The sequence below is a fragment of the Elephas maximus genome, chromosome 4, assembly GCF_024166365.1.
Source record: "Elephas maximus indicus isolate mEleMax1 chromosome 4, mEleMax1 primary haplotype, whole genome shotgun sequence".
Taxonomy (NCBI): domain Eukaryota; kingdom Metazoa; phylum Chordata; class Mammalia; order Proboscidea; family Elephantidae; genus Elephas; species Elephas maximus.
Genome location: NC_064822.1, coordinates 113701450 through 113773538, shown reverse-complemented (window position 1 = coordinate 113773538; position 72089 = coordinate 113701450). Strand labels below are relative to the sequence as shown.

At 39.1% G+C, this 72089-nt stretch overlaps 2 pseudogenes; both read right to left on the bottom strand.

Annotated features, from left to right (window-relative positions):
* Window positions 1-33182: 33182 nt before the first annotated feature.
* Window positions 33183-34136, bottom strand: LOC126076404 (olfactory receptor 6C4-like; annotated as a pseudogene).
* Window positions 34137-41102: 6966 nt separating this feature from the next.
* LOC126075622 (olfactory receptor 2AP1-like) lies at window positions 41103-42034 on the bottom strand (annotated as a pseudogene).
* Between the last annotated feature and the right edge of the window lie 30055 nt (window positions 42035-72089).

Sequence of the window (72089 nt, the reverse complement as noted above, 5' to 3'; positions counted from 1 at the left end):
TCCCTTTTATCACTATGTAGTGTCCTTCTTTATCCTTTGTGGTGGATTTAAGTCTAAAGTTTATTTTGTCAGAAATTAATATTGCTACTCCTCTTCTTTTTTGCTTGTTGTTTGCTTGATATATTTTTTCCATCCTTTGAGTTTTAGTTTGTTTGTGTCTCTAAGTCTAAGGTGTGTCTCTTGTAGGCAGCATATAGACGGATTGTGTTTCTTTATCCAGGCTGTGACTCTCTGTCTCTTTATTGGTGCATTTAGTCCATTTACATTCAGCGTAATTATAGATAAATAAGTGTTTAGTGTTGTCATTTTGATGCCTTTTTATGTGTGTTGTTGACAATTTCATTTTTCCACTTACTTTTTTGTGCTGAGACGTTTTTCTGAGTAAATTGTGAGATCCTCATTTTCATAGTGTTTGCCTTTATGTTTGTTGAGTCGTTACATTTTTCTTGGCTTTTATCTTGAGTTATGGAGTTGTTATACCTCTTTGTGGTTACCTTAATATTTACCCCTATTTTTCTAAGTAAAAACCTAACTTGTAATGTTCTATATTGCCTTGTATCACTCTCCATATGGCAGCTCTATGCCACCTGTATTTAGTCCCTCTTTTTGATTATTGTGATCTTTTACATTTTGACTTCAATGATTCCCTATTATGAGCATTTTTTTTAAATTAATCTTAATTTGTTTTGGTGATTTCCCTATTTGAGTTGATATCAGGATGTTGTGTTCTGTGACCTTGTGTTGTGCTGGTATCTGATATTATTGGTTTTCTGACCAAACAATATCCTTTAGTATTTCTTGTAGCTTTGGTTTGGTTTTTGCAAATTCTCTAAACTTGTGTTTGCCTGTAAATATCTTAATTTCGCCTTCATATTTCAGAGAGAGTTTTGCTGGATATATGATCCTTGGCTGGCAGTTTTTCTCCTTCAGTGCTCTGTATATGTCCTCCCATTCCCTTCTTGCCTGCATGGTTTCTGCTGAGTAGTCTGAACTTATTCTTATTGATTCTCCCTTGAAGGTGACCTTTCTTTTCTCCCTGGCTGCTTTTAAAATTTTCTCTTTATCTTTGGTTTTGGCGAGTTTGATGATAATATGTCTTGGTGTTTTTCTTTTTGGATTAATCTTAAATGGGGTTCAATGAGCATCTTGGATAGACATCCTTTCGTCTTTCATGATGTCAGGGAAGTTTTCTGTCAAGAGATCTTCAACTATTTTCTCTGTGTTTTCTGTCCTCCCTCCCTGTTCTGGGACTCCAATCACACGCAAGTTATCCTTCTTGATAGAGTCCCACATGATTCTTAGGGTTTCTTCATTGTTTTAAATTCTTTTATCGGTTTTTTTTTTTTTTTTTTCAGCTATGTTGGTGTTAATTCCCTGGTCCTCCAGATTTCCCAGTCTGCATTCTAATTACTCGAGTCTGCTCCTCTGACTTCCTATTGTTTTGTCTAATTCTCTAATTTTATTGTTAATCTTTTGGATTTCTACAGGCTGTCTCTCTATGGATTCTTGCAACTTATTAATTTTTCCACTATGTTCTTGAATAATCTTTTTGAGTTCTTCAACAGTTTTATCAGTGTGTTCCTTGGCTTTTTCTGCAGTTTGCCTTATTTCGTTTCTGATGTCTTGAAGCATTCTGTAAATTAGTTTTTTTTTATATTCTGTATCTGATAATTCCAGGATTGTATCTTCATTTGGGAAAGATTTTGATTCTTTTGTTTGGGGGCTTGTAGAAGCTGTCATGGACTGCTTCTTTATGTGGTTTGATATCGACTGCTGTCTCCGAGCCATCACTGGGAAACTTGTTTTTCCAGAAATTCCTCTAAAAAAAAATGCAGTTAGATCCCTATCAGAACTGCCTTTGTATTATAACTGCCACCTTGTTCCCTGTAAGGATGAAAGTCCGAGATTTGGGTCATATATGCTTGGCTGTAGCTGGTTCTGTGTTTTTAGTGCAGTTAGGGATGGATTTTTGGTCCCTGGGTTTTTTGTGGTTCCTTCTCTCAGGCCAGAAGAGTGGGTTAGGAAAAGGCCAAAAGAAAAAAAAGAGAAAAAGGGGGAAAAGCAAAGCCGCCGCGGAGCCTGAGCTGTTCTCCCTCTGGCTCAGGAAATTCCAATGTTAATGAAGCCGACTGGGGAGGGTGGGGGAGGGATCAGAGAGATAGGAGAGTAGCATCTCGGAATATAGCCAGAGTTGCTTGTCTTGCTTGGAATGACTATTCTATCTGAGATTCCCTAGGGGCGTGTCACCTATGTGTGTTGGCTGTGTGGAGATTGCCCCTGGGGGTCTGGCCATAAGAGGCAAGGAATATTGTTATATTATCATGTTGTGCAAAGCCAGGTAGTATTTATTGTGAGGGCAAAATTTATAAACTTAAGTTAAAGATGAAGACACCCTAATTTTCATAAAAATCTATGTTCCTATCCTTTTGAAAAGGTAAGACACTTATAAAAGGTTAAGCTAGATAACTGGAATCTTCTAAAAATTAAACACTTATGCTCATCAAAAGACTTCACCAAAAGAGCAAAAAGAGAAACTACAGACAGGGGAAAGGTTTTTGGCTATTACAAATCAGACAAAGGTATAATCTCTGAAGTCTACAAGAAAATCCATCACCTCTGCAACAAAAAGACAATCCAATGAAAAAAATGGGAGAAGGAAATGAACAGACATTTCACCAAAGAATACATTCAACAGCCAACAGACACATGAGGAAATGCTTGAGATCACTAGCCATTAGAGAAATGCAAATCAAAACCACAATGAGATACCATCTCATTCCGGCATTACTGGCACGAGTCAAAAACCAGGAAGTAACAAATGTTGAAAAGGCTTCCAGGAGATCAGAACTCTTATGCACTGCTGGTGGGAATGCGAAATGATGCAAACATTTTGGAAAATCATATGGTGCTTTCTTAGAAAGCTAGAAATAGAAATACCATATGATAAAGCAATCCCACTCCTAGGAATATATCCTGGAGAAATAAGAGTCATCACACGAATAGACATATGCACACCTATGTTCATTGAAGCATTGTTCACAGTAGCAAAAAGATGGAAACAACCTAGATGCCTATCAACAGAAGAATGGATAAAAAAACTGTGGTACATACACACAATGGAGTATTATGCAAGAAAAAAGAACAGTGATGAATCTGTGAAGCATCTCATAACATGGATGAATCTGGAGGGCATTATGCTAAGTTACATAAATCAATCACAAAAGAACAAATATTGTATGAGACCACTACTGTAAAAACTCATGAAAAAGCTTATACACAAAAAGAAATAATCTTTGGTGGTTACAAGGGAGGGGAGGTGTGGGGCAGAAAAACACTAAATAAACAATAGATAAGTGGTAACTTTGGTGAAGGGTAAGACAGTACACAATGTTGAAGAAACCAGCACAACTTGTACAAGACAAGGCCATGGAAGCTCCATAGACATATCCAGACTCCCTGAGGGACCAAATTGCTGGGCTGAGGGCTGTGGGGTCCATGGTCTTGGGGCATATCTAGCTCAAGTGGCCTAACATAGTTTATAAAGAAAATGTTTTGCACTCTACTTTGGTGAGGAGCATCTGGGATCTTAAAAGCCTGTGAGCAGCCATCTAGGATACTCCACTGGTCTCACCCCTTTAGGAGCAAGGGAGAATAAAAAAACTAAAGATACAAGGGAAAGATTAGTCCAAAGGACTAGTGGACCACACCTACCATGGTCTCCTCCAGACTGAGCCCAGTGCAACTAAATGATGCCTGGCTTCCACCACTCTGACATGGATCACAATAGAGGGTGCCATACAAAGCCAGAGAAAAATGTAGAATAAAATTCTAACTCAAAAAGAAAAACCAAACTTGCTGGCCTGACAGAGTCTGGAGAAACCCTGAGAGTATGGCCCCTAGACACCCTTTCAGCTGAGTAAAGAAGTCATTCCTGACGTTCGCCCTTTAGTCAAAGAGTGGACAGTTCCATAAAACAAAATGAGACTAAAGGGGTGCACCAGTCCTGGGGCAAGGACTAGAAGGCAGGAGGGGACAGGAAAGCTGGTAATAGGGAACCCAAGATTGAGAAGGGAGAGTGTTGCCATGTACTGGGGTTGTTAACCAATGTCATAAAACAGTATGCGTACTTACTCTTTAATGAGAAACTAGTTTGTTCTGTAAACCTTCATCTGTAGTACAATAAAAAGAGAAAAAAACATATGGCAAAAGAACACCCAGCTACAAAAAGAAAAATGGGAAGAATATAATTTTTAAAGAAAATTGATAGATTTCCTCTTCTGAGTAATTATTCTGAGAACAGCTAGAAATACAACAGAAAAACCATTGGGTTAAAGGCATCAGATTGCTGCTGAAATAATGAGGACCAGACAGACCAACATCCTGGGAAGGGTAGAACTGTAAAAGTGTGAGCTGATTATATATAGTTACATTTGTCCTTGGAAGCATCAGATTCTTGCCTGTGGTAGATTAAAGATAGTTGCAAATTCTTTGTCACTTTCCCCATCAAGAGATGAAGTTTATTTCTTCTCCCTTTTCACTGGGTTGGCCCTATGACTTGCTTTTCACCATGATAATGTGATAGAACTAAAGTTGCGTGATTTAAGAAATTAGGTCATGTCTTCTTTATCTAGTGCTGCTATAACAGAAATACCACAAGTGAAAGGTTTTAACAAAAAGAAATTTATTTTCTCACAGTTTAGGATGCCAGAAGTCTGAATTCAGGGCACCGGCTCCAGGGGAAGGCTTTCTCTCTGTTGGGTCTGGGGGAAGGTCCTTGCCTTCAATCTACCCCTGGGTCTAGGAGTTTCACATTGCAAGGAAGCCAGGTCACTCACTGTCTGTTCTTCTTTCATGGTGGAAGGAGGTCCCTCTTCTCTCTGCTTGCTTCTCTTTTTTATATCTCTAAAGAGATTGACTCAAGATACAACCTAATCCTGTAGATTGTGTCCTGTCTCATTAACATAACTGCCTCTAATCCTACCTTGTTAACATCATAGAGGTTAGCATTTATAACACATACGATAATCATATTAGATCACAAAATGGTAGACAGCCACACAATACTGGGAATCATGATTAGCTAAGGTGACACACATTTTGGGGGACACAATTCAATTCATAACAGGCCATAAGAGATCTTGCAGCTTCCACCTTCTCTTTTGGAACATATGTCCTGGGGAACCCAGCTGCCGTGTGAAAAGTTTGAATACCCTGAGACTGTTATAAATAAGGAAGTCCGAGCTCACCTCATGGAGAGGCTGTGTGGAGAGATAGTTGCCTGGTCAGTTCTCAGGTCATGTAGCCATCTCAGGTGTGGCGCCAGACATGTGACTGAAGAAGTCATATTGACAAACAACACGGTCCAATCTTCAGATGATTCCAACCCGTCACTATCTGATTCCAACTATATGAGACACCCAAGTGAGAATTGGAAAGAAAATTTTATACTAATTGTGTCAGGTTAATTCTTAGTTACTTTCTGCTTGTTGTGGTGGCTCCAGCCAACATGTTGGGGACATGCCAATACTGACAGCTAGAAGCTGAGCAGAATGCACAGAAATAGGATGATCCAAGGTGATATAGGCATAGTACCAACAATGTCTACACCTGTTATCCTAGAAATTATATAATGTGACCTTGACTTATAAAATATAACATCATTTAATACTTTTAAATCCTCCTGGATAATGCAAGAAACTTAGAACATTTTACTATCATAGCTCAGAATCATAAGGCATTGTTGTCATGTTTTTAATTTCCTTATATGCTATACAACCTACTTCTGCTTCTGTATATATGTTTTATATCCATATATATTTAAAACCTGCATTTATTTTTCTTCATGATTTAATCCTAGTATGATTGTTTTATAAGGTCAATATTCATTTGTATATATTTACCCTCTACTTTCTCTAATTCTTTCTGAATTCCAAGCTTTAAATCAGCATCATTTTCTTTCCCCTAAAACCTATCCCTCAGTATTTCCATTAGTGTAGGTTGATAGTAAGAAATCGTTTGTTGATTTTATTTTTCTGGAAATGTTTTCATCTAATATTCATAATTGAAGGTTATTTTTGTTGGCTATGGAGTTATTTTGTTGGCTATAGGTTGGCAGTTATATTAGTTCAGCACTTCAAAGATAACATTCCATTATACCTCAGCTTCCATTGTCTCTGTTGAACAAATTCAGATACTCTCTGAAGGGCACTTCCTTCATCTTAGTCATCAAAGAATTCCTCAACACTCATTTTTCAGGGTCAATGAAAAGTCTTGTGTCAAAGTAATCAAATATATAAGGAAGAATGCCCTGTGAATAAAACCCAACAGAATCAACAGAGAACAAATATATACCAGCCAAACATATTATTTGGGAATTACCATACTCAGTTTATAAAATAAATCTTAATATGCTTGGGGAAATAAAAGAAAATGTGGAGTTGTTTGGGTGGAACAGAAAACTCTATTAAATAAACTACACGAGTATTTGAAAAATATCCAATAGAAATTCTAGAAATTAAACCACAATAAACAAAACTAAAATCTTGATAGGTGAGTTTAATGGCTGAAAATGCTATGTATTGGCAGGCAGATAAAAGGGAAAATAAGTTAAAAATATGAGAGAGCTAGACATATGAAATAAAGAATGAGAAAGTAACACATGGAATTCTAAGAACAGAAAAAAAAATAAGCAAAAGTAATATTTATGATGATAGAGGCTGAGAACTCTCAGAATAAAGGTACCTAACTACACATTGTAAAAAGAAAGTTATATGCTATATTTAAACTATAGTTCAAAATTTTGTTTTTATAAGTATGGAAAATATTAAGAAGACAAACTCCAAAATATTAATAATGTCTGTTTCTGGATGGTCAAATTTTTATGAAAATTTTAAAGTTTTTTAATCTACTTTTGAATTTTCCAATATTTAATATGCATCGTGTGGGTACTTTTAGATACTGAGTATCATCATGAGCATTGCACTGTATAAACCATGTATCTACCAGTGGTCTGTCAGTTTGTTCTGCTGTGGTAGTTTGCGTGTTGCTGTGATGTGGAAGCTATGCCACTGCTATTTCAAATACCAGCAGAGTCACCCATGGTGGACAGGTTTCAGTGGAGGTTCCAGAGTTAGACTAGGAAGAAGGACCTGGTGATGTACTTCGGAAAGAATTGGTCAGTGAAATCTTTATGGACAGCAGTGGAACATTGACTGATATAGTGCCAGAAGACGAGCTTTTCTGATTGGAAGGCACTCAAAATGTGACTGGGGAAGAGCTGCCCCCTCAAAGCAGAGTCGACCTTAAAGACATGAATGGGGTAAAGCTTTTGGGACCTTTGTTTGCTGAAGTGGCATGACTCAAAATGAAAGAAACAGCTGCAAACACCCATTAGTAATCAAAATGTGGAATGTTCAGAGTTGAAATCTACGAAAATTGGAGTTGTCAGAAATGAAATGGAGGAGGTGGAGCCAAGGTGGTGGAATAGACAGACGTTTCCGTCGAGCCCTCTTTACAACAAAGACCCGAAAAAACAAGTGAAACAAGTATATTTGTGACAAGCTGGGAGCCCTGAGCATCAAAGGTAAGCTTAGACAAAGAACTGAGGGCAGGGGGAGGAAGAGGCCATTCAGAAGTGGAGAGGAGTTACCGGACCTGAATCGTGGGGAGCCCTCAGGCACCATTCCTGGAGTGGTGGTGGTGGCAGGCTGGTACTAGCGTTCGGCTGCAGTTTCCTCAGGGAGAAGCAGCCAGCCACACAGCCAACTCACACCTCTGGAACCTGAGGAGAACGGTGAACTCTCGGCAAATCTAAGTACTTGTGTATATTTTACCCCGACCCCCCTCCCCCGGCCCTCAAGCCGGCTTTAGCAGCTGAATCCCTGGGCCTGAGATAGACCCTGGTGAGCACCTAGAGCCATCTTCCTGGCCTTGGGGAAGGAAAAAAATTGCAAATGAGAGAAAAATATAATTTGCTAGCTCCATCAACCAGGGGAGCTCAGGACAGAAGTGGCTCCTGTCCAGGCATAAACTGTCCGTGGACCTTGAGTACCTTTCCCTTCTGCATGGACCTGTGTAGGCCTATTTCAGGAGAATAGGCCCTTATTGGCAAACTCCAACCATTTCAGCTGTGCGGTGGAGATGTGGGTGTTTGACATTTGACATTGCTTTACCTATTAAACAAGGTCCTCACCTACCCACATCAGGGACCTAAGGACTGGTAGCTCCCTCAGGTCACCCAGCCACCCACGACAGGGGTCCAAGGATAACTGGTACCTCCCAGTCCTTACAACCAAAAACTATGGGTGCCCCTGGTCCCTCTGTAGAACCCACCCAGCAGCATGCTCTAGGGAACAGAGATGCATTTTCCTCAGAGACATGTGGGGGTTGGTTCTCAGCCCCCTGTGTTGTTCAGACCTTGACCCCCTGCTACAATCAGATACTGTAGGACAGAGCCCGTACCATGCACTTGATATCAGCTACCTGGAAACCTGAGCTGAATTCATACAAGAAAACTGAATGGACTCCTAGGCTGATATATCTGATAACAGCTCTAGCCAGCTGGGGACAGGACCTCAGAGCTCCAAAGGCAAAAATAATCAAGCTAGCTCACTCAAGCAACCCATAGGGGTATGCCAAAACAAAACGAAGCAAGGAACTACGACATAGTAAGCAAGCACAAACTAATACAATAACTTATAGATGGCTCGGAGACAACAGTCAATATCAAGTCACATAAAGAAACAGACCGTGATCCACCTCAACGGGCTCTCAAAACAAAGAATCCTGGGATCTTCTAGATGGAAACGCATTCCTGGAATTACCAAATGCAGAATACAAAAGATTAATATACAGAACTCTTCAAGACATCAGGAAGGAAATGAGGCAATATACAGAACAAGCCAAGGAACACACAGAAAAAGCAACTGAAGAAATCAGAAAGATTATTCAGGAACATAATGAAAGTTTAATAAGCTGGAAAAATCCCTAGACAGAAAACAATCAGAAGTTAAGAAAATTAACAATAAAATTACAGAATTAGATAACTCAGTAGAAACTTAGAGGAGCAGAATTGAGCAAGTAGAAGCTAGAATTTCTGAACTTGAAGATAAATCACTTGGCACTAATATATTTGAAGAAAAATCAGATAAAAGAATTAAAAAAAATGAAGAAATCTTAAGAATCATGTGGGACTCTATCAAGAGAAATAACCTATGAGTGATTGGAGTACCAAAACAGGGAGAGATAACAGAAAATACAGAGAAAATTGTTGAAGATTTGTTGGCAGAAAACTTCCCTGATATTGTGAAAGATGAGAAGATATCTATCCAAGATGCACATTGAACTCCACATAAGGTAGATCTTAAAAGAAAGTCACCAAGACATATTATAATCAAACTTGCCAAAATCAAAGATAAAGAGACAATTATATGAGCAGCAAGGGATAAAAGAAAAGTCACCTACAAAGGAGAGCCAATAAGAATAAGCTCGGACTACTCAGCAGAAACCATGCAGGCAAGAAGGCAATGGGATGACATATTTAAAAAATTGGAAGCATAAAAATTGGCTGCCAAGAATCATATATCCATTAAAACTGTCTCGTAAATATGAAGGTGAAATTAAGACATTTCCAGATAAACACAAGTTGAGGGAATTCATAAAAACAAAACCAAAACTACAAGAAATACTAAAGGGAGTTCTTTGGTTAGAAAATCAATAATATCAGGTATCAACCCAAAACCAGAACACTGGGCAGAGCAACCAGAAGTCAAGCCAGACAGGGAAATCCAAAAAAACAAAGCAAGATTAAAAAAAAAAAAAGCCCAACACAGGGTAACAGCAATGTTATTATATAAAAGAAGACAACATTAAAATAATAAAGAGGGACTGAGAAATGTAATCATACACCTTCTATATGGAGAGGAAGATATGGTGATACAATGAAATAAAAGTCTTAAATTTAGAAAAATAGGGGTAAATAATAAGGTAACCACAAAGGAGACAAACTATCCTACTCATCAAAATAAAATACAAGGGCAAGATACAGACTTAGCAGAAACAAAATCAACAACAACAAATATGAAGAAAGGACAATATATAAAGAAAATCTACTCAGCACATAAAATTAAGTGGGAAAAAGAAACTATCAAGACACAAAAAAAGACATCAAAATGATAGCACTAAATTCATACTTATCCATAATTACCCTGAATGTAAATGGACTAAATGCACCAATAAAGAGACAGAGAGTGGCAGAATGGATTAAAAAACAAGATCCGTCTATGTGCTGCCTATAAGAGACACACCTTAGACTTAGAGACACAAACAAACTAAAACTCAAAGGATGGAAAAAAAGCTATCAAGCAAACAAGAATTGAAAAAGAGCAGGAGTGGTAATATTAATTTCTTACAAAATAGACTTTAAAGTTAAATCCATCAGAAAGGATAAAGAAGGACACTATATAATGATTAAAGGGACAATACACCAAGAAGATATAACCATATTAAATATTTTTGCACCCAATGACAAGGCTGCAAGATACATAAAACAAACTCTATCAGCATTGAAAAGTGAGATAGACAGCTCCACAATAATAGTAGGAGACTTCAACACACCACTTTCGGTGAAGGACAGGACATCCAGAAAGAAGCTCAATAAAGACATGGAAGATCTAAATGCCACAATCAACGATCTTGACCTCACAGACATATACAGAATACTCCACCCAACAGCAACCAAGTGCACTTTCTTTTCTAGTGCACATGAAACATTCTCTAGAATAGACCACATATTAGGTCATAAAGCAAGCCTTAGCAGAATCCAAAACATTGAAATATTTACAAAGCATCTTCTCTGACCATAAGGACATAAAAGTGGAGGTCAATAACAGGAAAGGCGGAGAAAAGAAATCAAACACTTGGAAACTGAACAATACCCTGCTCAAAAAAGACTGGATTATAGAAGACATTAAGAATGGAATAAAGAAATTCAGAGAATCCAATGAGAATGAAAACACTTCCTATCAGAAGCTTTGGAACACAGCAAAAGCGGTGCTCAGAGGCATATTTATATCAATAAATGCACACATCCAAAAAGAAGAAAGGGCCAAAATCAAAGAATTATCCCTACAACTTGAACAAATAGAAAGAGAGCAACAAAAGAAACCCACAGGTACCAGAAGAAAACAAATAATAAAAATTAGAGCTGAATTAAATAAAACAGAAAAACAATTGAAAGAATTAACAAGACCAAAAGCCGTTTTTTTGAAAAACTCAACAAAATCGATAAACCACTGGCCAAACTGACAAAAGAAAACCAGGAGAGGAAGCAAATAACCTGAATAAGAAATGAGATGGGCGATATTACAACAGACCCAACTGAAATTAAAAGAATCATATCAGATTACCATGAAAGACTATACTCAAACAAATTTGAAAACCTAGAGGAAATGGATGAATTCCTAGAAACACACTACCTACCTAAACTAACACAAACAGAGGTAGAACAACTAAATAGACACATAACAAAAGAAAAGATAGAAAAGGCAATCAAAAAACTCCCAACAAAAAATAGCCCTGGTCCGGACGGCTTCACTGCAGAGTTCTACCAAATTTTCAAAGAGTTGACACCACTACTACTAAAGGTATTTCAGAGCATAGAAAAGGACGGGATACTACCAAACCTATTCTATGAAGCCACCATATCCCTGATACCAAAATCAGGTAAAGACACCACAAGAAAAGAAAATTACAGACCTATATCCCTCATGAATGTAGATGCAAAAATCCTCAACGAAATTCTAGCCAATAGAATTCAACAACATATCAAAAAAATAATTGACTATGACCAAGTGGGATTCATACTAGGTATGCAGGGATGGTTCAACATTGGAAAAACAATTAATGTAATCTACCACATAAATAAAACAAAAGACAAGAATCACATGATTTTATCAATTGATGCAGAAAAGGCATTTGACAAAGTTCAACACTCGTTCATGATAAAAACTCTCAGGAAAATAGGAATAGAAGGAAAATTTTTCAGCATGATACAGGGCATTTATACAAAGCCAATAGCCAACATCACTCTAAATGGAGAGAGCCTGAAAACATTCTCACTGAGATCGGGAACCAGACAAGGATGCCCTTTATCACCACTCTTATTCAGCATCGTGCTGGAAGTCCTTGCCGGAGCAATTAGGCTAGATAAAGAAATAAAGGGCATCCGGATTGGTAAGAAAGAAGTTAAAGTATCTCTATTTGCAGATGACATGATCTTATACACAGAAAACCCTAAGGAATCCTCCAGAAAACTACTGAAACTAATGGAAGAGTTCAGCAGAGTATCGGGATACAAGGTAAACATACAAAAATCAGTTGGAATCCTCTACACCAACAAAAAGAGCATTGAAGAGGAAATCACCAAATCAAGGCCATTTACAGTAGCCCCCAAGAAGATAAAATACTTAGGAATAAATCTTACCAGAGATGTAAAAGACTTATACAAAGAAAACTACAGTACGCTTCTGTAAGAAACCAAAAGAGACTTACATTAAGTGCAAGAACATACCCTGCTGATGAATAGGAAGACTTAATATTATAAAAATGTCTATTCTACCAAAAGCAATCTATATATTAAATGCAATTCTGATCCAAATCCCAAGGACATTCTTTAATGAGATGGAGAAACAAATCACCAATTTCATATGGCAGGGAAAGAGGTCCCGGATAAATAAGTCATTACTGAAAAAGAAGAACAAAGTGGGAGACCTTACTTTACCTGATTTTAGAATCTATTATACCGCCACAGTAGTCAAAACAGCCTGGTACTGGTACAACAACAGATACATGGACCCATGGAACAGAATTGAGAATCCAGACATAAAGCCATCCACATATGAGCAGCTGATATTTGACAAAGTCCCCAAAACTGTTAAATGGGGGAAAGGCAGCCTTTTTAACAAATGGTGCTGGCATAACTGGATATCCATTCCAAAATAATGAAACAAGACCCATACCTCACTCCATGCACAAAAATGAGCTCAAAATAGATCAAAGACCTAAATATAAAATCTAAAACGATAAATATCATGAAGAAAAAATAGGGACAACATTAGGAGCCCTAATACATGGCATAAACAGTATACAAAACATTATAAAGAATGTAGAAGAAAAACTAGATAACTGGGAGCTCCTATAAATCAAACACTTATGCTCATCCAAAGACTTCACCAAAAGAGTAAAAAGACTACCTAGAGACTGGGAAAAAGTTTTTAGCTATGACATTTCTGATCAGTGCTTGATCTCTAAAATCTACATGATGCTGCAAAAACTCAACTGCAAAAAAGACAAATAACCCAATTAAAAAATGGGTAAAAGATATGAATAGACACTTCACTAAAGAAGACATTCAGGTAGCTAACAGATATAGGGGGAAATGTTCATGATCGTTAGCCATTAGAGAAATGCAGATCAAAACTACAATGTGATTTCATCTCACTCCAACAAGGTTGGCATTAATCCAAAAATCACAAAATAATAAATGTTGGAGAGGCTGTGGAGAGATTGGAACACTTATACACTGCTGGTGGGAATGTATAATGGTACAACTACTTGGAAATCGATTTGGCCCTTCCTTAAAAAGCTAGAAATAGAACTACCATATGATCCAGGAAGCCTACTCCTTGGAATATATCCTAGAGAAATAAGAGCCTTTACACGAACAGATATATGCACACCCATGTTTATTGTAGCTCTGTTTATGATAGCAAAAAGATGGAAGCAACCAAGGTGCCCATCAACACATGAATGGATAAATAAATTATGGTATATTCACACAATGCAATACTACGCATTGATAAAGAACAGTGAGGAATCTGTGAAATATTTCATAACATGGAGGAACCTGGAAGGCATTAGGCTGAGTGAAATTACCCAGTTGCAAAAGGACAAATATAGTATAAGACCACTATTATAAGAACTTGAGAAATAGTTTAAACTGAGAAGAAAATATTCTTTTGTGGTTACGAGATGGGGGAGGGAGGGAGGGTGGGAGGGGGCATTCACTAATTAGATAGTAGGTAAGAACTACTTTAGGTGAAGGGAAAGACAGCACACAATACAGGGGAGGTCAGCATAATCGGACTAAACCAAAAGCAAAGAAGTTTCCTAAATAAACTGAATGCTTCGAAGGCCAGTGTAGCAGGGGCAGGGGTCTGGGGACCATGGTTTCAGGGGACATCTAAGTCAATTGGCATAATAAAATCTGTTAAAAAAAATTCTGCATCCCATTTTGAAGAGTGGCATCTGGGGTCTTAAACACTAGCAAGCAGCCATCTCAGATGCATCAGTTGTTCTCAACACACCTGGATCAAAGGAGAATGAAGAACACCAAGTACACAAGGCGATTACGAGCTCAAGAGACAGAAAGGGCCACATGAACCAGTAACTACATCATCCTGAGACCAGAAGAGCTAGATGGTGCCTGGCTACAATCGATGACTGCCCTGACAGGGAACACAACAGAGAACCCCTGAGGGAGCAAGAGAGCAGTGGCATGCAGACCCCAAATTCTTGTAAGACCAGACTTAATGGTCTGACTGAGACTACAAGGACCCTGGTGGTCATGGCCCCCATCCTTCTGTTGTCCCAGGACAGTAACCATTCCCGAAGCCAACTCTTCAGCCATGGATTGGACCGGACAATGGGTTGGAGAGAGATGCTGGTGAGGAGTGACCTTCTTGGATCAGGTGGACACTTGAGACTATGTTGGCATCTCCTGCCTGGAGAGGAGATGAGAGGGTGGAGGGGGTTAGAAGCTGGTGAAATGGACATGAAAAGAGAGAGCAGAGGGAGAGAGCAGGCTGTCTCAATAGGGGGAGAGTAATTGGGAGTGTGTAGCTAGGTGTATATGGGTTTTTGTGTGAGAGACTGACTTGATTTGTAAACTTTCACTTAAAGCACAATAAAAAATATTTTAAAAAATAAAAAAAGGAAATGAATTGGAACCCTTAAAGATCGATATCCTGGGCATTAGTGAGCTGAAATGAACTGGTATTGGCTAGTTTGAATTGGAAAATCATATGGTCTACTTTGCCAGAAGCAGCAGATTGAAGGGGAACAGTGTAACATTCATCCTCAAAAAGATCATTCCAGGATCTATCTTGACGTACAGTGCTGTCAGTGATACTTTTAGGATTTTTGCCAAAGAAAATTACTTTCTAGATTCATTAGAGACCTTTGAATTAGGTCTTCCGAGTACTATTTTATGCAGTTGTTTTCTGGCCATCTGTTTCAGATGGAGGAAATAAACACAGTGTTTTATGTGAATCAATTCGACAGCGGTGGGTTTAGTGGTTAATGTAAAAACCTGTTTGTGCAGAGAAAATCAGAACACCCATGTTTGCAGAGCCAGAGAGGCTTCTTCATGCCTCCATGCCCTTTGAACTTTGTTTTCTTTATGCTACACTGAATGCGCAGGAAATATTTCCTAATTTTAAAATAGGGTAATAGTTCTTGTAAATTCATAAGCCATGTGTATATTTATGGTGGATATTTGTGGCTTAGTGGTTAAGTTCTACGGCTGCTAAAGGGTTGGTGGTTCGAATCTGGCAGGCACTCCCTGGAAACTCTTTGGGGCAGTTCTGTTCTGTCCTGTAGTGTTGCTATGAGTAGGAATTGACTCGACGGCACTGTTTTTTTTCAATAGGTTCCTGAGGTCCAGAGGCTCGGAATTCACTTAGATTTTCTACTAGCATATTCAGTTGTGAGAGTCTTTCATTTGAGGTACAGCTTCCAGGTGAACCCATGAAGAATGTCCAAGGTATGTACTGGGATGTTTTTCAAATCAGGCATCTTTCCTCTAATAATTCATGCTGAAGGCATTTGTGATGATGCTTCACTTTAGTGAAGCAAATAAATAACTAGTTTAAAAGTTTGTTTTTGATAGTTTACTAAGAGTTATTTATAGAACACATTTCATCAGATAGAAAATGTGGGAAGGAGTCATTTTATCCACCATTAACTTCAGAGGTGGAACCGTGTACTGATTTATGGGCTGTTGTCAGTGGTTTGGCTGGGTGGTCAAGTACTTGGAAGGAACATGATTGGGAAATTGGAGACAATGAGCTATGGGGAAGAGGTATATGGACAGATATCTCTGAGTGTGCCAAAGAAATGAAGATATTTGTGTCCTATGTGAATATTCATCAAAGGGTGAAACCAGCAGAGGAGGATTTTAACAGTCAAGTGGATAGGATGACCTGTTCTGTGGAAACCAGTCATCCTCTTTCCCCAGCATCTCCCGTTATTGCTCAATGGGCTCATGAACACCGTGGCCATGGTTGCAGGGATGGAAGTTATGCATGAGCTCAGCCATATGAACTTGCACTCATCAAGGCTGACTTGGCTATAGCCACTGTTGAGTGCCTAATCTTCCAGAAACAGAGAACAACATTGAGTCCCTGATAAGGCACCATCCCTTGAAATGATCAGCCAGCAACCTGGTGGCAAGTTGATTACGTTGGACCACTTCCATCATGCAAAGGGCAGCAGTTCGTTCTTACTGGAATAGGCGTTTACTCTGGATATAGCTTTGCCTTCCCTGCATGCAATGCTTCTGCTAAAACTACTGTTTGTGGACTTATCAAATGTCTTATCCGCCATCATGGTATCCCACACAGCATCACCTTGAATCAAGGGACTCACTTCACAGCAATAGAAGTGTGGTAATGGGCCCATGCTCTTGGAATTCACTGGTCTTACCATGTTCCCCATCATTCTGAAGCAGCTACCTTGACAGAATGATGGGCTGGCCTTCTAAACGCACAGTTATAGCATCAGCTAGGTGGTAATTCCTTGCAGGGTTGGGGCAGTGTTCTCCAGGAGCCTGTAGATACTGTAATCCGGAGTCCAATACATGGTACTGTTTCTTCTATAGCCAGGATTCATGGGTCCAGGAATCAAAGGGTAGAAATAGGAGTGGCACCACTCACTATTATCCCTAGTGAACCCTAGAGAAGCAAAATTTTTGCTTCCTGTCACCGCAATCCTATGCTCTGTGGGTCTAGAGTTCTTACTTTCAAAGAGAGGAATGCTCCCATCTGGAACCACATGTATAATTCCATTGAATTGGAAGTTAAGAATGCGACCTGGCCACTTTGGGTTCCTTATGTCTCTGGCTTAACAGGCAATAAGGGGAGTTACCATATTGACTGGTGTGATTGATCCTGATTACCAAGAGGAAATCAGGTTGATATTACATAATGGAGGTAAAGAAGAGTTGTCTGGAATGCAGGAGATCCCTTAGGGTGTCTCTTAGTACTACCATGCCTTGTGATTAACGTCAATGGGAAACTACAGCAACCCAGTTCCACCATGACTCCAAATGGCTCAGACCCTTCAGGAATGAAAGTTTGGATCACCCCACCAGGCAAAGAACCATGAGCAGCTGAGGTGCTTGCTGAGAGCAAAGAGAATACAGAATGGGTAGTAGAAGAAGGTAGTTCTAAATACCAGTTATGACCGCATAACCAGTTACAGAAATGCGGACTATAATTATTATGAGTATGTCTTCCTTGTATGTGTGCATCAAATATTTTTGTTTTCTTCACTTATAAAGTATAAGATGAAAACAAATCTAGTGCGTTTTCGATTGTATATGTGTTAGTTGTATCACGTTAGACACAAATATGACTTTACAATTGTGTTTTTTCAGAAATTATGTATGGTTTAAGGAGATGTGTGCAAGTGCCAAGTTGACAAGGGGTGGGTTGTGATCATTAAGATTGTGTGTCAACTTGGCTGGGGCATGATTCTCAGTTGCTTGGCAGTTATGATGTAGATTGGCAGTTTTATGGTGTGATCAATTCCATGATGAGATTTGATATAATGTGATCATCTCCATGACAAGATCTGCTGTGAGTAGCCAACCAGTTGAAAGGGAGTTTCCTTGGGGGTGTGGCCTGCATCCAGTATAGATGGATTTTCTGGCAAGGCTCATGGGCTTTTGCTCACTCTGGATCCTGCAGCTAGATCCTGTTCATCTGACCTCCGGCTCTTGGGACTTGAGGTAGCAGTTTACCTGTGGTCTTGCCTGCCAATGTCGGCATTAGTCATCCTTCCCAGCCTGTAAACAAGTGCCCTGTTTTATGACCTGCAGATCTTGCGTTCGCCAGCCCCTGTGGCTATGTGAATCAGGAGGAGCCTGGCCTACTGATTTGGGACATTCCAGCCTCTACAACTGTGTGAGACATTTCCTTGATATAAATCTCTTTATATAGATATTTATACAATTTACTGGTTTTGCTTCTCTAGAGAACCCAGCCTAAGACATATGGTGATGTTCTTGACACACAGAACCAACTCCTCTGATCTCTTTAAATCTCTCTGTACCTCTCGCTGTTTCTGTCTGTCTGTCTCGCATTTGTTATGCAAGCATGCATTTTTCTATCTATATTCCATTTATCTCAATTACCACTACTAAACATTCCTTTAAGTTTTTCTTTTTGTATTTCCCTTCTTTCCGTAGCAGTATCACCTACCTGCAAACTCTTTGTCTCTTAAACCAAGGTTAAAGTTCCTTTTTCTATCATGATGTCTGGAAATCAGGTCTTACAATGTGGAAACTCTGTATTTGGTGGCAGCTGATGCTACTAACCTCGTCAAGAGTTGCATTTTCTCAGATCCATGGAGCATAAACTTACTTCATAGATATTTGTGGAGAATATTGAAAAAAGAGTGAAAACCATTCGAAACTAAACTAATTGAGTCTTATGAGGAGAATCTTTTTTATTTTCTCTGGGTAGAGGACTCATTAGATAGAAATACATTTCTATGGATCTACATTTGTAATTTATATATTCAAATCATAACATCAAAAAAGTAAAAAGAAATGGGTAAAAAGTTAATATTTTAGTTGACTGAATGAATACAAAATATTACTAATTCAACATGTTATCAGTATTAATTCATTAATAAGATAATTTATAGTTTTATTACTAAGTTTTCAAATCTCATGTGTATTTTATGGTTACAGCACATCGCGATTTGGACTAATATCTTTTTAAATGCTTATAGCCACATATGGCTAGTGGCTATTGGATAGCAGAAGCCTAGAACATTGATTAGAGATAGTAAAGAGTTGAACAGATCAATGTAACTAAATAAGTTATTTGAAGAACAAATATTATCATGCTGTTTTTCCACACCCAGAGTGACTGTGTACTTGGTGCTTGATCTTTTTATCACACTGGCAGATGAAGTGAGTAAACAGAAATTGAATTTCAAAAGAGAAGGTCAAGGGAGGAATATTCAGTGAGCATTTGGACATTTTTTCTCTTCCTCAGAAGGGGTATGTTTGGCCAATTAAAAATATAATTCGAGAGTCACTGAAAAAAAAACCTTCTGTGAAAGACTTTCTAATGCCTGTGTTCCCCTAAATATGTTCTCAAATCTCCTATTAAAAAAACCCAAAACAACCTACTCATAGCGACCCTATAGGACAGGGTAGAGCTGCCCCATAGAGTTTCCAAGGAGCACCTGGCAGATTCGAACTGTGACCCTTTAGCAACTGTAGCACTTAACCACTACACCACCAGGGTTTCCAAATCTCCTGCTGCTCAGGTAGAAATTCTACTACAGAGATACATTTCTTTGCTCATATTTAATACACTCTGTTTAAAGGATTCTGTTTGTAAAGGGTAAAACCCAATAATTTAGTAAATATTTGCTATGCCTCCAGTATATGCCAGTATATGACGGAGCCTTGGTGGGGCAATGGTCAAGTGCTCGGCTGTTTACCGGAAGTTCAGCAGTTGGAGCCCACCAGTTGCTCAGTGGGAGAAATGACCTGGTGATCTGCTCCTGTAAAGATTTCAGCCTAGGAAACCCTATGGGTGCAGCTCTACTCTGTCCTATTGTCAATGAACAATTTTGAAGTCTCTCCAGTTTCCATTAAGGAAAGGCTTCTAGGGACAGCCAAGATGGGAAGCAAAGAGGTCAGTCAAAAGAGATGATTGGGGTTTTGTCTTGTGTGATGGCAGTTGTGGTCTGTGATTGGATTAGGGATGATTTTCGACGTATGGAAGCAATGCTTTCACTGGGGTTGGTGTCACCCAATGCGGTAACTCATGGTGTCACTCTCTCCCCCACCCCCATGGACCTCCTTCTGCACCAGACCATAGGAAATCTTTAGTAACGTTTTCTGTATCAATTTCTCCTTTCCTTGCCTGCTCAAGCCGACAGATTTGCAAATGCTGAGCTAAAACCCTGGTTTAGAGTTGAGTTGAGGGATGTCACCAAGGATTTTCTAAACCTCAGGAAGATGGAAATTCACTGCAGAATTTATGATTTGTTGGATATTTTTTGACTACCACATATACAGTAACTAATTCTCTTAATTGTTAGCTCCTTGAGTGGGGAAAAATAGCTACAGGCTGCAGGGTGGGAAAGACTAGGGAAGGATTTAAACATCCTAGCTCTGTAATTCCAAACTGGCCTTGGGAGTAAGAAAAGTAGGAAATGTGTTAATCTAGATTTTAAATATATGAATATTTATTGATAATAAACATTTTTGCCTAAGGGTAGATTGTATACAGATTCAGAATCATAAAAACAAACAAGCAAACAAATAAACAAAAAAATCAACAAATAGATACTTTAAAATAGACTTCAGGAATATTTTGGCCAGTGTTCTGGAGTGGACCAAATAGCTCAGGTAAAGGTAGCCTTATCCTTTCTTTGAGTAAATGGGTTCAGACTGAAAACTGGGGACTCAGCCAAAAAAAAAAAAAAAAAAAACTAATAAGCTAATACCTGTTTAGAAGATCTACCATATGAGTGAACATTTTCGAAGAGCCCTAGAAGGTAAGCAAGCTATATATGAATGCAAACATTGACCCTCCAGGCAAAACAAGTGATCACTGAAATGAAAACAAGACAGAAAAGTCCTCTGTGTTCTAAGAATAAGAATGCATATAGAATATTGCAAAGTGAAGGCCCTTTGGAAGAACCAGCATCTCATATTGGCTAAAAAACAGGACACAATGTGTTCAGTGATGCTGTTTTGAGGGAGTCATTATTACCTGACAATTCTCTTTGCTCCCTTTAACTTCTCAGGGGGAACTATTTATAAATAATATTGGCAGACAGTAGCTTTCTAATTAATACTGATGTCCCTATAGCTACCTTCAATCCCACTATCACAAACATCAGATCCCTTGGAGCTCTAAAACCTCATAGAGTAGGAGTACTAAACTTTTTTGTGTCTCAGTGTGTACTGGTTACTTTGGGACTGTGATCAGAAGAAGATTCACTTACTTTCTGTGACACAAGCCCTGTAAATGTAATGGGTAGGGATCTACTCTGCAAATGGAACTGCTAGATCAAATATACTGTAGAAGAACTATTTTTAGAAGTTTCAGAGACTGCTCTGACACATGATGAATTATAGCTACACTGAGCATTAATATACCCTATGTTTGATGACATGGCCTAGGCAAGTTGATGCACATTTTTTGGGGACAAAATTCAATCCATTACAACACCAAAATATCTGCCACCACAACTTCCACACTTATATCTCCATGACACTGATTACATTTTTCATGTTGTGCTAGTATTATCACTATCCTTATCCAAAAAAGGGCCCATCAGCATTTACATAACTTCAATGCCCCCCAAATAAAATTTTTCCCTTTCTCTTTCGCTACCTGGTAACCACTGATAATCTTTGTTTTCTATATATTTACTTATTTCATATAAGTGAGATGATACAGTATTTGTCCTTTTGGGACTGTCTTATTTTGCTCAGCATAAGAACATTGCTCCTACTTTTGATAATTTTTGTCTGCTAACTTACAAGTAATGTCTCATTTCCACCACTCTGTCTGTCTTAGAAGAAAAATGATTGCTTCAAAGTTGAAGAGATTTTAGGGTACAGTCAGCAACATCATGATAACTATTGTAACCGAAAAAATTGTAACCGAAGATGCCCCCAATTTCCCTTTGATTTTTTGAATTTATGGACCATCATCGCTAATATTCTCAGTCTCTGAATCTTTGCTACCCTTGTCTGCCTTCCTTCAGGTCCCAGTTCTTCCATCTTTGATGGTTTCAGTATAGGAATAGATTTCTTTTCAATCAGATTCCTACTACCGTATTTCTTCTACATCCATGTTTATTAAAAAAAAAAATTAATTTGTTTGGGGTAGAAAAATATAACTGAAATCAAACATTGTAAGCTTCCTTTGTTGTTGTTTTAGGTGCCATTGAGTTGGTTCTGACCCATACAGACCCTTTGTACAACAGAACCAAACATTGCCTGGTCCTGTGTCATCCTCACAATCATTGTTATACTTAAGCTCATTGTTGCAGCCATTGTGTCAATCCATCTCATTGAGTGCCTTCCTCTTTTTCACTGACCCTCTACTTTACCAGGCATGATGTCTTTCTCCAGGGACTGGTCCCTCATGACAACATGTCCAAAGTATGTGAGACGTAGTCCCTCCATTCTTGCTTCTAAGGAGCACTCTGGTTCTACTTCTTCCAAGACGGATTTGTTCATTCTTTCGGCAGTCCATGGTTTATTCAATATTATTCTCCAGCACCACAATTCAAAGGCATCAATTCTTCAGTCTTCATTATTCATTGTCTGGCTCTCACATGCATATGAGGCAGCTGAAAACACCATGGCTTTGGGTAGGCGCATCTTAGTCTTCAAGGAGACATCTTTGCTTTTCAACACTTTAAAGAGGTGTTTTGTAGCAGATTTGCACAATGCAACGCGTCTTTTGATTTCTTGATTTCTGCTTCCATGGGTGTTAATTGTGGATCCAAGTAAAATGAAATCCTTGACAACTTCAGTCATTTCTCCGTTTATCATGATGTTGCTTATTGGTGCAGTTGTAACAGTTTTTATTTTCTTCATGTTGAGGTGTAATTCATACTGAAGGCTGTGGTGTTTGATCTTCATCAGTAAGTGCTTCAAGTCCTCTTCACTTTCAGCAAGCAAGGTTGTGTCATCTGCATAACGCAGGTTGTTAATGAGTCTTGCTCCAATCCTGATGCCCTGTTCTTCTTCATATAGCCCAGCTTCTTGGGTTATTTGCTCAGTATACAGATTGAAGAGGTATGGTGAAAGGATACAACCCTGATGTACACCTTTCCTGACTTTAAACCACACAGTATTCCCTTGTTCTGTTCGAATGACTGCCTCTTGATCTATGTACAAGTTCCTGATGAGCACAATTAAGTGTTCTGGAATTCCCATTCTTCACAATGTTGTCTATAATTTGTTATGATCCACACAGTCAAATGCCTTTGCATAGTTTATTAAACACAGGTAAACATCTTTCTGGTATTCTCTGCTTTCAGCCAGGACCCATCTGACATAGCCATGATATCCCTGGTTCTGCATCCTCTTCTGAATCCGGCTTGAATTTCTGACAGTTCCCTGTTGATATACTGCAGCTGCTTTTGAATGATCTTCAGGAAAATATTACTTGCATGTCATATTAATGATATTGTTCGATAATTTCCACAATTGGTGGGATCGCCTTTCTTGGGAATAGGCATAAATATATATCTCTTTCACTCTGTTGGCCAGCTAGCTGTCTTCCAAACTTCTTGACATAGATGAAAGGGTACTTCCAGTGCTGGATTCATTTGTCGAAAAATCTCGATTAGTATTTGTCAATTCCCGGAGCCTTGTTTTTCACCAATGCCTTCAGTGCAGCTTGGACTTCTTCCTTGAGTACCACTGGTTCCTGTTCATATGGTACCTCCTGAAATGAAATGATTGAACCTCGACCAATTCTTTTTGGTGTAGCGATTCTGTGTATTCCATCTATCTTGTTTTGATACTTCCTGAGCCATTTAATATTTTCCCCATAGAATCCTTCAATATTGCAACTCATGGCTTGAATTTTTTCTTGCATTGTTTCAGCTTGAGAAATGCAGACTGTGTTCTTCCCTTTTGGTTTTCTATCTCTAGGTTTTTGTACATGTCATTATAATACTTCATTTTGTCTTCTTGAGCTGCCCTTTGAAATCTTCTGTTCTTCTACTTCATCGTTTCTTCCATTTGCCTTAGCTACTTGATATTCAAGAGCAAGTTTCAGAGTCTCTTCTGACATCCATTTTGGTCTTTTCTTTCTTTCCTATCTTTTAAATGACCTCTTGCTTTCTTCATGTATGATGTTCTTGATGTCATGCCACCACTTGTCTGGTCTTCTCTCATTAATGGTCAATGCATCAAAATCTATTCTTGAGATCATCTGTGAGTTCCTGTGAAATATATGCAAGGTCGTACTTTGGCTCTCATGGACTCATTTGTATGAACCTTAATTGACATCCATGTTATTGACCTCACTATTTCTCACCCTCCTTTTAAAAAAAAATTTTTTTTTTTTTTTTTTTTTTTATATCAACCAGTGAGTAACATGGCTACCCCTGGGACTCATTATCAAATATTTTAGCTCCATTTCTATGATCTTGATCTTGGTTCCCCATTCCCATATAGAACAAACTCAGCCATTTCTTCTTTTAACCTGCAGTTCTCGCTTCACACAAGGACCTCTGGACTCTCTATCTCTCATACCTCAGATTCAGTCCTAGAACCCCCTGGTAGCTATACCTGACTCCTTACCAGCTTTGATGCCACAGCTCATTATTTCAAAGCTTCTCTGTCCACCATGCTGGACTTGTGTCTCTTTATCTTTCTGGCTTTCCCGATGGATCAATCACCAATCCTCTGGGAGGAGATGTATATAATTTTTTCTTTTTCCTTTTTCTTTGAGACAAGGAAGACTGCTTGGGAATCCCTGAACGCTTGCTAACCTACGATTGTGAATTCCAGTTGCCTGATTTTAGCTGGTTGTTGAGAAAATTTTATTCTTCTGTGGTTTCCCAGGATTTCCCCCACAATGATTAATCTAAGCCCTGTCCTAGTTTTCAAATCCTCAATCCGTTCTCAAAGCCATTTCCAGTAGGTCACTCTCCTACATTTTATTAATAATTAGTACAAGTCCCACTGGTATGAAACTCATCTTCCTTCCTTTTTCAAGACATTTCTGTCCTTAAACTCATCTTCTCATACTTGTGTTCAAAAGAACAGATGGCTCTTCTTGTGTCTAATGTAACCTCTTTCTGACTCTTGAAAATAGAAAATAGTAACATTTCCAGCATTTTATGAATTAAAAAGCATTCTCCTGTGTATAGCTTTCTGTGGTGATCACCATGATAATAATAAATAATAACTAACATTAATTGAAGGCTTAATATGTGCCAAGCACTGTGATTATTTTGATTCCCATAATAATCACTTAAGGTAGATGTCATTATTATTAGCATTTTGCAGAGCAGGAAACTAGAGTTTGGAGAGGTTGATAAATTGTTTTAAATCCTACAGCCAGGATTCTGATCCAGAGCTTCCTACTTCAGAACCTACACACTTAACTCTCCTGCTGTCCTGGTTTCCATCGTCACCCAGAGACAGAGACTAGGATTATTATCTCAAATTTACAGATGAGATAGTGTGGATAATGAAGCTGTGAAACTGAGGCTCGGAAAAGTTCAGTGATTTGAGCAGGATCACGCAGTTTGCAAATCCTTCTAATTTTGCTCTCTTCTGTATTTCTTAACATACTTTTAAGCACTAACTGCATACTCTTTTGAAAATTTCTACATATTTATTTTTTGCCTCCACATGTTCTTTGATTTTTTTTCCCTAATATCTTCTTAATACCTGCCTTTAAATTTACAGCCCCATCCTAATTTTTTCTCCTTTAACTGTGGCCCCTAATGATGGGTCTCTCATTCTGGTTGTTCTTCTTTCCCTTAAACATGCATCCTTCAAAAGTTCTTTCTCTGTTTTAGTGTCCAAATCAGTAAAATGTCTTATCTTTCACGTCTCTCATGCTGTCTCTCAAATTGAGATTTCTAGCCTCCAATTTTTATTTCATTTTTAGCCCTGTCTTTAACTCTCTAAATCCATTTTCTTTTAAATACTTTTTCTGTTAAATTAAACTTAATGTATTAAAACAGATCGCAGCATGTTTCCACTTTGTGATGAAACTTCTTTAAATTTCTAAACTTTATGATAAGTTTTCTGATTAAATGTCTTAGGAAATTTCCTTTTGAAAAATAATGACTGTTATAAATATTGTCTAATAAAAACTGGCAGTTTTGCTAATCCAAGCTTCCTGTTAGAAACCAGTTGAAAGAAATTCAGCGATTAATAGGCCATTTACCCAAATTTATGTTCCTGAGTATGTAGCCATATACATGTAAAAGTGGATTTCTAGTATTTTCAGGAAAACTTTTAATTGGAAGATAGTCCTTGTATTGACTGAAAAATATGTGCCTCATGCCACTAGAGTCTCTCTGCTTCTGTACCACAAGGCTGGGAGAAGCAATAAGCATATGGGGGAGGTTGCCTCTTCCTTCACTTCCAGTGGATCTCCTTGTGCAAGTCAGTGGAGTCAGACTTTTAAGCACTATTATCTGAGAAAGGCAGTCTGTGTAGTCAAAATGTGCTTAGCATTTGTGAGATGCTACGTGGACGTTTGATCAAAATACCGTGAATATCTGTGACACAGGATACATGCAGAGATCTCTGGCTCTAATATGGGCATGAACATAATGATGCATTCTCTTTAGACCTTAAACATTTTCTAGTTCATGGGTGCATCTTATCTTCCCAAAAACTGATTGTTAGTTCCTAAAGAGCAGGGGAAGGGCAAGAAAATGAACATTCATTCAAAGATTGTGGTGTCGTATTTGTGCTGGGCTCTTTATGTATAAATTTATCTTTTTTTGGCATTCCAGTTATCCCCCAATAAAAAAAAAAGAACCAAACCCACTGCCGTCGAGTCGATGCCGACTCGTAGCGACCCTATAGGACAGAGTAGAACTGCCCCATAGAGTTTCCAAGGAGCACCTGGCGGGTTCAAACTGCTGACCTCTTGGTTAGCAGCTATAGCACTTAACCGCTACACCACCAGGGCTTCCATCCCCCAATAAAAAAAAATAGCAGTGGTAAAAACACAATGTGGGCAAAATACATATTTATTAAATATATGAAAAAAGGTAGTACCTTTCTCATTCTTTTTTGCTCCTTAATTTCATCCCCATTTACACCTTTATCCTTGGTTATTTACCATACAAATTGTACATTTTCCCCTAGCTTTTTTGTCTAGCAAGTAATAGGAAATTTCAAGAGTCAGTCTAGGGTGAAGTTGGTTAAATTTGTAAATTGACTTTATCATTTGTTTTCTCTTCCCCACTGACAACTGGCCTGTGAGTCACATGTGTTATTGTTTTCTGCTCAGATTTCAAGAGCTGAAAGTTTAGGTCTCTATCAGTAAGGTTACATTTTGAGATTTCCTTGTTCATGGCTGGTGCTCTTCTATCACCAGATAATAAAAATCTGTATTTATTCTCTTTGTTATTGAGGGTAAGGAGAATATAGCATTTCACAAATGACTCATGTGTGTAACGTTTAGGCCCAGAACCACCTATTGTGTTTAGTTTTCAGATCCTGAGCTGCCTGTCACTGATGGAAAGAGACACCTTAGATACCCAATGATTTCAGGAAGGGCTTTTAGGAAGCACTTTTAATTCTCCCCACTGACACTGAGAAGTGTTCATCTGCACCTGGATCCTCTTCCTGTAGTCTTGAAGCCTTCAGGATGGGCTGGGTCATTTTCCTTGGGATACAGGAGTAGTGCCAACACAGAACTAGGAAAAAGGCCACCAGGTTATGGTCATAATGTTCTGTTTGAGAAAGTTAGTGCTTCCCTCAAGAAAGAAGTCTTACATATCAAAAATCCTTTGGGTTATTTCATGTTGTTCTGATATTCTAAGATCCCAGAAAGAAAGAAATCTTATGCCCTCCTTCCCACACCCCAGGCCGCGTGCTTATCTGGAACATGAGAGACCTGTCCTTGCTGTTGTCCCCAAGAATGTCTTAGTCACTGGACTGTATGCAACGAGGCTTTGTCAGCTAGTGACCGGAATATCCTGGCCTGTGTACTTCCTGTTAATTAACTTTTGGTCTATGTTATTGTCTTAAATTTAACATTCATATTCCACATAAATTCTATGATAAGTATGCGGTAATAATTTTACAAAGATGTTCATTTTAGCATTCCCTATAATAGTGAAAAGCAGGTTTACAGTAATGATAATAAAATTCTGGGAAGCATACCACCTTCATTTGCTCTGTTTTGACTCCTCCAAGCTTGGATATGTGCTTCTTTGCTGATTTTACACCAGAGTGAAGGTCATATATTTTAAATGTTCTATTTGGAGGAGACCTCACTCAGCATCATCAATTGAAGAAAGAAGTAAAAGATCCAGGAGACCTACATTCAGAACATGCTAATGAACCCTATTTGTTGAGAACTCTGGAATTGAACTTTAATTAGGTGATTGAGAAAGACAGTCCAAAGAGACTCTGAGGAAGCTAACACGAGAGCATCAGTATAGGACAAAAGCCTTATGGGAACTGCTATAATAATGATTAAAATATAAACACAGGAAATATAACAATAACAAATGTTTTGAGCAGTTTACTATATCCCCGGGCATAATGCTAAACAATATACCTTCATTATTTGCTTAGTGTCCCCGGTTAATCACTCCTCGTCTGCTAACTGAAAGGTTGGCATCAGAGGCACCTTGGAAGAAAGGTCTGGTAGTCCACTTACTAAAAACTTGTTATTGAAAACCCTCTGAAGCACAGTTCCACTCTGACACATGAGCGGTCTCTATGAGTTGGCATCAACTCTATGGCAACTTTTTTTTTTTTTTTCAAAATTTGCTTAATGTTCGTAACACTGTATGCCTCCTTATAGTGAGTATGAGGGAATTTGGGACTGATCAAGAAAAGAGATATGACCATGAGATACCCATTGCCTAACAAGCTATTTATGGGGGCCTTACTCACTGACAGCACACAAGAGGTAGCCCTCCACAAAGGAGGTCTTGCAGCTGCAAGTGCTGCAAGGGACCACCAGAAGGGGAAGAGGGCAGGAAAAACCCTGGGGGAAGAGGAGAAGAGGGGGGTGGGGAGCTTAGGTGTCCTCAGGTGATGTCCTCTTGCAGCAAGGTGGGGAGTCTCTGGGTTGGAGATTTCCGAAAGATAGCAGCATCCTAGAGCCCTTATAACTACAGGATTTTGTCTTATCTAGGGCTAGCAGAGAAGCCCTGGTGGCGTAGTGGTTGAGAGCTTAGCTGTTAACCAATACGTAGGCAGTTCAAATCCACCAGCTGCTCCTTGCAAACCCTATGGGGCAGTTCTACTCTGTCCTATAGGGTCGCTATGAGTCAGAACTGGCTCGATGGCACCTAACAACAACAGCAACAACAACAGGACTAGCAGATGTTGGATGCAGTTTCCTGGGGTATGAAAAGCAGACAGGCTCTAAGTGGCTAAAAATCTGCTTATTTGAGCTATTTTTCAAGCAAATGTGTATGTACAAATTTGAGTTTTGTCCTGATGGACTTTCCGGCTAAACAGGCTTTGAAGAAATAAACAAGTCAGGGCCAATGCGCAAAGGCCTTTTTTGACTCATGTATATAATACTCCTCAAGAGCAAAATGATTGCAGTGTGGACATTTGTCTTCTATTGCTGTGGTGATCTCCCATTGCTCAAGTAACATGAGAGTTGGAGGAGGGCTTAGCATTTTCCTCAGCAGCCCATTTTCTTACCCATCAGTCCTTTGTACCCTGATACCTCGTCTCTGATGGAAGGCTGGGGGCCCTGTGTCGTTCCTCTTAAAGGCCCCAGAACTGCCCCTCCACTTGCTCACTGACACACCCATTACTCTTACACTCTTAGTCCCTTAATTTTTACATGCAAATGACAATTGGTATGTGATCTTTAAGACCTATAAAATCTGATTCTCTCTGACAAAATGATTTTCAGATTGGGTGGAACACAGGAACATGGTCTTGGAGGTATCAATGAATGCCTTTGGCCAAGAGCCTATACACAGTGTTTAATTTTCAGCTTCTGTTTGGTGAAAAGAATATTTCTGTTTGGGTTGATCCAAGGCAATCGGCTCATGAGTACAAAAGCTTATTTTTAGTCATCTGTCAACAATCTGTTCACTTGTCCCCAGTGTGATTTTAGATAGAAACTCAATGGATGAGTGTAAAAGATACGGATTTTTGAGAAAGATAATGCTATATAGCATTACAGCATATAGAACTGTTTAGGAAGGACTAACATGGTCCTGAGAAGTTACTGGAGGGCAAAATCATGTTGTAGAGAAATAACTTTCACCAAAGCCTTGTGGAAGAAGGAGATATTTATTGTGACATATCAGAAAACAAAATGGGAAAATGACTGCAAGCACTTAGGATATAAACAGGCCAATATCCAAAGAAGTACGATCTATGAGTGCTTTTTATACAATTTTGAAGGTGCTGATTCATTATGAGTAAATTACTTAGAGACTACGATTGGTTAAAGTAAAGACAAAGAACTAAGATGATGATTGAGTAAACCTCTCTTGTTTTTCTTTTCTAACAATGTTGTCTCTTGGTTCAGGGGTCCTGAGTCTGTCTTATGATAATTGTTTTTTATTTATTATGTGGGTTAAATATGATATTGGGTAGATCTTTAACTTGCTTCCTGGGGCAACTTGTTGATTTAGTTTTGGCAGGCACATCCACTGTTCTTTGAACTGGTTAGGACACACTGTTCCACTTTGTTGATGTAGTTTTCTATTGTTTCAAGCTTTCAGATTCTGACAAACATGTTGACCTTTTGTGGTTAAGGCTTGCTGTGGTTAGGTTAACCCTTTAGCAATCCCTCCTTTTGATCACTGATTACTGTAAGTATCTTGATGATCACAAGATGATCCCTAGGCTTTGCTGGGCTCCCAGATGGCAGCCATGGCAGACATTTCAAATTCATAGTCTGGTTTTCACTGAATACCATCATTTCTTCACCAGGGTCTTAGGTGAGGGTTATATCTCTGTAGATCATTCTGGAGCAGTGGGCAGAATCAGTATACTTTATTGGTTTCAAAGTTGGACATAATCTAGGGTGTTGGCATTTATTAATTCAAGCAACCAAACATTTGAATAAAATAGAGATTAATCCAATTAATATTATTATCATTAAAATGCCCTGCAGGAGCAAGTGAGCCCAAGATCCTATCCCTTGGGGTAGCCATCCAAATAAATCTGGGGTTTGGAAAGGAGGAATAGAGTGTAAACCCTGGTGGCATAATGGTTAAGAGCCACAACTGCTAATCAGAAGGTTGGCAGTTGGAATCCACCAGGCTCTCCTTGGAAATGCTGTGGAGTTGCTATGAGTTCAGATCGACTCAATCGCAAGAGGGTTTTTTTTTTTTTGATAAACAGCTTGCTGTCTAATTTCATGCATGTCTTGTTCTACAATTCCAGAGGTATTTATCCAAGAGCAACGGGATGTATTGGCCACCCCACATACACCTCCGTGTTGTGCCAATAAGAAGCCTAATGCAACCTGATTGTCCAGGATCACCTTTTCTAGAGAGGTTAATGTTTTTTGCTGAGCTGACATTCCGTCAGCAACATTATCAGTTATTTGTGCCATTGTGGCAGGCAGGTTTGTAAAGATTTTTCTAATTCTACTCTACCATATGAGGAGATAAATACTCTTCAATGTGACCCATCTGACCCTGGATGTTCTAATGGAATTTTCATATGATTCTCTTTTGGTTATTGAAATTAGTTTGATATCACATATCCAATGTTGACTAGTGTTATTGGAATAAATGTCAAAGGGGGACACCCGTTAATCCTAAGGTACATTGCACTTGCGTTCTCCACCCATTTACACACAGAGTATCCCATGCATAAGGACTGTCCTTAGGAAACGGATTGCTTAAACCACTATAATTATATTCCCCACATAGGAACACATAACCATAACGGACACAAAGGACAGCATTGGTAAAAATACTAATTCCTGTTTAAAAGATATTGTGGGATAATAACAGGATGATAAATAAGGCATCCAGTTTGCCCATGGATGATAATACTGAGCTGGGAAAAGGAATTCATGTCCAGAATGAAGGTTTTCTCCAGTGAAGACAATTATTGCCCCCAGTATAATCGAAAAAGTCCTGTGCAATGAACAGACTAGCAGTTGGCTGATTGACAATGGATCTAGCAGATGCCATGTCATAGACTCAGCTTTTGTTTCTGCCATTAGCAGACTGGGCACATCAGCTACAGTGGGCAGATCAGTCTTGGTGTTGGGAGCCCCATACATACCCTGAGGTTCTGCCAATCTGGCTACTTTGAGTTTGAGTACATTGAACAGAGTGGTGGGGAGAGAGGTTATCTTTCATTCATAGAACAAGTCAACTTGTCTACCAAATTTTTGATAGTTGTGTGTGTTTGTTTTTCCAAAGAATACTTCTGGTAAGCATTCTAATTTATATGGTCTACAAGTATCTTCAGGTTTCTCTTTTTTCTCTGTCATCCCGTTAAATATTTCCTTCAGTAATAATTAGCCTCAATTTGAAGTACTAAGTCATGATTTTTGCTCACCCAAAAACTTGAGACCACTTTAGTAATGTATATACAATCTGATCTTTCTTCTCTATCTGCAGTGTAATGGCCTTACTGGGCCAGATTTTTGGACTTTTTCTAGAAGTGTCTAAATTTCTTTCCATATCACCTCCTTTCAGTTGCTGAGTCAACTTTAACTTAGCATAGAAATACTTTAAGTGCATTATTATTATTTTTTACTTTAGCTTAATATAGTAAGCATTGGATAATTTGGACCTTACATTTCCAGTCTTTTCATACCATCCACCTATGGATATTTTTCTTATGAGGCATTGAACTTCTCATTGTTGCTCCAACACACTGAGCTTTTCATAACCTCTATCTTGGAAAGTATCACTATAGGCTTATTCATTTGGAGAAAAACTTGAAGACCAACTTGAATGTCAACTAGTTTCTACCTTCTCCAATTGTTCAGTGTGTAAGTTGGACCACTTTGTCTTGGATTTGCCCTCAACAGACTATGAATCATATTTTTTCCATGTCTTCATCTCACCATTGAGAGTAAGATCTTAGAGAAAAGATAATCTGTCTCATTCGTCATTGTTTGCCCAGGAATTTGAATAAAGTATGGTATGTGAAAAGAGATTAATATTTATCCACAAATTTTCTCTTATGGGATGAATTCTATGTGGCAGTAAAGACTCACAATTTTTCTGACCATACCCTTGAAGGCTTTTTTCACTTCTTGGTTCCGTAGGGTATAAATGAAGGGATTCAATAGGGGAACAACAGAAGTAATCAGCACTGCTACTCCCTTGTTGAAAGTAATTCCTTCTTTTGCTGAGGGCTTAATGTAAATGAAGAAGCAGCTACCACAAGAGATGGAGATGACAATCACATGGGAAGAACATGTGGAAAAGGCCTTTTTTCTTTGTTGTGCTGATGGAATCTTCAGAATTTTTTTTGATGATGTAAGTGTATGAAAGCATTACCAGCACCAGGGTAACCACTAAGGTCCCAAAAGCTAAGATAAAGTCAACCAACTCCAAGAGACTGGTGTCTGAACAGGAGATCTCCATGAGTGGTCCATTGTCACAGTAAAAATGATTCAGCACGTTGGAGGCACAGAAATCTAGTTGGCTGGTCAGGATGATGGGGGATAAGATGATTAGAAAAGCACTCAGCCAAGAGCAGAGAACCAGCTGGGTGCAGGCTCTCCTGTTTATGATGGTTGTGTAATGCAGTGGTTTGCAGATGGCCACATAGCGGTCATAGGACATAGCAGCCAGGAGGTAAAACTCTGTGGCCCCAGGAATATGGCAAAGAAATACTGAGTGAAGCAGCCAGCAAAGCTGATGGTATTATTTCCTGTCAGGATGCTGCTAAGGAATCTTGGAATGAAAATAGTAGTGAAAGAAATTTCTAAGAAGGAGAAATTCCGTAGGAAGCAATACATAGGGTTCTGGAGATGGGAGTCCAGCAGGGTGAGGGTGATGATTGTCAGGTTGCCCATGACACTGAATATGTAGGTGAGGAACAGAAAGATGAAATCCATGGCCTGAAGCTCTGGGTTGTCTGTAAATCCCAGTAGGACAAACTCAGTCAAAGAAGTCTGGTTTTTCATAATTAGCCTTTGTTGAACCCTTACAAAGAAAAGGAAAGAAATCAGTGGTGAGTGTGGAATGGGAGCTCAGGGTGCCAGAGATGAACCTGGTACACAAAATCAACTCATGTACATTTCCTCTGTTTACTACTGACATATTGTACTTGAGTTAACTTCTTGGAAAGAGCAATTCTTTGGCACAGAGGCCCTATTAATACAGTTTTTGACAGATCCTTGTATGCTAGGCTATTTTATAGTCCATCCAGAAAAACATAAAATTGTTCAGGCAATAATCTGTTTTGGGTGCTGCTTACTTTCTTCTACCAACTCACTCCTTTACCTCTTTGACTGTCACAGTCAAGTGAGACCCACCCAGTTCAGGTGTGTACATGTTACAATATTTGGAGACGTTTGTGAGATCACACTTTTAGTAAGACCATAAAAGTCTTAGCTGACAATGATGTTCCATGCTGTGGAATGATAACTATGAATTTTACCTTCATTTACTAGCACATGTAATAAAAAACTGCAACAGTAATGCAATGGAATCATAGGATACGATTCCAATTCTGACACACTATGGAGTTAGAATTAATTCCCTCTTCCTATCTGTTTAAGATTTTCTTCCTTCAGATTCTTCCTGATTTTTCTGTATTCGCCATGCCATTCTTGTCCTTAGAAAGAGACTTATGTTGTTATTTGCAAGCAATTCTGAATTCATTCCATATGTAATTGTCAAAGTTTACTTGAAATACACTCTGATCCACCTTTTTCCTTCTTATTGTCCATCCTTTGTGAAATGCTGGCTCATTCTAGCTAAATTGTAGGAAGAGGCAGAGCCTTGCTGTGTGATGAATTCTTCTTTAATATAAATATCCATATTTTTTTCTTGGGTGCTTTTTTCCCCTTGTATCAGTGTATCTTCCTTGCTGTAGTGATAAAGAGGGTTTTATATTAATCACTTGGTGGGGAAAGTAATGTCCTCTTTAAGACCTGAGTTTAAGTCCCCTCAGTATTTACTAACTTTGCCTCTGTAACAGTATCAAACATTCTCTGGTAGCAGTAGCCTAGGGATGTGACTGTCGAGCAATGTTTGCCTCATTCATTGTACTTGCTTCTATTAAGTTCCTATCACCTTATAAAAAAACAAACAAACCCACTGCCGTCGAGTCGATTCTGACCCATAGCGACCCTATAGGACAGAGTAGAACTGCCCCATAGAGTTTCCAAGGAGCGCCTGGCGGATTTGAACTGACGACCCTTTGGTTAGCAGCCGTAGCACCTTATAGGTGGTTGGAAAGTGTTGTTGAATTTGTGAGATTCTCCAGCATTCAGTATTTTCTTTCATTTGCATTTCTTTTTTTTTCATTCCTTTTTTCTGATTTTACTCATGTCTCTTCCCCCTCAAAAGAATAGTGAATATATTTGATCTCCTAAATGATTTTCACCGTCTCCCCACCCACCTATTCCTCATGGGTGAATTCCCAGTGGGTCCTGCCTTATGCCCTGTCCCTGTCTTCCTGGTTGAATTAGAAGGCTTTTGGCTTAATGTGACTTCTGCTGTAGTTTGAGTCCTCTCTGTGTGTGGCTTGGGCTCAGTTGTTAATCTGTATTGATCTGCCTGCTCTTTCCTGAAATCAGAGTCTCCGAAGCACTGATCTAAAAATTACTAATGGGAGAAGAGATGCAGTACTCAGGAGCAGCTCCCAGTGAATGACTTAAAGTCTCTTGAATGATGAAGTTAATCATGGCGTAGATGCCTGTTCATTCTCTCTTTGTTTCCAGTATGAGAAATAACCACTTTCTCTGTGACATAAATGGAACCTTACCAAATAGAGCAGAGAAAGCTCTCATCCATCCCCTCCCACGTTTTTGGACAAAAGTCTTTTACAGATAAGATCTGTAGGTCATGTCACTTCTGATGGCCTTCTTCAGGATTCTATAGGGAGAGACACATCTGGATCTTCTTTAATCCATGTGCATTTCAGACCCTCCATTATGTCATTACTTTAATGTAGTCATTGCTTATACTCACATGTTCTACACAGTAAACCACATAATTCACTGACATCTATAACTCAATGTTCTTTCCCTTCTGCTCACTTGCTATGCATTTCTTTTCAGAAATTCACAGTCAAATCATTTTAATGATTCACAGCCTTAGCAAGATAATATTACAGTTTTTTAAAACTGGGAACATACTTACTTTGGTTAATCCAGATGGTTGCAGTGGGATTTTAATCCAAAGCATCCTCAATTATGAATGAAAGAAAAAAAAGAAAATCTTAGGTAGGATCAATTTCTAAAATCTTCTCTATCTGCTTTATATCACATCTTGGTGTACTCTTTCACAGAGTTATGTAAGCTTTCACAGGTTTTTGGCATAGGAATTGATTCCAGCTCTTTACATCCTGTATCAGCCTGGTGAGCATTTGTCAGCTTTGCTTCCTGTACTAATTCAAACAGTAACAGAAATGAGACCCAGGGAGATGCTATACTGTTTATGTAGAGCAAATAAATAGAATAGTTACAAGTTCCAGGAGAATGGTGTGCTTCAAAATATTATTTCCTTCCTTCTAATTATGTCTCAAGTAGAAAAAAGCTGGTGATTTCTATGAGGTAGACATTGGCTTCTTTGTAGTTTCCATGTCACCCAGAGTGAGGCAGATTTTATTAGCTTTGTTCAAAAAACACACAAGAGATTAACTAAGTTAACAACAGTAGGCCTCCTGTGTTCTATCTTCAGAAGGTGCTAATGAACCTCCTTTGTTGACAAGTTGGGAGTGAACTTGAAATAGATGGCAGAGGAAAGAGGTTACAAAGAGAGTGGTGAAGAATGTGGTATGAGCACATCATTACCTTTGAGGCATGGTCCAAGTATAGGAGTAATTATGTTTGTCTCTTACTGTCTACAGTGTTATTCAGAGCCTAATTTGGCATTGTGGTCACCTTGAGTTTCCAGGAGTGCTTAGGCCTAGAAGCCTAGTGAAAATTGGATCCAAGAGATAGTAGAGCTGGGATCATACCTGGAAAAGTCAATTCTCTCCTTGTGTGTAAGGGCCATTGTGGGAACAGGTGATAAATCTAAAATGGAAAGAATCAGATAATGGCAATAATGAAGTAGGAAGTGAGTAGAGAAGGCTGGATTGAAGGAAAAAGCCTAAGATACTTGCTGAAAATATGATATTTAATTTAGGTGAAAAAATATTATTTTTTCAAGTTCTGGCTGGGTGCTACAAGCTAATATAATGTTTGTTTAAAGGCACTGTAATTCTTCAGTTTACATACTTCTGCCTGGAATAATGAGTTTGGGTTTTGAAAAAAAGTTTTGTTGATACAAGATCATAATATAATGGGAGGAGATTCTTGAAGTAGAAAACTTGTTTCCAAATGTGATCTGAATCTACTAGATCTCCTGTGGAATTAAGTACTTGACGCAGTGCATTGAGTGGGTCAGTGACCTGCTGGGATCACCTAAAGGGAATGATATCATTCCTTTGTTCACGTTTTCTTGGAAACACAAGTAGCTTTACCTGTAGAGTGGCTTTTTAGTCAAGAATCTTTGCTATTTAAGTCACAGAAACCTTCTCAAGCTAGCCCAAGTAAAAGATATTTATGCTAGGGATCCGCCAGGTAATGTAATGGGTGCAGGTTCTTATAGGAACTGACATTAGGAACCTTAAAGGATTAGAAGCTGCTTTTTCTCCCGCTTATGGCCTCATGGTCACTCATCTCCCCAAGCCTAGAGGTCACAAGGGTCTCTTACTTTTATATCTCTCTATTTTCTCTCTCTTAAATGGTTTCCTCTACTTGCACACGATCTAACATTTAACCCCAAATAACAACAAACATTTATTGAGTCCCTACTTTCCACAGGCACTCTTCACGTACTGAGAACACAGTAGTGAATAGAACAGAAAAAAATTACTGTTCTCATGAAGCTTTACATTGCATGGGAAGAGGAAGACAATTAATATGTAAATAAAATCCATATCGTGTTGGAGAATGGTAAACGTTAGGAGAAAAATAGAGCAAGTAATGAGCACAGGGAATTTTGATGAGTGGATTGCATTTTAAAAAATGTGGTCATACAGAGCCTCCCTGAGAAGGTGACATTTGAGTAAATATTTGAAGGAAGTGAAAGAATCAGTTATGTAGATATTTTGGGGAAAAGAATTAGAGGAAGAGAGAAAAAAGTAAGTGCAAAGGCCATTAGGTGGAAGCAGCTACTGAGACTGGAGTGGAGTAAGTGGATAGTGGTAGGAGATGAGGTCAGAGAGGACTGGGGACCAATGTGTAGGGCCTTGTAGGACATTGTAAATGAATGAGCTAGAAAGTCATTGGAAGGTTCTGAGCAGAGAAGGTCCTGAGCTTAGAAGCTTCTAAGCTCTTATTTATGATTAGATTGAAGGGAGAAAGGGTTGAAAAAAGCATGTCAATGATGGGGCTGTTGTAATAACCCAGGTTAGATATGATGGAGGTTGGGTCAGGATGGTAACAGTAAAGGCGGCAAGAAATGGTCAGATTTTGGGTAAATTTTGAGGGTAGAAGATTTACTCATGGACCACATATGGGACTGGAGAAAGCAAGAGAGGAACGAAGATTTTTGGCTGGAGCAAGTAGAAAATCTAATTGCCAAATACTTCCAAGAGGGAAGACTTTGTTCACTTACTAACTGAACATTTACTGAGTGTGTATAATGGGGATAGGAGCCCTAGTAGCACAGTAGTTAATGGGCTCAACTGCTAACTGAAAGGTTGGTGGTTGGAATTCACCAGCTGCCCACAAGAGAAAGATGTGGCAATCTGCTTCCATAAAGATTTACAGCCTTGGAAATCCTATGTGGCAATTCTCCTCTGTCCTGTAGGATTATTATAAGTTGGAATCAATTCGCTGGCAATGGGTTTGGTTTATGGGGCTGTCACTGTGTTATAGGCAGTGAGACCATCATTCCTGCCCTCAAGCCCAGGAATGAAAGCCATTGGTCCATAGCTCGGATGAAAGTGAATAGGGAGGAGGGAGTACAGTCGTTGTTGTTGTTAGGTGCTGTCGAGTTGATTTCAACTCATAGCGACCCTATGTACAATAGAACCATACACTGTCTGGTCCTGTGCCATCCTCACAATCCTTGTAATGCTTGAACCCATTGTTGCAGCGACTGTGTCAATCTGTCTTGTTGAGGGTCTTCCTCTTTTTTGCTGACCCTCTACAGTGAGCAGTAGATATAAACATCCTTGTTCATGATTTAATCCTGACTGGAAGCTTATTGGGGGTGAGGGTGGAGGCAAAATATTGCTTTCTCAGGTCCAATGTTTTCTGGGGGTCTTCCTATTCCTTCTGAAAGAAAAGGAATAAAGTATCCACTTTGTCCAGAAGAAATATGGAAATGGAAAGGAGAGGCATCTTGAGAAAAGTCACGAACTATCACATGGAAAAACATGGCTTTTTGTAAGCTTCCACTTTCCTAAAGATTCATGTTCTAAAGGCTTCTAATTGAAGTTTGTTGAGAGCTGTATGAAAGGAAGAGAGGGGCACTTAAAATGCTTAGAAACACTTATGAGCGTGAATGTTCAGAGCAGTTAGAATGGGTGGGTGGCTGTATTGCTCTGTGGTTAAGCCATTGGGCTCTGGCTCCACACAGATTTGGCTTGATTTTAGTTAATTCACTTAACTGTGTGACATTACATTAAGTTGTTTCACCTCAGTAGTCTTCATTTTTGTCATCTGTAAAAAAGGATGGAATTTCCAGGTGTATCTAAGAAATTTATGTGAGGCATGCTTTGCCAATTCATTGCTCTCAGTGTATAAACTCTCAAACGGTTTAGTGTCTTCCCTTTTAAAAATGATTTTAGTCTGGGCTCCCTAATTCATTTGTCTATGCATCCATGTACACATCCATTATTTCTTCAACTGTCCAACAAGTATTTTTTCAGCACCACCTACCACTGGCTGGCATTGCAGATAGAGCTTAGACCAAGAAGATACTATCCCTGCACTCCTGGAGTGCAGAACAAAGGTGAATACAGACTTTAAATGTATTTGTTACTATTATGGGCACTGTTAATGAGATAGCATAGGATACCATGGGGGTGCATAACTTGGGGGTCATCCTTCTCTTCTTTATTATTCCACTCTTGAAATTCCATTTTACCATTCTTTTTCAGTTACCTTGCCCCTACTCCCACATTTTCTGCAAATGGCTAAGTTCACAAACAATATCCTTATTGTCAGTTCTTATATTTTCAGTCTTCATATTAATTGCTCTCTGCAGCATTTCACATTGCCAACCATCCATGTTTTTAGAGATATTCTCTTCCTTAACCCTTTGTGCCACCCAGCTGCCTATCTCTATGGGAAGGTTTGCTGACTCACAACGACACTACAGGACAGAGTAGAACTGCCCCAAAGGGTTTCCAAGGAGCAGCTGGTACATTTGAACTGTCGACCTTTTGGTTAGCAGCTGTAGCTCTTAACCACTGAGTCACCAGCCTTCCACTGTGACCACAGGGCTTCTAAACCTCCATATCTGACATCAAATCGAGATTGGCATTATGGGCATTGAAATTATTTTAAACATGAATTTAGCTCAAAACCAGAATTGTCATTTCCACAAGTGTAATCTTTTTCCTTCTCTTTTTTTCTTGATTGAAATCAACGACAAATACAATACACTCAGGGTCCCAGGACTGAAATTTTGTGCAGTATTCTTTCTTTCTCCATTTTGCTTGCTTGACTTATTCCTACATGTTAAGAGCCAATTTCAATGCTATCTCTTCTGAAAATATTTATCGATTCTCTAACTCTGAGTTGTTTTCTCATTTACAAAAGCTTATTCATTTCTTTGTACTAACACTTAATAGGTTGTAAGTTATCTATTTCCAAGTCTCTCTTACTGGACTGGAGTTGAACTCTTTATTGGATACCTAGTAGCTGGCACAGAGCTTGGTACATAGTACAGACTCATCCATTATGGATTGAATTCTGAAATTACTTAAGATTCACAAGCTTTTTGATGGCACCCTTGAAAGCTTGTTTTACCTGCTGGTTCCTTAGGATGTAAATAAAGGGGTTCAATAAAGGGGCAACTGAGGTAATCAGTAGAGCTACTCCTTTGTTGAATGTGTCCCTTTCTTTTGCTGAGGGCTTAACATAAATGAAAAAGCAGCTTCCGTAAGAGAGGGAGATGACAATCATGTGGGAAGAACAAGTGGAAAAGGCTTTTGTCCTTTGCTAGGCAGAGGGGAGCTTTAGAATAGTCCTGATGATGAATGCATAGGAGAGAATCACTAGCACCAGAGTGAGCACCAGGGTCACAGATTCCACAAGAAAGACAACCTTCTCTACAAGGCTCGTGTCTGAACAGGAGAGTTCCCGAAGGGGCTCAAAGTCACAGAAATAATGATTCAGCCTGTTGGATGCACTAAAGTCCTGCTGACTCATTAGGGTGATAGGTGGTATAATAATCATTAACCCAGCCAGCCAAGAGCAGAGAACCAGCTGGGTACAGATTCTGCTGTTCATAATGGTCGTGTAATGCAGGGGTCTGCAGATGGCCACGTAGCGATCATAGGACGTTGAAGCCAGAAGATAAAACTCCTTTGCCCCAAGGAAAATGGCAAAGAAATACTGAGTGAAGCAGCCAGCAAAGCTGATACTCCTGTTCCCTGTTGTGATGCTGATCAAGACCCTGGGAATGATGTTTGTGAAGGAAATTTCTAAGAAAGAGAAGTTCCGGAGAAAGAAATACATAGGGGTCTGAAGGTGGAAATCCAGCAAGGTGAGGCTGACGATCGCCATATTTCCAATGGTGCTGAGCAAATAGGTGATGAACAGAAATGCAAAATTGCTACCTGGAGTTCAGGGACATCTGTTAGGCCCAGCAGGATAAACTTGGTCAACATAGCTTTATTTTTCATTGCTGAAATTCTTTTTCTTTTAGAATTTTTATTGTGCTTTAAGTGAAAGTTTACAAATCAAGTCAGTCGCTCACACAAAAACTTATATACCCCTTGCTACATACTCCCATTTGCTTTCCCCCTAATGAGACAGTCCACTCTCTCCCTCCACTCTCTCTTTTCATGTCCATTTCGCCAGCTTCTAGCCCCCTCTACCCTCTCATCTCCCCTCCAGGCAGGAGATGCCAACATAGTCTCCAGTGTCCACCTAATCCTAGAAGCTCACTCCTCACCAGCATCCCTCTTCAACCCATTGTCCAGTTCAATTCATGTCTGAGGAGTTGGCTTTTGGAATGGTTCCTGTTCTGGGCCAACAGAAGGTCTGGGGACCATGACCACCGGGGTCCTTCTAGTCTCAGTCAGGCCATTAATCTGGTCTTTTTGTGAGAATTTGGGGTCTGCATCACACAGCTCTCGCTCCCTCAGGGGTTCTCTGTTGTGTTCCCTCTCAGGGCAGTCATCGGTTGTAGCCAGGCACCATCTAGTTCTTTTGGCCTCAGGATGATGTAGTTTCTGGTTCATGTGGCCCTTTCTGTCTCTTGGGCTCATAATTACCTTTTGTCCTTGGTGTTTTTCATTCTCCTCTGATCCAGGTGGTTTGAGACCAATCGATTCATCTTAGATGGCTGCTTGTTAGCATTTAAGACCCCAGACACCACTCTTCAAAGTGGGATGCAGAATGTTTTCTTAATGGATTTTGTTATGCCAATTGACTTAGATATCCCCTGAAACCATGGTCCCCAAACACCTGCCCCTGCTACACTGGCCTTCAAAGCATTCAGTTTATTCAGGAAACTGCTTTTGGTTTAGTCCAGTTGTGCTGACTTCCCCCGTATTGTGTATTGTCTTTCCCTTCACCTAAAACAGTTTTTATCTACTATCTAATTAGTTAATACCCCTTTCCCTTCCTCCCTCCCTCCCTCCCCCCTCTCATAACCACAAAAGAATGTTTTCTTGTCAGTTTAAACTATTTCTCAAATTCTTATAATTGTGTTCGTATACAAGATTTGTCCTTTTGCAAGTGACTGATTTCACTCAGCATAATGCCTTCCAGACTCCTCCATGTTATGAAATGTTTCACAGATTCCTCACTGTTCTTTGTGGATGCGTAATATTCTATTGTGTGAATATACCATAATTTATTTACCCATTCATCTCTTGTGGGGTACCTCAGTTGTTTCCATCTTTTTGCTATTGTAAACAGTGCTGCAATGACCATGGGTGTGCATGTATCTGTTTATGTAAAGGCTCTTATTTCTCTAGGACATATTCCAAGGAGTGGGATTGCTAGATTGTATGGTAGTTCTATTTCTAGCTTTTTGAGGAAGGACCAAATCGATTTTCAAAGTGGTTGTACCATTTTACATTCCCACCAGCAGTGTATAAGTGTTCCAGTCTCTCCACAGCCTCTCCAACATTTATTATTTTGTGTTTTTTGGATTAATGCCAGCCTTGTTGGAGTGAGATGAAATCTCATTGTAGTTTTGATCTGCAATCCAGTTATGCCAGCGCTATTTGTTAAAATGACTGTCTTTTCCCCATTTAACTGTTTTGGGGCCTTTGTCAAATATCAACTGCTCATATGTGGATGGATTTATGTCTGGATTCTCAATTCTGTTCCATTGGTCTATGTATCTGTTGTTGTACCAGTACCAGGCTGTTTTGACTACTGTTGCAGTATAATAGGTTCTAAAATCAGGTAAAGTAAGGCCTCCCACTTTGTTCTTTTTTTTTAGTAATGCCTTATCTATCTGGGGCCTCTTTTCCTTCCATATGAAGTTGGCGATTTTTTCTCCATCTCATTAAAGAATGTCCTTGGAATTTGGATCCGAACTGCATTAAATGTATAGGTCACTTTTGGTAGAATAGACATTTATATAATGTTAAGTCTTCCTATCCATGAACAAGTTATGTTTTCCACTTATGCAAGTCTCTTTTGGTTTCTTGCAGAAATGTATTGTAGTTTTCTTTGTATAAGTCTTTTACATCTCTGGTAAGGTTTATTCCTAAGTATTTTATCTTCTTGGGGGCTACTATAAATGGCATTGATTTGGTGATTTCCTCTTCGATGTTCTTTTTGTTGATGTAGAGGAATCCAACTGTTTTTTGTATGTTTATCTTGTATCCCGATACTCTGCTGAACTCTTCTATTACTTTCAGTAGTTTTCTGGAGGATTCCTTAGGGTTTTCTATGTATAAGATCATGTCATCTGCCAGTTGAGATACTTTTACTTCTTCCTTGCCAATCTGGATGCCCTGTATTTCTTTATCTAGCTGGAGTGGGTGGTAGCCTAACTGCTCTGTCTGGGACCTCCAACACAATGTTCAATAAGAGTGGTGATAAAGGGCATCTTTCTCTGGTTCCCGTTCTCAAGGGAAATGCTTTCAGGCTCTCTCCATTTAGAGTGATGTTGGCTGTTGGCTTTGTACAGATGTGCTTTATTATGTTGAGGAATTTTCCTTCTATTCCTATTTTGCTGAGAGTTTTTATCATGAATGGGTGTTGAACTTTGTCAAATGCCTTTTCTGTATCAATTGATAAAATCATGTGATTCTTGTCTTTTGTTTTATTTATGTGGTGGATTACATTAATTGTTTTTCTAATGTTGAACCATCCCTGCATACCTAGTATGAATCCCACTTGGTCATGGTGAATTATTTTTTTAATATGTTGTTGAATTCTATTGGCTAGAATTTTGTTGAGGGTTTTTGTATCTAAGGTCAGGAGGGATATAGGTCTATAATTTTCTTTTTTTGTGGTGTCTTTGCCTGGTTTTGGTATCAGGGATATGGTGGCTTCATAGAATGAGTTGGGTAGTATCCCGTCCTTTTCTATTCTCTGAAATACCTTTGGTAGTAGTGGTGTTGACTCTTCTCTGAAAGTTTGGTAAACTGCAGTGAAGCCGTCTGGACTACGGCTTTTTTTTGTTGGGAGTTTTTTGATTACCTTTCATTGCTGAAATTTTTTGAATGTCAAAGAGAATAAGAGACAGTAACCAAATGTGAAAAAGGAAGATATTCTCTGAAATGGACAGGTGAAATCTGAGGAGAAGAAAAGGAGACAGACTGTGAACCTTTTCTCTGATGATGTGAACCAGATCAGTGGCTCTTGGGTCTTCCTGGCTTTATTTGCCCTGTGTAGGAAAGTTCTTGTATTGTTCCCCCATGGTACTTTACCAATTCCAGCCAGAAAAAAATGTCAGCCCTGTAAATGATGTTCAAAAAGTTTGCAGAATGAACTAGTAAAAGAATGCCTCCAGAAGTTATCTTCTTCCAGAATAATTATTAATTTGCTTCCTTCTGCATTCATTTTCCTTACTTCCCACTGATCTCCACTCATTGCTCTTCTTCCTCCAATTCTCCTCAAAAATGCTGTTTTTCTTACTCTTCTCTGCCTTTTTTGTTTTTATTTTTAATATAATTATAGCAATCTCTCATTTTCTTTCTGGTCCAGCTCCTCTAATTCCCTCAGTGCCAAAAAGTACCAGTTCTTTACTTCCTCCTGGTGGACGCTCCATTCTTTTCTGCCCATGTCTGTTCATTAGAACTGAAAGACCTTTGAATTAGGAGTATGTCTGTCCTTTGACCCTTTCCACATGCCTGTCTAGAATTCAGTAAACAGTAAATTCTAATAATAATCTGCATTAACATACTTAAATGCATTCAGAATCTTTAGAACTGGAGTTTTGTTTTCCATAAGAATAAAAAAGAAAAAAAAGAACCTGTTACAGTTGAGTTGATTCTGATTTATAGCGACCCTATAGGACAGAGTAGAACCGCCCCACAGGGTTTCCAAGGAGAGGCTGGTAGATTTGAAATGCCAGTGTTTTGGTTAGCAGCCATAGCTCTTAACCACTACACTACTAGGACTCCAATAAGAATTTTCCATAAAAATAGGGAGATTCTATTAAGTTACAAGGAAATTTTAGGAGCTTAAGAATATTAAATCAGAAGTTCTTAACCAGGGATTCATTATTTCCCAGATTAGATTTACTATATTTGTGAATCCACAAAATCATATGTAAAATACTTTGTGTATGTAAATATGGGAATACAACTGTTATCTCATTAAAAATATTAAGAACCATTATGTTCAAGACTTTTCAGTGGTAGCCTGGTTGTAGGGTCAGTCAGGGTGTAGATCCTTTTCTCTGGTTTTGGAAGATTGTTTTGAGTAATTCTCCATTTAAAACAAATATAATCTTAGCATAGATTTTAGGAACTGAACATCAGGAAATTGCTCACCAAAACTTTTTATAGCTAAGCTGATGGTCCCATTGTGTGAAACTTTTTATCTGGGATTTTTCTGGAAGACTCCATCTTTGAACACTTTAAGATCATTTTTAAGTCTCTAGTGATTTGGAAGCTCATGTGGTTATGTAAGGGGGAGGGGGAGTGCTTGCACTCGGGAAGAGGAAGAGACAAGGGGTGGTGACATTCCTCAATAAGATAGGCCGTACAGAAGAAGAGGCAGGGGGTGGTAACATTCCTCAATACGATTAGTCCCTACAGAGGAAGAGATGGGGGTGTTGAGATTCCCCAATAAGATGGTCTCTAGGAAGTTAAACATTAAGCCAAGGAAATGGTCCCTATGGGGTCCCTAACTTGATAAGGTTCCTGACTTGATAAGGTCCCTAACTTGGTAATTAAATGGTAAGCCAAGGAAGTAGTCTCTATAGGGGTCCTTGACTTGGCTGTTAAACGTTCACAGGGAGAGATAAGAGATAAGAATGGTACAAAACCCTAAGAAAATGACTATGGAGGCACTCAGATTCTTTCTCTGCCTGAATAGACCACTTGATGCTCCCTAGTCAAGTGTACTTTCCTTCTAACCCTCTGCTTGCTAATAAACCTCTGCTTGCTTGGCAGTATTTGTCTCAGTGTTTGAATTCTTTCCTTCACTGAAGACAAGAACTGAGGCTGTTCTCCAGTAACAAAATCATATTTTCTGGGGGGTGTCCTTTTCGTTTATTTAAGACTTTTTCTATTTATTTTTTAAAAAAACATTTATAAGGAAACAGCTTTGTGATGATTTAGACTGCAACGCATTTTACATTTTGTATCATTTCTCAGCAAACATGTACATATCTAACAAGTTTTACAGAGCACACCTTGCTACATGTGATATAATCTGACTTTTTTCTATTTTATTCCATACTTGAAATTTTTTTTCAAATTCTGGTTGCAACTCACTGACTTGACTTCATGACCCCGCTAGTGGGTTGCAGCCCATAGTTGGATGCAAGGATCAGAATATACCACACAATGTCCCTGATGTACTTGCCTTCCTGGTTACCAAACTGGAGTCTTCAGGGAGTAGTTGAGTGTTCACATCTGCATTCCTTTCAGGCTTCACAACCACAGAATAAAATCAATGAAGTAAATGAAGTAAAAATCAATGAAGCTACAAACAGGGCAACACACTAGCTCACCTGACTGCCCAAAAAATTACAGAGGAATTTTAATCCTAAATATTCTTAGAGGTGAATCAAAATGTTAAGATCACATAATTACAAAGTACTATAAAATTTATTGTATTCTACAGTCTCTGCTGCCAAGTTCTGTCCTGCATTTCATAGAAATACACAAACTTTCAGGGCTTACTTTGTACGAAGTAATATTCTCTTTCTTCTGCTCGTTATCATTTAGTGGTGACTTGAAGAGCAGAGGTTCTTCCACTAATTCAGACTGATGCTGAATTAGGGTTTTTGGACATGCTGTTCTTTTTAAACTGGGCCAATAAACGGGAAGCTAAAAGAAGGACTTTTAGGATTTTTCTGTTCTAGAGGAAAGAAGGTTGATGACCTCAGAAGAATATAAACTCCCTCTCATCCCCAGATCATACTTTACCCAGAGTGACACAGGTTATATCTTCTCTGTTGAGAGCCTGCACTGGGGGATCAATTGTGTGAAGGAGCACAAGTTGCTCTGGGGATCCATGTTTGATAAAGGCTAATGAACGTCCTTTGTTGACAACTTTGGGAAAAATCTTTAAACACATGCTGAGGAAACAGAGTCTGGAGAGACTTGCTTGGAGGGATTAGGGTGGAATGTTAACAAGAGAGCATCAGCTTGCAGAGAAGAGGAAGAGTATGATGTCACAGCATTTGCCTTCCCCAGTAGGTGTGCATGGTCATTCCCAGTGGGTGATATGGCTGGACTTGGCAGTGGATGGAAAGGACAGCAGCATAGGTGGAACCTTTTGGAGGTTATGAAGTTCCTGAAAAGTCATATTTTCTGAACATCACTCACCTGGTTATAATCAGCCCATTTATAGATTATTGGCTAAAGTCAGTAAGACCACAGTTTTCATATTTTGTAGGATACATGCAGGAATAAAATGTAAAACAGACATGTGGAATGCTCAGATTCAGGCAGGGATAGGAGCCCTTATTGACCTGTAATCACTTCTGAGAAAACTCTTGTAAATCTCCAGTTTAGGGCATTGAAGAATTTGTTAAGCCCTAGGAGGACTGATCCATTTCCATATAAGGACACCTTCACAGCTGTTCATTTATCAGGTTAATCATCTATTCATCTATAGAGTGCAAGCACCAGAAAACCCAATGTCACCCTTGGGAACACAATATCAGATTGGGGACAAAATATACACTATGCAAATTTTTTTTTTTTTAATTTTTATTGTGCTTTAATTGAAAGTTTATAAATCAAGTCAGTGTCTCACACAAAAACTTATATACACCTTGCTACATACTGCCAATTGCTCTCCCCCTAATGAGACAGCCTGCTCCCTCCCTCCACTCTCTCTTTTCATGTTCATTTCACCAGCTTCTATCCCCCTTTACCTTCTCATCTCCCCTCCAGGCAGGAGATGCCAACACAGACTGAAGTGTCCACCCGATCCAAGAAGCTCACGCCTCACCAGCATCCCTCTTCAACCCATTGTCCAATCCAATCCATGTCTGAAGAGTTGGCTTTGGGAATGGTTCCTGTCTGGGCCAACAGAATGTCTGGGGGCCATGACCACCGGTGTCCTTCTAGTCTCAGTTAGACCATTAAGCCTGGTCTTTTTGTGAGAATTTGGGGTCTGCATCTCACTGCTCTCCTGCGCCCTCAGGGGTTCTTTGTTGTGTTCCCTGTCAGGGCAGTCATGGGTTGTAGCCAGGCACCATCTAGCTCTTCTGGTCTCAGGCTGCTGATGTAGTCTCTGGTTTATGTTGCCCTTTTTGTCTCTTGGGCTTGTAATTACCTTGTGTCCTTGGTGATCTTCATTCTCCTTTCACCAGGTATGCTGAGGCCAATTGATGCATCTTAGATGGCTGCTTGCTAGCCTTTAAGACCCCAGACACTTCTCTCTAAGGTCGGATGCAGAATGTTTTCTTAATAGAGTTTATTATGCCAATTGACCTAGACAGTCCCTGAAACCATGGTCCCAAAGCTTCTGCCCCTGCTACAGTGGACTTCGAAGCATTCAGTTTATTCCAGAAACTGCTTTTGATTTAGTCCAGTTGTGCTGACCTTGCCTGTGTTGTGTGTTATCTTTGCCATCACCTAAAGTAGTTCTTATCTAATATCTAATTAGTGAATACTCCCCTCCCACCCTCCCTACCTTCCCGTCCTTGTAACCATCAAATAATATTTTCTTCTCTATTTAAACTATTTCTTCAGTTCTTATAATGTGGTCTTATACAATATTTGTTCTTTTGCAACTGACTAATTTCAATCAGCATAATGCCTTCCAGATTCCTCCAGGTTATGAAATGTTTCACAGTTTCCTCACTGTTCTTTATGGATGCGTAGTATTCCATTGTGTGAATATACCATAATTTATTTATACATTCATCCATTGAGGGGTACCTTGGTTGCTTCCATCTTTTTGCTATTGTAAACAGTGCTACAATGAACATGGGTGTGCATATATCTGTTCGTGTAAAGGCTCCATCAATTGCTCATATGCAAGTTCAAGCTTAAACTGAAGAAAATTAGAGCAAGTCCACAAGAGCCAAAATATGACCTTGACTATATCTCACCTGAATTTAGAGACCATCTCAAGAATAGATTTGACACATTGAACACCAGTGACCGAAGAACAGACGAGTTGTGGGATGACGTTAAGGACATCATCCATGAAGAAAGCAAGAGGTCACTGAAAAGACAGGAAAGAAAGAAAAGACCAAGATGGATGTCAGAGGAGACTCTGAAACTTGCTCTTGAGTGTCGAGCAGCTAAAGCAAAAGGACGGATTGATGAAGTAAAAGAACTGAACAGGCTGGCGGGGCCAAGATGGCGGACTAGGTGGACGCTACCGCGGATCCCTCTTGCAAAAAAGACTCGGAAAAACAAGTGAATCAATCACATACATAACAATCTACAAACTCTGAACAACAAACACAGATTTAGAGACGGAGAACGAACAAATATGGGGAGACAGCGATTGTTTTCAGAGCCAGGAGCCAGCGTACCAGTCAGCGGATTTTCTGGAAAAACTAGTTTCCCAGTGATGGCTCGGAGACAGCAGTCCATATCAAACCACATAAAGAAGCAGACCATGACAGCTTCTCCAACCCCCCAAACAAAAGAATCAAAATCTTTCCCAAATGAAGATACAATCCTGGAATTATCAGACACAGAATATAAAAAACTAATTTACACAATGCTTAAAGACATCACAAATGAAATTAGGCTAACTGCAGAAAAAGCCAAGGAACACACTGATAAAACTGTTGATATTTGACAAAGGCTCAGAGTCAGTTAATTGGGGAAAAGATAGTCTTTTTAACAAACGGTACTGGCATAACTGGATATCCATTTGCAAGAAAATGAAACAGGACCCATACCTCACACCATACACAAAAACTAACTCCAAGTGGATCAAAGACCTAAACATAAAGACTAAAACGATAAAGATCATGGAAGAAAAAATAGGGACAACCCTAAGAGCCCTAATACAGGGCAGAAACAGAATACAAAACATTACCAAAAATGATGAAGAGAAACCAGATAACTGGGAGCTCCTAAAAATCAAACACCTATGCTCATCTAAAGACTTCACCAAAAGAGTAAAAAGACCACCTACAGACTGGGAAAGAATTTTCAGCTATGACATCTCAGACCAGCGCCTGATCTCTAAAATCTACGTGATTCTGTCAAAACTCAACCACAAAAAGACAAACAACCCAATCAAGAAGTGGGCAAAGGATATGAACACACATTTCACTAAAGAAGATATTCAGGCAGCCAACAGATACATGAGAAAATGCTCCCGATCATTAGTCATTAGAGAAATGCAAATTAAAACTACGATGAGATTCCATCTCACACCAACTAGACTGGCATTAATCCAAAAAACAGAAAATAATAAATGTTGGAGAGGCTGCGGAGAGATTGGAACTCTCATACACTGCTGGTGGGAATGTAAAATGGTACAACCACTTTGGAAATCCATCTGGTGTTATCTTGAACAGTTAGAAATAGAACTACCATACAACTCAGAAATCCCACTCCTCGGAATATACCCTAGAGAAACAAGAGCCTTCACACAAACAGATATATGCACACCCATGTTTATTGCAGCTCTGTTTACAATAGCAAAAAGCTGGAAGCAACCAAGGTGTCCATCAACGGATGAATGGCTAAATAAATTGTGGTATATTCACACAATGGAATACTACGCATCGATAAAGAACAGTGACGAATCTCTGAAACATTTCATAACACGGAGGAATCTGGAAGGCATTATGCTGAGTGAAATGAGTCAGAGGCAAAAGGACAAATATTGTATAAGACCACTATTATAAGATCTTGAGAAATAGAAAAAACTGAGAAGAACACATACTTTTGTGGTTACGAAGGGGGAGAGGGAGGGAGAGTGGGAGAGGGTTTTTTTTGATCAATCAGTAGATAAGAACTGCTTTGGGTGAAGGGAAAGACAACACTCAATACAAGGAAGATCAGCCCAATTGGACTGGACTAAAAGCAAAGAGGTTTCCGGGATAAAATGAATGCTTCAAAGGTCAGCGGAGCAGGGGCTGGGGTCTGGGGAAAATGGTTTGAGGGGACTTTTAAGTCAATTGGCAAAATAATTCTGTTATGAAAACATTCTGCATCCCTCTTTGAAATGTGGCATCTGGGGTCCTAAATGCTAACAAGCGGCCATCTAAGATGCATCAATTGGTCTCAACCCACCTGGAGCAAAGGAAAATGAAGAACACCAAGGTCACACGACAACTAAGAGCCCAAGAGACAGAAAGGGCCACATGAACCAGAGACCTACATCATCCTGAGACCAGAAGAACTAGTTGGTGCCCGGCCACAATCGATGAGTGGCCTGTCAGGGAGCACAACCGAGAACTCCTGAGGGAGCAGATCAGTGTGATGCAGACCCCAAATTCTCATAAAAAGACCATACTTAATGGTCTGACTGCGACTAGAGGAATCCCGGCGGCAATGCTCCCCAGACCTTCTGTTGGCACAGGACAGGAACCATCCCCGAATACAACTCATCAGACATGAAAGGGACTGGTCAGCGGGGGGAGAGAGATGCTGATGAAGAGTGAGCTAATTAAATCAGGTGGACACTGGAGAGTGTGTTGGCAGCTCTTGACTGGAGGGGGGATGGGAAGATAGAGAGAGAGGGAAGATGACAAAATTGGCATGAAACGAGAGACTGAAAGGGCTGACTCAACAGGGGGAGAGCAAGTGGGAGAAGGGAGTAAGATGTATGTAAACTTACATGCGACAGACTGATTGGATTTGTAAATGTTCACTTGAAGCTTAATAAAAGTTAATTAAAAGAAAAAAAAAAAGAAAGAACTGAAGATTTCAAAGGGCCTCCTGAGAAGACAAAATAAAGTATTATAATGACATGTGCAAAGAGCCAGAGATGGAAAACCAAAAGGGAAGAATATGCTGGGCGTTTCTCAAGCTGAAAGAACTGAAGGAAAAATTCAAGCCTCGAGTTGCAGTAGTGAAGGATTCCATGGGGAAAATATTAAACAACGCAGGAAGCATCAAAAGAAGATGGGCCCTGTCAGGGAACACAACAGACAACTCCTGAGGGAGCAGGAGACCAATGGGATGCAGACCCCAAATTCTCATTAAAAGACCACACCTAATGGTATGATTGCGACTAGAGGAATCCCAGAGACAATGCTCCCCAGAACTTCTGATGGCACAGGACAGGAACCATCCCCGAAGACAAATCATCAGGCATGAAAAGGACTGGTCAGTGGGGGGGAGAGAGATACTGATGAAGAGTGAGCTAATTAAATCAGGTGGACACGGGAGAGTGTGTTGGCAACTCTTGACTGGAGGGGGGATGGGAAGATAGAGAGAGAGGGAAGAAGGTAAAATTGGCACGAAACGAGAGACTGAAAGGGCTGACTCAATAGGGGAGAGCAAGTGGGAGAAGGGAGAAAGATGTATGTAAACCTACATGTGACAGACTGATTGGAATGGTAAATGTTCACTTGAAGCTTAATAAAAATTTAAAAAAAAAAAAAAAAGATGGAAGGAATACACAGAATCAGTGTACCAAAAAGAACTGGTCGACATTCAACAATTTCAAGAGGTAGCATATAATCAGGAACCAAAGGTACTGAAGGAAGAAGTCCAAGCTGCACTGAAGGCACTGGCGAAAAACAAGGTTCCAGGAATTGATGGAATATCCACCGAGATGTTTCAACTATGGATGCAGTGCTGGAAGCGCTCACTTGTCTATGCGAAGAAATTTGGGAGACAGCTACCAGGCCAACTGACTGGAAGAGATCCATGTTTATGCCTATTCCCGAGAAACGTGATCCAACTGAATGCGGAAATTATGGAACAATATCATTATTATCACACCCAAGTAAAATTCTGCTGAAGATCATTCAAAAGTGGCTGCAGCCGTATATCTACAGGGAACTGCCAGAAATTCAGGTCGGATTCAGAAGAGGATGTGGAACCAGGGATATCATTGCTGATGTTAGATGGATCCTGGCCGAAAGCAGAGAATACCAGAAGGATGTTTACCTGTGTTTTATGGACTATGCAAAGGCATTCGACTGTGTGGATCATAACAAACTATGGATAACACTGCGAAGAATGGGAATTCCAAAGCACTTAATTGTGCTCATAAGGAAACTTTACATAGATCAAGAGGCAGTTGTTTGGACAGAACAAGGGGATACTGATGGGTTTAAAGTCAGGAAAGGTGTGGGTCAAGGTTTTATTCTTTCACCATACCTATTTAATCTGTATGCTGAACAAATAATCTGAGAAGCTGGGCTATATGAAGAAGAACAGGGCATCAGGATTGGAGGAAGACTCATTAACAACCTGCGTTATGCAGATGACACAACCTTGCTTGCTGAAAGTAAAGAGGACTTGAAGCACTTACTAATGAAGATCAAAGACCACAGCCTTCAGTATGGATTATACCTCAACATAATGAAAACAAAAATCCTCACAATTGAACCAATGCCCAACATTATGATAAAGGGAGAAAAGAATGAAGTTGTCAAGGATTTCATTTTACTTGGATCCACAATCAACAGCTATGGAAGCAGCAGTCAAGAAATCAAAAGATGCATTTCATTGGGCCAATCTGCTGCAGAGGACCTCTTCAAAGTGTTGAAGAGCAAAGATGTCACCCTGAAGACTTAGGTGCCCCTGACCCAAGCCATGGTATTTTCAATCGCATCATATGCATGTGAAAGCTGGACAATGAATAAGGAAGACCGAAGAAGACTTGACGCCTTTGAAATGCGGTGCTGGCGGAGAATATTGAATATACCGTGGGCTGCCAAAAGAATGAACAAATCTGTCTTAGAAGAAGTACAACCAGAATGCTCCTTAGAAGCAAGGATTGCGAGACTGCGTCTTACATACTTTGGACATGTTGTCAGGAGGGATCAGTTCCTGGAGAAGGACATCATGCTTGGCAGAGTACAGCATCAGCGGAAAAGAGGAAGATCCTCAAAGAGGTAGATTGACACAGTGGCTGCAACAATGAGCTCAAGCATAACAACGGTTGTAAGGATGGCACAGGACCAGGCAGTGTTTCGTTCTGTTTTGCATAGGGTTGCTATGAGTCGGAAGCGACCCCACGACACCTAACAACAACAACAAGGCTGGCCTTACGACCTAATATGTGGTCTATTCTAGAGAATGTTCCATGTACACCAGAAAAGAAAGTATACTTTGTTGCTGTTGGGTGGAGCATTCTGTATATGTCTGTGAGGTCACGTTGGTTGATGTGGCATTTAGATCTTCTGTGTCTTTATTGAGCTTCTTTCTGGATGTCCTGTCCTTCACCAAAAGTGGTGTGTTGAAGTTTCCTACTATTATTGTGGAGCTGTCTATCTCACTTTTTAATGCTGATAGAGTTTGTTTTATGCATCTTGCAGCCCTGTCACTGGGTGCATAAATATTTAATATGGTTATATCTTCTTGGTATATTGTCCCTTTAATCATTATATGGTGTCCTTCCTTATCTTTTATGATGGATTCAACTTTGAAGTCTATTTTGTCAGAAATTAATATTACCACTCCTGCTCTTTTTTTTTATTGTTGTTTGCTTGATATATTTTTCTCCATCCTTTCAGTTTTAATTTGTTTGTGTCTCTAAGTCTAAGGTGTGTCTCTTGTAGGCAGCATATAGATAGGTCTTGTTTTTTAATCCATTCTGCCACTCTCTGTCTCCTTATTGGTGCATTTAGTCCATTTACATTAAGGGTAATTATGGATAGGTATGAACTAGTGCTATCATTTTGATGTCTTTTTTTGTGTGTTGTTGACAGTTTCTTTTTCCCACTTGATTTTATGTGCTGAGTAGATTATCTTTATATATTGTCCTTTCCTCATATTTGTTGTTGTTGATTTTGTTTCTGCTGAGTCTCTATTTTTTTCTTGTATTTTATTTTGATGGGTAGGATAGTCTATCTCCTTTGTGGTTACCTTATTATTTACCCCTATTTTTCTAAATTTAAACCTTTTATTCTTTTGTATCACCTTATCTTCCTCTCCATATGGAAGATCTAGGATTACATTTCTTCATCCCTCTTTACTGTTTTAATGTTGTCTTCTTTTACATAATAACATCGTTGTTATCCTGTTTTCAGCTTTTTTTTTTTTTTATCTTGCATTGTTTTTTCGATTTCCCTGTCTGGGTTGATTGCTGATTGCTCTGCCCAGTGTTCTCATCTTGGGTTGATACCAGATATTATTGATTTTCTAACCCAAGAACTCCCTTTAGTATTTCTTGTGGTTTGCTTTGGTTTTTACGAATTTCCTAAACTTCTTTTTATCTGGAAATGTCCTAATTTCACCTTCATTTTTAAGAGACAGTTTTGCTGGATACATGATTCTTGGCTGGCAATTTTTTTCCTTCAATTTTTTAAATATGTCATCCCATTGCCTTCTTAATATTGACTGTTGTCTCCAAGCCATCTATAAGTTATTGTGTTAGGTTATGCTTCCTTACTGTGTTGTAGTTTCTTGCTTTGTTTTGATGTGGCCAAGTGTATTGCTTGATTGAACTAGTTTCATTATTTTCACCTTTGGATCTCTGATGTCCTGTCGCCAGATGGCTAGAGCTGTTATCATGTATATCAGTCTAGGAGTCCATTGACTTTTCTTGAATGAATTCAGCTCAGGTTTCCAGGTAGCTGGTCATCAAGTGCGTGGTACAGGTTCTTTCCTACGGTCTTAGAGGGGCAGCGGTGAATGGTGTATGTACCGGTATCTGATCGCAGCAGGGGGTCACACTCTGAACAGGGCAGGGGGCTGAGAACTGACTCCTGAGTGTCTCTGAGGAATGCATGTCCCTTTTCTTAGAGCATACATGTGGGTGGGTTCTGCAGATGGACCATGGGTACCCAATGTTTTTGGTTGTGAGGACTGGGAGGTACCAGTTATCCTTGGACCCCTGTTGTGGGTGGCTTGGTGATCTGAGTGGAGCTACCAGTCCTTAGGCCCCAGTTGTGGGCAGGTGAGGACCCTGTTTAATAGGCAAAGCAATGCCAAACATCAAACGCCCACCTCTCTACCACACAGCTGAAACAGTTGGAGTCTGCCAACAAAGGCCTATTCTCCTGAAATAGGCCCACACAGGTCCATACAGAAGGGAAAGGGGTCAAAGTCCATGGACCATTTATGCCTGGTCAAGAGCTGTTTCTATCCTGAGCTCCCCTGGTTAGTGGAGCTGGCAAATTATCTTTTCCCCCAATTGTACATTTTTTCCTTTTCCTTTTCCAAGGCCGGGACAATAGCTCTAGGTCCTCAACAGTGCCTATCTCAGGCTCAGGGAATTCAGCTGCTGAAGGCAGCTTGGGGGGGGGGGGGCATGGTAAAATATATGCAACTCTTTAGGTTTTGCTGAGATCGCCGTTCCTCTCTGGTTCTGGAGGTGTGAGTAGGCTGTGTGGCTGGCTGCTTCTCCCTAAGAGAAGTACAGCCGAATGCTAGTAACAGCCTGCCACCACCACTGCTTTAGCAATGGTGTCTGGGGGCTCCCCACGATTCAGGTCCATTAACGACTCTTCGCTTCTGAATGATCTCTTCCTCCCCCTGCCCCTCTGTTCATTTTCCAAGCTTACCTTTGATGCTCAGGGCTTCTAACTTGTCATAAATATAATTGTTTCACTTGTTTTTCGGGTCTTTGTTGTAAAGAGGGTTCTCTGGAAGCGTCTGCCTATTCCACCATCTTGGCTCCACCTCAAACCTAATTCTCACAATGATGGTGAGGACCAGAGAGGTAATGAGGCCTAATCAAATGTAGAACAATAATCAACTCAATTTTGAATGACACATGACTTCATCTCCCTAAGTCTCACTTTCCTGTTCTGTGAAGTGGATATAATAATGACCATTGAATAGCATTATATATGTCTACAAATATTTTAATATTTTCAACTTTCCCTTTTCCTATAAAAGAATTACTATAAAACTGTATGCAATAGTTCAGTTGCTTCTTTCAAATATATCTGTAGAAAAGAAAGCCAAGGTCACCACTGGAAACCATTTGGCTCTGATAGATTATAAATGCTGTTAGTTATAAGAAATCTCTTTCCTTGGAGACTCATTCTTTTTGTGGAAGGGGTAGCTAAAGAGGTAAGTAGAGTGGGGGGTCATGTCTCATTGATGAGTCAGCACAGGCTGTGAAGTGTGCAGGGTTTGAATTTGGGAGCAAGAATCAATATAATTAAAAGCAAGAAGAGGAAGATGTGGGAATCTGGTTAAGAGATAATTCATGGAGACAATTATTTAGTAGCAAGTTGTTTGAAAAGGCTATGTTGCTTTTGAAAGTTTAGCAAGTGCCTAGATTGTATAATAAAGAAATGATTGAAGTAAATGTGACTGATGGAGGAGAGCTGTTCTGGTAAAACTTGTGAAAGCTGGAACCTGTATATGGCAGAAACCAATCAGAGAAGGAAAGCTCAAATATTTTCTGGTAAATAGAGAATGATAGAAAAGTGGTGGCTGCACCCTGTCAAAGGCAGAAAACTTGGGAGACCCCAGAAAACAAGGTATCCCTGTTGAGTTCTGACTCTCATGGGTTTCTCTGTATTTTAGAAATTATATTTGTTTGATTTGAGACAGCATTGTAATGCCAGAACTTTCTGGCTGCTGATTTTATAGGTATTGCCTTTGTGATGATGTCATCTTCAGATGAAGAAAGGAGGAAGTAATTTAGCTTATGAAATACTATGATAATAATCAGTAAAATTTTGATCATTTCTGACCTGAGTTCAGGAATACTTCAGTTCATGGAAATTCTGGTGGTGTAGTCGTTAAGATCTAATGCTGCTGAACAAAAAGTTGGCAGTTCAAATCCACCAGGCATTCCTTGGAATCTCTATGGGGCAGTTCTACTCTGTCTTATAGGGTCACTATAGAGTTGCCAGGAATCAGAATCAATCAACAGTTTGGTTTGGTTGATTTTTTTAGTTCATACTCTTACTAGGCATTTAAAGCATTTGAACTAATAATGATTAGGGCCCTGTGACTAATGATAAGAAGCTAACTCATTCATTTCCTTCTAGTACAATATTGAAATAGAAGTGGTGAGAGCAGATGTTCCTGTCTTGATCGTGATCTTACGGGGAAAGCATCCTGTCTTTCATGGTTAAGTATAACGTTAGATGCAGGTCTTTTGTAGATGTCTCTTATCAGGATGAAGAAGTTTCTTTCTATTCCTGGTTTGTCGAAAGCTCTTATCAGGAATGGATATTGGAGTTTGTCAAGTGCTTTTTCTGCATCTATTGAGATAATCATACAGTTTTTCCTTTTTAAATTTGTGAATATGGTGAATTACACTGATGGCATATGATTTACAAAATTTTGTTTCAATTTTCATCCCAATGTTCATGAGGGGTATTGATTTATAATGTAGTTTTCTTGTAGTGTCTTTGTCTGGTTTTGTCATCAGAATGTTAGTCTCATAGAATTAGTTGGGAAATTATCCCTCATCTTCAGTTTTTGTTGAATAAATGGTATTGTTTCTTCTTTAAATGTTTGGTAGAATTTACCAGGGAAGTCATCTTTGCCTAGAGTTTTCTTTGTGGGAAGGCTTTTAGCTACAATTTTCATTTCCTTAATCTATATGAGGGTATTCAGATTATTCATTCATTCTTGTAAGGAGCCCTGATGGTGAAGTGGTTAAGCGCCTGGCTGTTAACCAACAGGTAGGTGGTTCAAACAAACCAGGTGCTCCACGAGAGAAAGATATGGCAGTCTGCTTCCATAAAGATTTACAGGCTTGAAAACCCTATGGGGCAGTTCTGTCTCCTATAGGGTCACTATGAGTCAGAATTGACTGGATGGCAATGGGTTTTGGTTTATTTCTTGTATAAGCTTTGGCAGGTTGTACCTTTTAAGGACTTTGTCCATTTCATCTAAGCTGTCAATTTTTGGGCAGAAAGTTATTTATAATATTCCCTTATTGTTCTTTAAGATCTCTAGAGTCTGTAAAAATGTTACCACTCGTTCTTGATATTTGTAATTTTCTTTTTTCTTTTTCTTAATCCATCTCGCTAGAGATTTGTCACTTTTATTGATCTCAAAGACTTAGCTTTTGGTTCTTATGATTTACTCTGTTGTATTTTTTTCCTGTTTCATTAATTTATGTTTTGACCTTTGCTGTTCTTCTTCTTTTTTTTCTTTAGTATTTTAAGGTGGAAGCTGAGGTCATTGATTTGAGGCCTTTCTTTTTTTCTAATGTAGGTGTTTGTTGTTGTTATTAGGTGCTGTTGAGTTTGTTCTAACTCATAGTGACCCTACGTACAACAGAACTAAACACTGCCCAGTCCTGTGCCATCCTCACAATTGTTGCCTTGCTTGGGCCCATCCTTGCAGCCACTGTGTTAATATGTCTCATGGAGGGTCTTCCTCTTTTTCACTGACCCTCTGTTTTACCAGGCATGATGTCCTTCTCCAGGTACTGGTCCCTCCTGATAACATGTCCAAAATATATGAGAAGTACTCTTGCCATCCTTGCTTCTAAGGAGCATTCTGGTTGTGCTTCTTCCAAGACATATGGCAGATATTCTTTACTAGTTAAGCTAAACTATTGTTTGGTTTTAAGACTTCAGCGGGTATCTTTGGTTTAAGGTTTAAGGCTTAAAAATGATCAGACAATAGTTTCAGGGGTTTATCCAGCCTCCATGGCTTCCAGAGATTCTGTATTCCATGAGAATTTGAAATTCTGTTCTGCATTTTTTCCCTTTTGATCAGGATTTAGCTACAGAATCTTTGATCAAAATGTTCAGTAACCGTAGCCAGGTACCATCCAGTTGTCTCATTTTGATTTTGATGAGATCAAGATGATTGTTTTAAATTTCTTAGTAATCACTACAACAAAAGAAACAGAGTGCATATACAAAAATGGCAACTACAAAAAGGGCAAAAATGGACAGAAACAAAAGCATGTTCGACGTGATACAAAAAAAACCCACAAAATAATATGACACATTTAAACCTAATGTATCAGTAATTACATTCAATGTAAATGAACTGACTACTGTTAAGATCAAGAGTGTCAGATTGGTTGGCAATATACAAATGTATGAAATGAGATACAGAAATGTTGACAATAAAATAATGGGAAAATACCCTATGTGAATATTTCTTAAAAGAAAGCTAGTGCTATGATGTAGTAATACAGATAGAGACACTTCATATTTCAGGAAGTTATGAAAAAGTAAAAATTCTGTGTAACCAATAAAATGACCTTAAACTATAGAAAGCAAAGAAGAAACAGACAATCTATATTCTTATTGGGAGATTTTAATGTACTTCTCCCAGATCAAGCAGAAAGAAATATTTAACAAACTTTATTTAATGGATAAATATAGAACTCTGTACCCCAAAATGGCAGAAAAAAAAAAGTTTTTGCAAGCATGTATGGAATTTTAATGACATTTGAACATATCATGTGACTTAAAGTTCTAACATATTTTAAAAGATGAAATCTACAGTATATTTTCAGTTCAAAATGTGATTAAAATAAAAAGAAACACAAGACAACTAGACTATTCACACGTTTGAAAAATTGAATAAAATGCTTCTAGATAATTTAGGTCTAAATGAAGAAATCATAGTGACATGGGGAACTTTCTGCACAGATTAAAAATGCAAACACTACATATACATACAGTAAAACCTGTGAAAGCTGGAAACTATGTAAGGTGGAAACCTGCTGGAAAAGGAAAACAAAGATATTTTCCACTAAAATGAGCAATAGAAATGTGGTAAGACTGCACGTTCTCAAAGGTGGTAAACTTGTGAGACCCGGAAAAACAAGGTAGTCCCTTAAAGTTCCAGTTCTCACAGGTTTCACTCAATTGGATAATCAGGGAAAGAAGTATTCAGAGGGATCTTAATGTCTTTATTGAGAAAAAGGAAGGCTGAAAATTAATGAAGTAGGCACCCATCTGAAGAAATTAAAGAATATACCTTGAAAGTACCACCACCCTTCTGTTAGTTTGTGGTACCATGTGGTCTTGCATATTGCTATGATGCCGGGAACTATGTCACCTGTATGTGAAATATCAGCAGAGTCACGCACTGTGGAACATGTTTAAGTGGAGCTTCCAGACTAAGACACACTAGGAAGAATTGCCCAGTGATCCACTTCAGAAAATTAGCCAATGAAAACCCTGTGGATCACAACAGAATATTGTCTAATATAGTGCTGGAAGATGAGCCCTCTAGGTTGACAGGCACTACAATAGCCACAACAATGAACTCAAACATACCAACAAACGTGATGATGACGTATTGTTGTTCTTAGGTGCCATTGCATTGTTTCTGACTCATCGCGAACCTATGTACAACAGAATGAAACACTGCCTTGTCCTGCGCCATCCTCCTCATTGTTATACAGATAACACAACCTTGCTTGCTGAAAGTGAAGAGGACTTGAAATAATGATGAAGATCAAAGACCACAGGCTTCAGTATAGATTACACTTCAACATATGAAAAAAAACAAAAATCCTCACAACTGGACCAGTAAGCAACATCATGATAAATGGAGAAAAGATTGAAGTTGTCAAGGATTTCATTTTACTTGGATCCACGATCAATGCCCGTGGAAGCGGAAGTCAAGAAATCAAAAGATGCATTGCATTGGGCAAATAAATCTGCTGCAAAAGAACTCTTTAAAGTATTAAAAAGCAAAGATGTCACTTTGAGGACCAAGGTGCACCTGACCCAAGCCACAGTGTTTTGAATCACCTCATATGCATGCAAAAGTGGACAATGAATAAGGAAGATTGAAGAAGAATTGATGCCTTTGAATTACGGTGTTGGCGAGGAATATTGAATATACCATGGACTGCCCGAAGAACAAACAAATCTGTCTTGGAAGACGTCCAGCCAAAATGCTCCTTAGAACCAAGGATGAAGAGACTACATCTCAAGTACTTTGGAAATGTTACCAGGAGGGAGCAGTCCCTAGAGAAGGACATCATGCTTGATAAAGTAGAGGGTCAGAGAAAAAGAGGAAGACATTCAATGAGATGGAGTGACACAGTGGCTGCAACAATGGGCTCAAGCATAAAAATGATTGCAAGAATGGGATAGGATAGGGCAGTGTTTAGTTCTGTTGTATATAGGGTCAGTATGAGTCGGAACACACTAGATGGCAGCTGACAACAACACAGCTGCCATAAATAGTGATTCCTCTGATGGATCTGGGCAAAGTAAATTAAAACCTTCTGGAAAGGACTGACCATTCTAGATGCCATTAAGAACATTCGTGATTTATGGGAGGAAGTTAGAATATCAACATTAACAGGAGTTTGGAAGAAGTTGATTCCAACCCTCATGGATGATGTTGAGGGGTTAAAGACTTCAGTGGAGGAAATAACTGCAGATGTAGTAGAAATAACAAGAGAACTAGAATTAGAAGTGGAGCCTGGAGATATGACTGAATTGGTGCAATCTCATGATAAAACTTTAACGGATGAGGGGCTGCTTCTTATGGATGAGCAAAGGAAGTGGTTTCTTGAGATGGAATCTCCTCCTGGTGAAGGTGCTGAGAATATTGTTGAAATGAGAGCAAAGGACTGAGAATATTAGATAAACTTAATTGATGAAGCAGCGGCAGGTTTTGAGAGGATTGACCTGAATTTTGAAAGAAGCTCTACTCTGGGTAAAATGCTATCAAACAGCTTTGCATGCTACAGACAGATCTTTTGTGAAAGGAAGAGCCAATTGATTTGGTAAAATTCTTTGTTGTCTTGTTTTAAGAAATCGCCACAGCCACCCCAACTTCAGCAACCACCCCCCTGATGAGTCAGCAGCCAGCAACACTGAGGTAAGACCTTCCACTAGCAAAAAGATTACGAATTGCTGAAGGCTCAGATGATGGTTAACATTTTTTGCAATAGAGTATTTTTCAATTAAGGTATGTACATTGTTCTTTAGCCATAATGCTTTGCACACTTAATAAACTACAGTATCATGTAAAACATAGCTTCTATATGCATTGGGAAACCAAAAAATTCATGTGACTTGTTTTATTGTGATATTCGCTTTATTGTGGTGGTCTGGAACAGAACTCACAGTATTGCCTAGGTTTGCCTGTACTTAAAAATATCTGTGTATTTATAAATATGGGAGCTATTTAGAAAGATAAACACCAAAATATTAATAAAGTTTATTTCTGGGTGGTAGAACTTTATGATTTGTTTTCAGTTTTTCATATCTACTTTTGAATTTGTCTGTATTTAGTATTTATGGTGTATGTACTTTTAGATAACTGGTACATTCATACTCATTGCATGTGTGAAGAAATGATGTTTAGGTTTCTGATTTTTCATTGGAACCTTATTTTTCTACACTTGGATCAAATTCATTTTTTGCAAACTTTTTTTTTTTGCTTCTTTTTCTCCCCAAGGACATTATCCCTATTGGTGTTTCTTTTAGGATGCTTGCCAAAGTAAATTACATTTTAGATTCATTAGAGACTTGAATTAGGGCTTCCAAGTCCCATTTTATGCAGTTGTTTTCTGCCCACCTTTTGCAGATGGAGCAAATAAATAGGGTCTTTAATATAAACATTTGTTTGCACAGAGCCAGAGAGGTTTCTTCATGCCTCCACGCCCTTTGGACGTTGTTTTCTTCATTTAAGCTACCCAGAGTGCATAGAAAATATTTCCTTATTTTAAAATAGGGTATCTCTTATAAATTCAGAAGCCATGAGTGTATTTATGGTGAGTATAGGTTCCTAGGTTCCTGAGGACCAGGGTCTTGGAATTCACTTAGATTCTCTACCAGCATGATTTTGTTCAATTCTGAGAATCTTTCATTTGAGGTACAGCTTCCAGGTGAAACAATGAAGAATGTCTAAGGTAAGTACTGGGATGTTTTTCAAGTCAGGCGTCTTTACTCCTCTAACCTCTGGAGGAGACATTTGTAATAATGTTTCACTCTATTAAAGCAAATAAATGACTAGTTTCAAAGTTTATTTGCTTTTCACATTTTATTAAGAGCCAGTCATTTCTGATATTACTTACAGAGCACACATACCTGCATCAGATTGAGAATGTAGGCAGGGCTCATCTTGTCCATCATTACGTTGGTGGAATGCCAGGTATGGTGATGCGATTGGCACACAGAACCAACTCCCCTGATCTCTTCAAATCTCTCTCTGTCTCTTATTTGTTTATCAAGCATTCATCTATCTACCTATATTCCGTCTATGTCAGTTAACATTAGTAAGCATTCCATGATGTTAGTTTTATATCTCACTGTTCTTCAGTACCGGTGTCACCTACCTGCAAACTATTTGTTGCATAAACAAAGGTTACTGTCCCTTTTCCTATAATGATATCTGCAAATCTGGCTTCACACTGTGGAAATTCTGCTTGGTGGGAGGTGATACTGCTAACCTCACCAAGAGAAAAAGGCTTGCATTTTTTCAGACCCACAGAGCATAAACGTCATGGAAATTTGTGGGGAGGGAATGTTAACAAGAGTTAAAAGCATTGATAAAACAAACTAATTGAGTCTTATGTGGAGATTTTTTTTTAAAATTCCCGAAAGAAATGAGACTTAAAACACCAAACAGCACCATTCCATATAAACACATTTCTGTGGAGTTATATTTGTAATTTAATTGTAGTAGTACCATTAAAAAAAGTAAAAAAGAGTAAGTGAAATTAATTTTAATATCATTTTGACTCAATGTATCCAAAATATTACCATTTCAACATATAATCAGTGTTAATTTATTAATGAGACATTTTATATTATTATTTTATTACTAAGGTTTCAAATCTGATGTGTATTTTACAGTTACAGCACGTCTCCATTTGGACTAGTCCCTTTGCAAGTGCTCATAGCCACTTGTGACTAGTGGATATTGGCAGCAGAAGCCTAGAACATTGATTGACGATAGTAAAGAGTTGGATAGATCAATGTAACTAATGAAGTTTTTGAAGAACGATTATTTTGCTGTTGTTCCAGACCCGGAGTAGCTGTGTACTTGGGGTTTGATCTTTTTATCACACTGGCAGGTGAAGGGAGTAAACAGAAATTGAATTTAGAAAGAGAAGGTCAAGGGAAGAAAATTCAGTGAGCATTTGGTCGTTTTTTCTTTTCCTCAGAATGGGTGCGGTTGGCCAATTAAAAATATAATTGAAGAGGCACTGAGAAAAACCATCCCATGAGTCTTTCTAATGCCCACTTTCCCCTAAATATGTTCTCAAATCTCCTGTTACTACGGTAAAAAGTTCTACTACAGAGATGCATTTCTTTGTTTATATTTAGTAATTTCTTTTTAGAGTATTCTGGTTGTGGAAGGATGAAATTCACTAATTCAGGAAATATTTATTATAACCCATTATAGCCAGACACTTGTCTCGATGTTGGGTATGGAGGAGAGAATAAGATATGTATTGTATTTTTATGCATATAGTGCATGCCTTCTACGTTTGTTTGTAAAAAAAATTGGCATAGCGGCACTTATGAAAATACCTCCCAGAGGGAAGGTTTGATTGGCAAACAAACATAGAAAGTGTGTGTTTTTGAGTAAAATATGGCATTTTCCTTGGCCAATAGGCACTAATACATTTGTTAGGAATTAGGAAGGCGAACAGATGATTTCTGACAATGATGATTATTAGGAACAAAATAAAAGTGTTTGAGGTGAATTAGAGTGACTGGATGGAAAAGACAAGTACAAAGTTCCCACAGTATAATGCCTGATTTGCAGACAGTAGGATAGAAGAAGGAATATTTAACCTCTAAACCAAAAAAACCAAACCCACTGCTGTCGGGTCGATTCCGACTCATAGCGACCCTGTAGGACAGAGTAGAACTGCTCGATAGAGTTTTCAAGGAACGCCTGGCGTATTTGAACTGCCGACCTCTTGGTTAGCAGCCATAGCACTTAACCACTACGCCACCAGGGTTTCCTATTTAACCTCGATGTTCATCAATTCAGAAGTCAGGGGAGAAGGTGACGAGCAAGTGATATTTGAGCTGAGCCCACAGTGACAAGAAGGATTCAGGACTCTGCAGAGACAGGAGAAGAGCAATCCAGGCAGAGGACACAATACATGCAATGTTCCAAAGGACAGAGCAAGCTGGCTGCTTTGAAGATCCGAGAGTAAGCCAGAGAACTAGGGTGCGATGAAGGAAAGTGAGAATAACAGGAAGTGGTTAGTAGGATAGACTTTGTTAAATCTACACTAGAAAGCTATTGTTGCATATTTGTTAGGGGAGGGACATAGTTTGATGTACATTTTAAAAAAGTTCCTCCAGCTTCCATGAAGGACACAATTGTAGGGAGGGTCAAGGTGGGAAGCAGAGAGATCAGCTAAGAGAGGTGATGGGGGTTTGGTCTAGTGTGCTGGCAGTTGTGAGCTGTTGGATTAGGGATTCATTTCAATGTATCAAAGAGTACTTGCTGATATACCTGGTGTGAGAGTGAAGGAAATTTAAAAACTAAGTATGTCTTCTAAATTTTTTATTTGAAAACTGGACAGATGATGTTGCTAAACTGAGATTGAGAGGAGGGAATATTAGGATGAAGGAACTTGACAGTATTATTTTGCACATGTTAAATTTGAAATAAGCAATTGGCATACAAATGGATATTAAGTATGCAGTCTATATAAAGGGTAGTGTCAGGATGGCTAAGTGGTCTAAGTCACCAGACTCAAGGTTTTCCTTCCTGGGCTCAGGGTTCTTGGTTTTCAAAAACCACCCTGGTGACGTAGTGGTTAAGAGCTACATTTGGTAACTGAAAGTTCAGCAGTTCGAATCCACCAGGCAATCCTTGGAAACTGGATGGGGCAGTTCTACTCTGTCCTATAAGGTTGCTATGAGTTGGAATCTACTGGACAGTGACAGGTTTGGTTTCTTATACATATACATGCACATATTTTAGAAATTATGAGTTCAAACTGATACCCGTAATTCCAAAACAACTGTTCTGGGTCCTTTCTTGCCTTCCCCCAATCCGTATTTGTATCTCTTTTATTCCATGGTGAAAACCCTGATATCCTACAATACCAGTACAAGTAGTCATTTGTTAATTGCTGTCATAGGCCTGAAATAGTTTCAAAATAGCTTTGCCTGTACCAATGTGAAAAAAAAAAATCTGCCAGAAGAGTTCAGAATTTATGTGCAATTCTTCTTTCCTTCTATTCAGCCCAAGACAGCATAGTCAAATACTCTGTTCATAAATTGCTTGGATTAGTTTTCTCTCCTCGCTCCCCATACCTCCCACTCCAGTATGGTTATAGTATTCATTTAAAAGTAGGCTTATTTGCTTCAGTCTGTTTTCAGTTTTAGATGCCTTTTCCAATCTTCATTATTTTATCATATTTTGAATATATAGATTAATAATTTTCTATAAGAGAAGAATATATGAAAGGGTATACTGATAGAAGTATCACTGTCTAATGGGTTTTTTTTTTTAGCTTAGAGGAATATCAGGAAATTAATCTAGAAAAGTAAGAGAAATTGATGAGAGAGCGAAGGGTGGGGGATTTGATTCTTCCTAAAATTTTTTTTTTTTTTTTTTTAAAGAGCTAAGTCCTTTCTTGAAATGACCAAAGAGGTAGGCTTCAAAAAAAATAAGAAATATAATACCAAATACATGTATTTTACTTTCTATGTGCTAAGTACAATTTTTTCTTTTTAAAAAATTTTTATTGTGCTTTAAGTGAAAGTTTACAATTCAAGTCATTCTCTCATACAAAAATTTATATACGCCTTGCTGCATACTCCTAGTTGCTCTCCCTCTAATGAGACAGCACACTCCTTCCCTCTCCTCTCCATTTTTGTGTCCATTTGGCCAGCTTCTGACCCCCTCTGCCCTTTCATCTCCCCTCTAGACAGGAGCTGCCCACATAGTCTCATGGGTCTACTTGACCCAAGAAGCTCGCTCCTCTCCACGATCATTTTCTATCCCATAGTACAGGCCAATCCCTGTGTGAAGAGCTGGCTTTGGGAATGGTTCCTGTCTCGGGCTCACAGAAAGTCTGGGGACCATGACCTCTGGGGTTTAAGTACTATTTAAAAAAATTTTTTTTTATTGTGCTTTAGGTGAAAGTTTACAGCTCAAATTAATTTCTCATTCAAAAATTTATACACATATTGCTTTGTAACATTGGTTGCAATTCCCTACAATGTGACAGCATGCTCTCCCTTTCCACCCCAGGTTCCCTGTGTCCATTTGCCCAGTTCCTGCCCCTTCCTGCCTTCTCATCTAGCATTTGGGCAGGAGTTGCCCATTTAGCCTCGTAAATTTGATTGAACTAAGAAGCATGTTCCTCACATGTGTTATTTTTTGTTCTATAGGCCTGCCTCATCTTTGTGTGAAACATGGGCTTTGGAAGTGGTTTCCATTCTGAGGTAGCCGAGTATCTGGGGGACAAAGTCTTGAGGGTTCCTCCAGTCTCTGTCAGACCAGTAAGTCTGTTTTTTTTTTTTTTTTTCCTTCATGGATTTGAATTCTATTCTACATTTTTCTCCTGTTCTGTCTGGGACTCTGTTGTGATGCCTGTCAGAGCAGCCGGTGTTGGTAGCTGGACACCATCTAGTTCAGGCTGGTGGCGTCTCAGGTTCATGTGGTCCTTTAGTCTTTTGGGCTAATATTTTTCTTGTGTCTTTGGTTTTCTTCATGCTCCTTTGCTCCAGGTGGGATGGGATCAACAGCTATATCTTAGATGCAGCTTGCAAGCTTTTAAGACCCCCAGATGCTTCTAACCAAAGTGGGATATAGAACATTTTTTCATGAACTATGTTGTGCCAGTTGACCTAGATGTCCCCCGAGACTATGATCCCCATACCCGAGCCCTAGCAACTCAGTCTCTCAAAGTATTTGGATATGTGTAAGAAACTTCTATGTTTTTGCTTTGGTCCAGTTGTGCTGACTTCCCCTATATTGTGTGTTGTCTTTCCCTACACCAAAGTTGACACTTGTCTACTATGTAGTTAGTGATTTCCCCTTTTCTTCCCTCCGCACCTTCATAACCATCAAAGAAAGCTTTTTTCTCTGTGTAATCCTTTTCTTGAGTTCTTATAATAGTGGTCTCATACAATATTTGTCCTTTTATGATTGACTTGTTTCATCCATGTCGTGAAATGTTTGCAGATTCATCACTGTTCTTTATTGTTGCGTAGCATTCCGTTGTATGCATGTACCATAATTTGTTTATTCATTCATCTATTGATGGGCATTTAGTTTGTTTCCATCTTTTTGCTATTGTGAATAGTGTTGCAGTAGACATGGGTGTGCATATGCCGATTCATGTTATGGCTCTTATTTCTCTTGGGTATATTCCTAGGAGTGGGATTGCTGGATCTTATGGTATTTCTATTTCTAGCTTTTTAAGCCAGTGCCATATCATTTTCCAAAGTGGTTGTACCGTTTTATATTCCCACCAGCTGTGCATAAGGGTTCCAATCTCCCCACAACCTCTCCAACCTTCGTTATTTTGTGTTTGTTGGGTTAGTGCCAGTATTGTTGGGGTGAGATGGTATCTCTGTTTTGATTTGCATTTCTCTAATGGCTAATTTCCTCAGTGTCTGTTGACCACCTAAATGTTTTCTTTGGTGAAGTGTCTGGTCATATCCTTTGCCCATTTTTTAATTGCATTATTTCTGTTTTTGTTATTGAGGTGTTGAAATATTTTGTAGATTTTAGAGATTAGACCCTTGTTGGGTATGTTTTAGCCCCCAATTTTTCCCAGTATGGAAGCTTTCTTTTTACTGTTTCTTGAATTCTTTTGATGAGCATAACTGTTTAATTTTTATAAGCTCCCCGGAGACCACAGCCTTCAGTAGGGATTGCATCTCAATATAAGGAAACAAAAATCCTCACAACCAGACCAATAAGCAACATCATGACAAATGGTGAAAAATTTAAAGTTTTCAAGGATTTCATTTTACTTGGATATATCAACACTCACGAAAGCAGCAGTTAAGGAATCAAACAGTGGATTGCATTGGGCAAATCTGCTGCAAAAGATCTCTTTAATGTGTTAAAAAACAAAGATGTCACCTTGAAGGCTAAGGTGTGCCTGACCCAAGTGGTGTTTTCAATCACCTCATATGCATGCAAAAGCTGGACAATGAATAAGGAAGGCTGAAGAAGAATTTTGAACTATGACATTGGTGAAGAATATTGAACATACCAGGAACTGCTAGAAGAATGAACAAATCTGTCTTGGAAGTACAGCCAGAATGCTTCTTAGAAGCAAGAATGGCAAGACTATGTCTCACACACTTTGGATGTGTTATCTGGAGGGACTAGTACCTGGAGAAGAACATCATGCTTGGTAAAGTAGAGGGTCAGTGAGAAAGAGGAAGACTCTCAAGGAGATGGATTGACACAGTGACTGCGACAATGGATTCAAGCATAACAACAATTTTGAGGATGTGGTGCAGGACCAGGCAGTGTTTCTTTCTGTTGTACGTAGGGTTGCTGTGAGTTGGAACCCACTTGACGGCACCTAACAACAACAACAACCCAGTTATCTAGCTTCTCTTTTGGTGTTTGTGCATTGATAATTATGGTTTGTACACTGTTTAAGCCATGTATATAGGGCCCCTAGTGTTGTCCCTATTTTTTCCTCCATGATCTTTATTTAGATTTTTATTTAGGTCTTTGATCCATTTTGAGTTAGTTTTTGTGTATGGTGTGAGGTATGGATCTGGTTTTATTTTTTTACTGATGAACATCCAGTTATGCCAGCACCAGTTGTTAAAGAGACTGTCTTTTTCCCATTTAATGGGCTTTGGCCCTTTGTCAAATATTAACTGCTCATAGATGGATGGAATTGTGTCAGGGTTCTCAATTCTGTTCCATTGGTCTCTGTGTCTGTTGTTGTACCAGTACCAGGTTGTTTTGACTGCTGTGTCTATAAAAAAGGTTCTAAAATCAGGTTGTGTGAGGCTTCCCACTTTGTTTCTTCTTTTTCAGTAGTGCTTTGCTTATCTGGGGGCTCTTCTCTTTCAATATAAAGTTGGTGATTTTTTTTTCTCCACCTCATTAAAAAATGCCATTGAATTTGGACTGGGGTTGCATTTTATCTGTAGACAGCTTTGGATAGAAT